The sequence below is a fragment of the Palaemon carinicauda genome, chromosome 3 (genome assembly GCF_036898095.1).
Source record: "Palaemon carinicauda isolate YSFRI2023 chromosome 3, ASM3689809v2, whole genome shotgun sequence".
Classification (NCBI taxonomy): domain Eukaryota; kingdom Metazoa; phylum Arthropoda; class Malacostraca; order Decapoda; family Palaemonidae; genus Palaemon; species Palaemon carinicauda.
Genome location: NC_090727.1, coordinates 170,756,401 through 170,828,489, shown reverse-complemented (window position 1 = coordinate 170,828,489; position 72,089 = coordinate 170,756,401). Strand labels below are relative to the sequence as shown.

The 72,089-nt window shown below is 43.8% G+C and overlaps 2 protein-coding genes across 3 annotated transcripts in view; both read right to left on the bottom strand.

The window, feature by feature from the left end:
• Nucleotides 1-14,481: 14,481 nt before the first annotated feature.
• Nucleotides 14,482-62,580, bottom strand: aln (allnighter). 2 transcript variants are annotated; one of them, XM_068371128.1, is made up of 3 exons: nucleotides 62,295-62,580; nucleotides 37,321-37,545; nucleotides 14,482-16,384 (listed from the first exon to the last, which is right to left on the bottom strand). In XM_068371128.1, exons 1-3 carry the CDS (start codon nucleotides 62,505-62,507, stop codon nucleotides 15,560-15,562), a joined length of 1,263 nt encoding a protein of 420 aa, XP_068227229.1. In that variant the 5' UTR covers nucleotides 62,508-62,580; the 3' UTR covers nucleotides 14,482-15,559. The 2 variants fall into 2 exon arrangements, with proteins under 2 accessions (XP_068227229.1, XP_068227230.1); XM_068371129.1 differs by lacking the exon at nucleotides 37,321-37,545.
• A 7,344-nt stretch (nucleotides 62,581-69,924) lies between these two features.
• The window catches only part of Rab4 (RAS oncogene family member Rab4), a 46,583-nt gene continuing 44,418 nt past the window's right edge, over nucleotides 69,925-72,089 (bottom strand). Inside the window, exon 7 of the mRNA XM_068371127.1 lies at nucleotides 69,925-70,110. The gene's annotated coding sequence lies outside the window, so the exon portion shown is untranslated. The remainder of the gene's footprint in view (nucleotides 70,111-72,089) is intronic.

Genomic DNA, 72,089 nt, shown 5'->3' with positions numbered 1-72,089 from the left:
GAATCAGCTGGGACTTTTCCATGTTGACCAAAAGTCCCAATTCCTTGGTCAGATCCAATGTCCAATGAAGATCCTGCAGACAGCGATGACTGGACGAGGCTCTGAGAAGCCAGTCGTCCAAGTAAAGGGAGGCTCGGATACCCGATAAATGGAGCATAAACCTCGTAAACACGAGAGGAGCAGGACTTAGGCCAAAGCACAGGGCCCGAAACTGGTACACCACATTGTCGAAAACAAACCTCAGAAAAGGTTGGGAATCTGAGTGAATGGGGATGTGGAAGTATGCGTCTCTTAGGTCGAGAGAGACCATCCAGTCTCCCTTTCTGACCGCTGCTAAGACTGATTTTGTGGTCTCCATGGTGAACTTTGTCTTCGTAACAAAGACGTTTAGTGCACTGACGTCTAGCACCGGTCTCCAACCTCCTGTCTTCTTCGGTACTAGGAAGAGGCGGTTGTAAAACCCCGGTGATTGAAGGTCCGAGACTTTCACCACCGCTCCCTTCTCTAGCAAAAGAGACACTTCTAGTTTCAGGGCTTGTCTCTTTGATTCCTCTCGGTATATGGGAGAGAGGTCGATGGGGCAAGTCGCTAGAGGAGGTTTGTGTACAAATGGAATTTTGTACCCCTCTCTGAGCAACCTCACAGATTGTTGGTCTGCGCCCCTCTTCTCCCAGGCTTGCCAGAAGATCTTGAGTCTGGCACCTACTGCTGTCTGAGGCTGCGGGCAGTCAGACTCTGCCACGTGAGGACTTGGCTCCTCTCTTCTTTCTTCTCTTTCCCTCGGCACGAGTACTTCCCCTGCTGGGAGCTCTGCCACGAAAGGGCGGAATAAACCTGGACGCCGGAGTGTCTATCCTTGGTCTTGCAGAAAAGGATGTCGAAGGAGTCCCTTTGCGAGCAGAGGACGCAACCAAGTCATGGGTGTCCTTCTGCACGAGTGACAAAGCTATGTCCTTAACCAAATGTTCAGGGAACAAAAACTTCGATAAGGGAGCAAAGAGTAGTTCAGATCTTTGACAGGGAGTAACTCCTGCCGACAGAAAAGAGCAAAGGGACTCTCGCTTCTTAAGGACTCCTGAAGTAAAAGAGGAGGAGAGCTCATTGGAACCATCGCGGATGGCTTTATCCATGCAGGACATAATAAGTACGGAGACATCTCTATCAGCCGATGAGATTTTCCTACTTAAGGCTCCCAGACACCAGTCAAGGAAGTTGAAAACTTGAAAGGCTCTATAAATGCCTTTCAGCAGATGGTCAAGGACCGAGGAGGACCAACTAATCTTTGAGCGTCTCATGGCTAGGCGGCGGGAGAGTCTACAAGGCTTGAGAAGTCGTCCTGGGCAGAGGCAGGGACTCCCAAGCCGAGAACTTCTCCCGTGGCATACCAGACGCTCGATCTAGACGAGAGTTTAGATGGAGGGAAGGCAAAGGCCGTCTCCCCCAAACTCCTCTTGGTTTCACACCAATCGCCTAAAAGCCGTAAAGCTCTCTTGGATGAGCGAGAGAGCACAAGTTTTGTAAAGGCTGGCATGTCAGCAGATACGCCTAGAACAAACTCAGACGGCGGCGAACGAGGAGCAACAGAGACGAAGTGATCGGGAAACAACTCCTTAAAAATTAACATGACTTTCTTAAAGTCCATTGATGGAGGAACTGTTCTGGGTTCATCTACATCTGAAGGATGATCCTCAGGCTGAGGGTCAGCAACGTCCTCATCTGAAGGTTCCTCATCTGACAACCGCTGAGAAACAAGCAAAGGGGTTGGCAATGCTTGACATGCAGCGTCCACCCGCACTGGTGCATTAGTAGCGGGCCAGGACGCAACGTCATGTAACTGCTTGACAGTCTGTGAACTGTCAACAACTACAGGTGCGTGAGGACGCACAGCGTTCACTCGAGACTGCTTTGACCGCCTAGTCTGAGCAGTCAAAACAACTCTAGACTGCGGTGGTTGACGCTCAGCGTCAAAACAAGTCAACTCTGATGGTTGGCGAACGTCCTGAACGTCAACAGGAGCATCAGCAAGTGGCCTAACGTCCAAATGCGGCTGAAAATCCACACGAGATCGCATCGAGTGTGGTTCTAAATAACTTGACTGTCGTGATTTGGCTACGCCAACGTCCACAGGACGCACAAAGGTACGTTTGGGTGGCTGAAGGCCAGGATCTCGATGAGATAAACAGCTAGGCTCAACGTAAACCTTATCGGCAGAATAGTCTTCCATAAGGGAGGCAAGCTTAGACTGCATGTCCTGCAGTATAACCCATTTAGGGTCCACGGGAATGGGTGCGGTAACCGACGGGGTTAACGTCTGAGACGGCACAACCTTGCCTTGCTTAGGCGGCGAGCAGTCATCCGATGACTGCAACGGGTCAGAACTGTCCCAATGACTACATCCAGGACGCTGGACCTGTCCTGAAGGGACCGACTTCCGCTTAAGAGGCCTAGAAACCTTGCTCCACGGTTTCTTGCGCGAAAAGCCTTCGGAAGACGAGGAGAAAATGGGCTCTCTCGTCTTATGGTAGGGGCGATCTTGGTGAAATACGCCTGATACCATAGAGGGAACGTCTGTTCGCTGATCAAGGCCTCTCGAACCCATAAGTCGTACGACATTACTTCTCCCCTGGGCTTGGGAGCTTGCAAGAGGTCCCGGACTAGGTGAACGACAGGCACGAACAGACAAACCCTTGGTCGCAACACTGTTCACAACACTTTGCGCACTAATCACTTTCCCACTATTTTCCGCTGTGGCACTCTGACACTTAAGCTCCTTCACGTCAGCCATGAGTTGATTACGATCAGTTGCTAACGCTTCAACTCTTTCCCCCAAGGCATGAATAGCACGTAACATGTCTTGCATAGATGGTTCCTGAGTGCTAGAAGGGGGGTTAGGAACAACCACTACAGGGGAAGGATTAGGTTCAGGGGCATGTGGAGAGGAAAAATCTACAGACCTAGATGAACTCCTCCTTACCCTATCTCTCTCTAGCCTACGTGCATACTTATCGTATTCGAGCCAATCGAATTCCGAAAGGCCCACGCATTCCTCACACCGATCTCCCAATTGACAGGTTTTACCCCGACAATTGGAACACACAGTATGTGGGTCGAGAGATGCCTTTGGAAGACGCCTATTACAGTCCCTAGCATTACACTTACGAAATCTAGGTACTTGTGAAGGGTCAGCCATTTTGAATTAGTCAAAGAAAGTCCAAAAAAAAAAAAACAATCCAAGTCATCAACAATTAATCTGATTCAATAAAGAGTTCAAGAGTTTATGTTGAGGAAAAACACCTGCACTGCGAAAGCTCAAACCAAAATGAAGTACTTCACCAAATATGTTGAGAAAACTCCAGGTTCTACACAGCGAGTATTGATACGTCTTGTCGTCAAGGTCGACAGAGAAGAATTGAAGGGTTTGTTTACATGCAAGAGTGGTATCTGGCCGATAGTTGGCGCTGGTGGGCACACCCGCAACCTTCATAGCGATCGCTCGCGAGTTTTTTTAGTGTGTTTTCTGTCGAGCCGCTGAGTAGCAGCTATTATATATTCACCGGCTAAGTTAAATATTTAAAAATACAAATTTCATTTAAAATTTGATTTCTTTTTGCTCAAATACAAACTCTCATCCTTTAATAGGAGATTCATTTTTAGAAGGAAGTCCTTTGAAACCAAATTCTGACAGGTTCAACTTTTCAAGAAATTGTCACAGCACCTGGCCCTGTAAAGAATCAAAGGTGATGACATCTACCAACCTCCTAAGGGTGGTGCAAGAAGATGCTATAGGTGTTATGTTAAGCCTGTACCAAGAATAAATAGTGCTTGGTCACAGGAGAACCTATATCCTTGAATGGGATATGTTGTCCAAATATACTGTATTCATAGCTATTGTAAGAAATGCATTTGAATACATTCTATCCATCCTCCTCCTCATCTGGAAGGATGGAGTAGATACTTTTTAACATACATCTGTAAAGAAAAGTTTTTCAGTTATGAAGCTTACCTGCATCCAATGTCTAGTCAAACTTATAAAAACTGGATCAAGGCTGGGTGATAGCCTTTTACCTCTGAGACACAGAGCTGTGTCTCCCGGAGAAGCAAGATGAAAAAATCACCGATAAACTGCAGAGAGTTTTTGACTAGGGAAGTTTTCCCTTATATAACACCAATCACAGAAGATAGTCTACTTCCCCTGCTAGACTGCTGCAAAATACCATAGCAGGTATCCAGACTGTGTAGTGACTTGTGTAAAGGCTTTTGCTCATAGGAGATACCAGTCTCCCCATGATGTGCAAGGGACTCCACCAAGTGATAATACCTCTAAGAGTGGGGCTGAGAGAAAAGAGGTAGTTCTCTCAGCACCTCGATAAAGAGCAGCCACAGATCTGGATACCATTTGGGGTGTGGCCAGCAGGGTCATCGTAACACCAGACATCAACATCCTGTTGATTAATCGGTGGATCAGGCAGAAGGGAGGAAAGGTGTGTCCAAATTGCCCAAAACGTTGTCAAAAAAAGTCCTTGAACCCCATCCAAGGATCTGGAATGTGAGAACAGAATACCAAAATTTTCCTGTTTAGCTATAGTGAACAGAGAGAGAGAGGTATCAGTGTTTTGCAATGATCTTGTCATGTTAAAAGAAATGAGGATGATTGTTGCTGAAGTAATATTGATAATTACTATTATTATTATTATACTTCTCTATATTATATTAGAAGTATTATAATAATAATAATAATAATAATAATAATAATAATTATCAATATTACTTCAGCAACAATAGAGAAGTATGAAAAATATAAAGAGAAAAATGTGGAAGTAAAGCGCAAGGTACGTGAGGCAAAGAGGGAAGCTGACCTGAGGTGGGGTCAGGGATTGGGTCATTCATATGAAGAGAATAAGAAGAAGTTTTGGAGAGAAGTGAAGAGAGTAAGGAAGGCTGGCTCAAGAATTGAAGAGATAGAGAAAGATGGAAATGGAAGGTTGTTAAAAGGAGAGGAGGCAAGGAAAAGATGGGCGGAATATTTTGAAAGTTTACTGAATGTTGAGGATAATAGGGAGGCAGATATAATTGCTGTTGCAGGTGTTGAGGTGCCAGTGATGAGAGATGAGAATGAGAGAGAGATTACAATAGATGAAGTGAGGAGAGCACTAGATGAAACGAGAGTAGGAAAAGCGTCTGGTATGGATGGTGTGAGAGCTGAGATGTTGAAGGAAGGGGGTGTGACTGTACTTGAATGGTTGGTGAGATTGTTTAATATGTGTTTTGTGTTGTTAATGGTACCAGTAGATTGGGTTTGTGCATGTATTATACCACTATATAAGGGTAAGGGAGATGTGCATGAGTGTTGTAATTCAAGAGGTATTAGTTTAAGTGTAGTTGGAAAAGTGTATGGTAGAGTAATGATTAATAGGATTAAGGATAAAACAGAGAATGCAATCTTAGAAGTACAGGGTGGTTTTAGAAGAGGTAGGGGTTGTATGAATCAGATTTTTACAGTAAGGCAGATATGCGAGAAATATTTAGCAAAAGGTAAGGAGGTGTATGTTGCGTTTATGGATCTGGAGAAAGCGTATGATAGAGTTGATAGGGAAGCAATGTGGAATGTGATGAGGTTATATGGAGTTGGTGGAAGGTTGTTGCAAGCAGTGAAAAGTTTCTACAAAGGTAGTAAAGCATGTGTTAGGATAGGAAATGAAGTGAGTGATTGGTTTCCGGTGAGAGTGGGGCTGAGACAGGGATGTGTGATGTTGCCTTGGTTGTTTAACTTGTATATTGATGGAGTGGTGAGAGAGGTGAATGCTCGAGTGCTTGGACGAGGATTAAAACTGGTGGATGAGAATGACCATGAATGGGAGGTAAATCAGTTGTTGTTTGCAGATATACTGTACTGGTTGCAGACACAGAAGAGAAGCTTGGCCGATTAGTAACAGAATTTGGAAGAGTGTGAGAGAAGGAAGTTGAGAGTTAATGTGGGTAAGAGTAAGGTTGAGATGTACGAGAAGGGAAGGTGGTGCAAGGTTGAATGTCATGTTGAATGGAGAGTTACTTGAGGAGGTGGATCAGTTTAAGTACTTGGGGTCTGTTGTTGCAGCAAATGGTGGAGTGGAAGCAGATGTACGTCAGAGAGTGAATGAAGGTTGCAAAGTGTTGGGGGGCAGTTAAGGGAGTAGTAAAAAATAGAGGGTTGGACATGAATGTAAAGAGAGTTCTATATGAGAAAGTGATTGTACCAACTGTGATGTATGGATCGGAATTGTGGGGAATGAAAGTGATGGAGAGACAAAAATTGAATGTGTTTGAGATGAAGTGTCTAAGGAGTATGGCTGGTGTATCTCGAGTAGATAGGGTTAGGAACGAAGTGGTGAGAGTGAGAACGGGTGTAAGAAATGAGTTAGCAGCTAGAGTGGATATGAATGTGTTGAGGTGATTTGGCCATGTTGAGAGAATGGAAATGGCTGTCTGCTAAAGAAGGTAATGAATGCAAGAGTTGATGGGAGAAGTACAAGAGGAAGGCCAAGGTTTGGGTGGATGGATGGAGTGAAGGAAGCTCTGGGTGATAGGAGGATAGATGTGAGAGGCAAGAGAGCGTGCTAGAAATAGGAATGAATGGCGAGCGATTGTGACGCAGTTCCGGCAGGCCCTGCTGCTTCCTCCGATGCCTTAGATGACCACGGAGGTAGCAGCAGTAGGGGATTCAGCATTATGAAGCTTTATCTGTGGTGGATAATGTGGGAGGGTAGGCTGTGGCACCCTAGCAGTACCAGCTGAACTCGGTTGAGTCCCTTGTTAGGCTGGGAGGAACGTAGAGAATAGAGGTCCCCTTTTTTGTTTTGTTTCATTTGTTGATGTCGGCTACCCCCCAAAATTGGGGGAAGTGCCTTGGTATATGTATGTATGTATGTATTATTATAATTATTATTATTACAATATTAATTATTACAGTATTATGTTTATTAAGTAGTTGCTTCTTTTTAACACCCTGTTTATTATACGTATACACAAAGACCACTCTCTTCTTCATGTCCTCCATGTCGAACAAACACCAACAAGCTGGTATACTGTTCGATGATGCAGAAAAAGCACACGGGAAGTAACCGCTCGTGTGAAGACATGCTCTTTGACATGCGGAAATCTGCCACACAGTTTCAAACCAATCGTGAGAAGTGGGCCTTAGTAAACTCTACCCACTGCAGAGGAGGCAAAGACCTGCACTCATCACAAGGGGATATACGAACAGTTATGCCCTTGAAAAACACACAGACAGTGGGGATCAATAGCAGGCTTTGATGAAAACCTGCCACACTTTTTACCCAATTTACCTGGATACAACTGCATGTCTGCAACTACTATTTATTCTGGAAATAAAAAGCAAATTATTAGTCAAAATTTGAAAGGCAGAAAGAGTATATATACTAATTATGGCCAAAATCAAAAGTGCTAGTCTTAATGATTTCATTAAATGTTTATAACCATTCTAGCTATGCTGAAGTTCATGCTCCTATTAAAGGACAATTGTTTGTAATTGTATAGGAATAAATTTTAATAAAAAAAAAAACCTGGAGAGTTCTCTTCTTTGCATGAAGTTGATAAAGTCTACAATGCAAGAAATATTGCCAAGAAAAAATTTATGTGTTACCAACATCTGAAAATGGCCAATTTCTGCATGATGCAAATTTACTGTAGGACTAGTGCTCTCACCCACTAATGATTATAAAAACCATTTTCATTCCAGGGTTTGGGGATTGCATAAAATCATTACAGGTACGTTTTTATACGAAGACTGATAAAACTAATATAAATTTTATCCACAGGGCAACATTCATTTGTAGTAGCAATCTTGAAATATCCAGCAATGGTTTGTAAAAAAAGAATGACATTACATCTAACAAAATACAAAAATTAGCTAAATATTTTACCCAGATCTCAGATTAGAGACTAGAATGGAAAAATGCCCTTTTACTAGCTTGATCAAAAATTGTGAGACGTGAAGCTGCGCATCAGAAGTAATTGCTATAGCTTTTGGACATCCTTATGCATACTCTGGGTTACTCTCCACAGATTCTATCACCATCACAAAAAAGGGATTTTGACGAAGGAAAAATCTATTTCTGGGCGAGAGACCTGTGCCGCCCAGTGAAATGCTCCTTAAGCACCATTTCAAAGGAATATAACTGCTAATATTACCAGAGAAAAAATGTAAAGGAATGCTAGGTTGAACTAGCTCGCTCACCTAATGGTGTCGGTATAGACTGGGGCGAAATACCAGAGGTCTCGTACCATTTAGACTTCTCCTCTTCGAAATCCCCCAATAGTGAGGTGCCGTTCAACCTCCCCTGCCTCGCAGACCAGTACTACTAACTCAACCCACGCTTGCCCATCACTCCTTACAGCACCCTTAAGTTTGGGGTCTGAACAGGGGGGGAGCAAATAGGGTGGGTTCACTGGGCGGCACAGGTCTCTCGCCCAGAAATAGATTTTTCCTTCGTCAAAATCCCTTTTCTGGGCTCAATCCCTGTGCCGCGCAGTGAAATAGTACCAGAGAAAACGAACCCAAACTTTATTAACTATACGGGAACGAATTAAAATCAACATAACAAACAGTGGTTTAATCAAAAGTTAACGTAGAAGACGGACGTCTTTAATAACATCAGCATGATAAGGTATAATATCCCAGGAAGGGAAGACAAAAGAACATTAACTTAAAACAAAACCAATTAAGGTCAAACACTGGAACAAATTACATACACTTGAACACTAAAGAAATACAGTTCGTATGGAAGAATAAATTGAACAATGATAATAAAATGGCAATGTTACGAACTAGGAACACCCATGGGTGTGATACAACAAACCGAACTCAGGTAGGAACTGTAAGTGAGGCAGGTAAGAGGAAGAAGGTGGAAGATATAGGATTCAGGGATTAGTTAGAAGGAATTTGTCCGGGGGATACCACGCTCCCTGCAGCTACGGTAGCGAGTTGAAGGGCCTCTAATTGTTTAAGATAGTGCCGCTTGAACACTGAGGGGGATTTCCATCCGGTATATTTAGAGATATCTGTAAAGTTCATATGATGGAAAAAATTTATTGAGGTCGCTACCGCCCGAATGTCGTGGACGTGAGGAAAAGACTCTGGATTGGCCTGTTTAATAAAATACAAGATCTGTTGCCTGATCCCTTTCAAAGTTATAGTCCCTCCCCGCTCCCTGATGAACAAGGGTCCCGAGGTCTTATAGGAAGTCCTTGATAGAAAGGACTTTAGAGTGGTAACCGGGCATAGGGAAGGATCCTGAAGGAGAGGGATGATTTTCCAGGAGGACCATCTATTCTGAGGGTCTTCATTTTTGGCCAAGAAGACCTTGTCTGGGGAGAGGAGGACCTCTCCTGACGGAAGGAACTCTATGTGGCCTGGATCCCTTGATAAGGCAGCTAATTCCGAAATCCTGGCGCCAGATGCCAAACTCACGAGAAAGAGAGTTTTCCTGAGTAGAGGGATATACTCACATGAATCGTTGACGGTTTCTGACGCTAGTTTAAGAACATCATTGAGAAACCAGGAAATCGGGCTAGGACGAGAAGATGGTCTCAGTCTGGCACAGGCTCTTGGGATCGAAGCTAGCAAAGAATCTGTTAGATCTATATTAAAGCCGATTAGAAAAATCTTCTTCAAGGCAGACTTGATGGTAGTAATAGTGTTAGCTGCTAAGCCCGACTCAAACAAGGTTCTGAAAAAGGTTACCGTTAGGTTTAGTGTCATAAAGTCAGTACTAGAATCTTTCAAAAACTTAGCTAGTTTTTTGACCGCTGAGTCATATTGACGAAGAGTGGAGTCTCTCTTGTCAGATTCTAAAAATAAAGTATTCTGGGGGTCTATGTTAGCCCCTTTGTGTGCCGCAAACTTCATGAAGTCCATAAAGTTAGGGTGGTCTGAATGTTTGAGGAAGCGAACACAGTGCACGTTTGTACTATCTGGGTCAAAGTCGGGTTGGGAATCTGGTGAGGGTGGAGATTCAGCTCCAGTAAAAGAGGAAACCAATTGCTCTTGGGCCAATTGGGGGCCACCAGGGCTACTTGACCTTTGAAGGTTCGAAGTTTGTCCAGCACTTTCATCAGTAGGTTCACCGGTGGGAAAAGGTAAATCCTTTCCCAGGCGTTCCAGTCGAGAGACATGGCATCCGTGGCGTAAGCCCGAGGGTCCAGGTTGGGGGCCACATAACAATTCAGCTTGTGGTTGGATTCCGTCGCGAAGAGGTCTACCTGGAGATCCGGCACTTGGAAGAGGATCCATTGAAAGGATTTGCGATCTAGTGACCATTCTGACTCCAACGGTACCGTCCTGGAGAGTGCGTCTGCCACAACGTTCCGAACTCCAGCCAGATGAACGGCGGATAGGTGCCATTGGTTTGAGGCCGCCAGGGAGAAGATTGCCACCATCACGTGATTGATGGGACCTGACTTGGAGCCCCCTCTGTTTAGACAACGGACTATGACTTCGTTGTCGAGGACTATCCTCAGATGTTGTTTCTTGGCCGGGGAAAGACGTTTCAAGGTTAGTAAGACAGCCATGGCCTCCAGGACGTTTATGTGAAATTGCTGGAACATTGTGGACCAAAGGCCCTGAACTTTCCTGTGTTGGGAGTAGCCTCCCCAACCTGATAGGGAGGCATCCGTGTGGATGACTATCCTTGGAGGGGGGTACTGCAACGGAACCGACTTTGATAGGCTCTTGGCGGTTGTCCATGGGAGAAGCCTCTTCCGAAGAATGGGAGGAAGGCGTGTCTTCTTGTCCCGACGTTTGGTGTTCGCTCTGGAGCGCCAAACTCGGTTGATGTCTTTCAGTTTCACTTTCAGAAGGAGGTCTGTCACTGAAGCGAATTGTAGGGACCCTAGAATCCTCTCCTGGTTCCTTCTGGAAGTTACCTTTTCCCCGAGAAAGCGTTTGGTATTTTTCACAATCTCTATCCTCTTGGACCTGGGGAGACATAGAGTGTGAGAACGTAGGTCCCACCCTAATCCCAGCCACTGAAATTTGGTCTTTGGTGTCAGACGAGACTTTCCGAAGTTTATCTGGAATCCCAGAAACTGAAGATATTGGATCACCTTGTTTGTTGCCTTGAGACAATCCTCGACGTTGTCTGACCAGATTAGCCAATCGTCCAGGTATGCGACGACTTGGATTCCGTGGGATCGGAGTTCCTGAATGACCGATTCCGCCAGTTTCGTGAAGATTCTGGGCGCGATGTTGAGCCCGAAAGGCATCACTTTGAACGTGTAAGCCTTGTCGTCCAGTCTGAATCCTAGGAATGGGCGGAAGTGTCTCGCTATTGGAACGTGATAGTAAGCATCGGTAAGATCGATGGAGGTGGTGACGGCCCCACGGGGAAGCAAGGTTCGCACCTGCGAGACGGTAAGCATGTGAAACCTGTCGCATTGAATGGACAAGTTTAGTCGAGACAGATCGAGGATGACCCTTCGGCTGTCGGAGTCTTTCTTCGGAACGCTGAATAAGCGACCTTGAAACTTCAGATATTTCGTTTCCTTGATCGCGTTCTTGCGAAGAAGATCTTGGGTAAACAAAAGTAGGTCCGGTGTCGAGGGTTGATGGAATCTGTTCGGTGGAGGAGGCCCTTCTATCCAACTCCACCCCAGGCCCTTGGAGATTATGCTGAAGGCCCAAGGACTGAATTTCCAGCGACTCCGGAACACATAAAGTCTCCCTCCTACCTGAAGACCGTCAGTAGTTGGAGGTTTTACCGCCTCGGCCACCACGTGACCCTTTTCCACGGGAGAAATATCTCCCTTTGCTTCTGTTCTGAAAAGAACCCCTCGAACCGGGGCCCCTGCCTCGTTGGTATCCTTGGGAGGAAAACCGGGACTCATAGACCGGGTTATAAACAGGAGAGGTAAACGAGTTCGAAGCCACTTGGTTTTCAGGGACGAGGACATACTTCACTTGGGGCTGAGACTTGGAGGTGGAGGGTTGGATGCCCTGAGAGCCCGGGGCCGACTGGACTACTTGAATAGGTTGGCGGAATTGGGTAGAGCTATAAGGGCGTAGCCTTTTTCTGCCCCGGGAGTGAATGCTCGATTGTTCGAACTTCCGTTTGGGAGTGAGACCCCAACGGACTTTGAGGCTCTGGTTCACTCTGGCAGCTTCGCTCAATACCGAGTTGACCATGTCCTCCGGGAAAAGGTCCGGACCCCAAGCAGAGGCTTTAATGAGCTTATTTGGCTCATGGTGGATAGTGGCTTCAGATAAGACATGCTTACGGCAACGTCTTTTGGCCACCAAGAAGTCGTAGCAGTCTGCTAACAAAGATTGCAGGGTGGCTTTAGTCATAACTTTAAAAGAGTGTTCCTCGTCATAAGTAAGAGAAAACATCTCCGCCATAGTCGAGATGTTGAGGCTCCGGCTAAACCTAGACCGGGACTCGAACTCGAGTCGGATTAAGGTTTCAGGTAGTCTTGGGAGGCGTTCACTGAATTGCGTCGATGCACAGTCCGCGGATAGCTTACCAGAAGTGAATGTCGATTGAATGTTAAGCCAACATTCATTATCTGATGGGAACAGCAGAGATGTAGGATCTGTCTCCCGGAGTTGTGGCAAAGGCTTATCTTCGGTCACTGCCTGAAGGGCTAATTCAACCATTTTGGTGACGCAAGGAGTGGGGGTCTGTTCGTCCACAAGAAACATGGTGTAAGTACTCTTGTGGGGGGTCAGCATGGTGTTTGTACAACCCCACTCATTTAAGGTTCGAACCCAAACAGACTGAGCCTGTTCCTTCGGAAAGATAACGGTCTCTTTAGGGACCTTATCTAGTCGGACAAGAGCCTCTTCCGTAAGCCGGGCGAAGCCGGGGAAAGGAAATTGAAGACCGGGAGGGAAGAACTCAAAATCTTCAATGGGCCTGGTCCCAAAACCCTCGATGGTCAACATTCCGTCCGTGAAAGGACAGTGGAGCGCCATTTTCCACGGGTTGTTCTTCGTGAAGGGTGGAAGTTTTGAGGCGTCCGGGATGAGGAACTGCTGTTGTTGAGGCAGTCCACTTTCCAGGGTATCTAGTCTTCTGGTGACGGCAGAAAGTATAGAACTAATCTGCTCTGTAACGACCCTCGACAACATATTCGTGAGGGCCTCCGGGTCGAGGTTGGTTGTGGTAATTAAGGGGGATGACTGCACTCCCGGGTCCTGAGACATAGGGGCAGTGCTAGTCGAGTCACTAGGAGCTCCGGGGAGGGGAGCCTTCTTGGGCTTCGATGATCCAGGTAGTGTAGGATTCTGACGAGTCCTCACTAAAGGTCTTTTCTGAGATTTGACCTTGGCAGGAACCGAGAGCGATCTCGGGGAGGATTCGTGGTTCCCTTCAAAACCAAGAAAGGAAGAATTATTAGAAGATGGAGAAAAAGAGGGGCTAAGAAGAGAGGTCTTAGCGCCAGACCCACCTGCCTCACTTACAACCTTACCTGTGTCTGGTTCGTCAAAAACCATGGGCTCTATGTCTAAGGTCAGAGCCGTAACATTGTCTTCAATGGGGTCCGGGTCGTCAGGGATGTCTGTATCCTGGACGAGATTGAGTTCTACGGTTTCCGCAATGTCAGCAATTATAGGAGCCGCCACTTGCCTAGGCACTGCTGCCGAAGATTTTGCGTTCGGGTAGATAAGTCTACAATAATCTTCTGAGAGGACGTAGGGCTTCCTGGCCTTTACGTTACGGGCGAAGCCGCCTACCCACAATTTCAAAGTGGCTCTTGCTGAAGTTTTAACCGCCTGGGAACTCTGAAAGAACGGGGTAAGGTTAGCAAACCCGAGGGACAAAATGATAAATGAACCCGAAGATTCATAACAGAAGTCAATGATTATCTATCATATTGATGTCGCCCAGTGAAGGGAAGTAAATATAAAAATGACTGAAAGAGGCTCACCGAATCTGAAGCGAGGGTGGAGATAAGGTCATAACAGATAAGGCAGTTGTCAGGGTGCCATACCACAATATCGTCCATCTGGATCCCACAGTCCGCGTGGGACCGACAGACAGCATGTCCGCAAGGCTGGTGAAGGACGGCCGCGCAGGCTGTCATCCGGCAACGGACCACCTTCGATGGGGTATCTTGGGAATCGGCCATCGAGAGAAAGTTGATGATAAATCCAATGAAACACACGAAAATAAAAAACTTGGACTTATATCAAACAGGTGCTTAAAAGGAGTGATGGGCAAGCGTGGGTTGAGTTAGTAGTACTGGTCTGCGAGGCAGGGGAGGTTGAACGGCACCTCACTATTGGGGGATTTCGAAGAGGAGAAGTCTAAATGGTACGAGACCTCTGGTATTTCGCCCCAGTCTATACCGACACCATTAGGTGAGCGAGCTAGTTCAACCTAGCATTCCTTTACATTTTTTCTCTGGTAATATTAGCAGTTATATTCCTTTGAAATGGTGCTTAAGGAGCATTTCACTGCGCGGCACAGGGATTGAGCCCAGAAAATATATATCCTACAGCAACTGTAGATACACATGATTCTACCGTAAGATCCATGACCTGTCATAACCTCTTGAATTCTTTTGGATAACTATACCTCTTTCTATTGATCACTCCTTTGACCAAGATACTAGATGCTTCTGTTTCATCAATATCCATACAAGTCTACTAAAGCCTTTTCCTATAAGGGTATCTAGTGCATGTGGCCTTACAAAGTGCACTGTACCAAGGCTCTTTAGCTTCTCTTCCCCCTTCATCTGCAGTGCTTCTTGCTTTTAATGCTATCCCTGTCCTTCAGTCTTTACTTTACTTCCTGATGGCAAAAACTTGTGACATTCATGGTCCTTGCGGGAAAAAAAGCACTGCTAATTCATATATCACACAGTCACACTTCAAATATCTTAATCCTACTTGACTAATTATCATACTTATTCATATCCATTGTTTTATCTCATTTGAAAGCCTGCTGTTCCTAAACAAGTAAAAAAAGATAGCTTCAAACCAACAAATGAACCAAGAATTTTGATAAAACATATTAGTCAAGTAATGAATTTGAATTCTGAAAACCAAATGCTACACTAATTCTGAAGAGGAAATATGGTGTTGTAAAATGTAATGGGAGTCTTTGATCAAGGACGAAAGGGTATAACAGCGGTTAAAGTCTTAAATTGTACATTGACATCATCACTAACTTGTTTTAGTAGGAATTCATCATTTTGTTAGTTTGATTAAACATGTTCAAGTAGAAATAAAAGAGTGTAATTTGTATGAACACATTTTTCAATACTTTAGCTATAATTCCACGTTATAGTAGTTGTATCTCTAAGCATCAGTGGTATGGTACTGGCTATGAGATACAGTATAACTAAAATGTACTGATCTTATGGCTGAAGCCAGCAATCCTTCGTATAGCAAAAACTCCTACAGTAATATCAAATACAATACAGTACAGTAGTCAAGTACTTCTAGCACGTACAACATTTGAGCAAAAAGACTTACTTATCATAATCCTGTGTTCCTCACGAGCTTCAAATCTAAATATCATCATTATTGTGTTCATTAATTATCAATACCTCTTACAAATTAATACATTAAAAGACTAGCTGCTTTTTTAATTACCTCAGCCATACCATCGACTGTCATCCCACGATTGGTTCTACATAATTCTAAAGCATCTAACAAGTCTTCGTTTGCCTCATGAGATACAAGCAAGCCGTACAATGATATTAAACCATCAGTGTTTCCCAAAAAAACTTTGTCACATATCACTTGTAAATTAGTATTTGTACGTTCCAATCCACATTTAGCTGTTTTCTGGTGGCACTTCCCTTTACAATCAAAATAAGAACAATCTTCATTATCTGTACATGCTGGTGTGTGCTCCAATGTCTTTACTAAAACGCTATCAGTTAGAATAGAATCAAGATCTAAAAACATGACTTTATTTACATCACCCCATCCAAAGTGATCATGTTTAACATCACACAAATGTAAAGGCTCTGTCCATACAGAGTCTAGTCGCCCTATATACTTGACAATATCTAAAGCTTTCCACAGCCTCTCCCTCCATGAGAGGTCGAAAGGTCGCATAGCATTTTTTGTTAGGGGCTTGAAGTATTCCATTGAATAATAAATTCCACAGGTCCCAAGTACTTTTGGGAAGATGCCGTAATCTTCAAATATTAGCGATGTCAAGAATTCATGATCTTGGGTCAGTAACCAAAAGTTTCTGTGGTTTACTATGGACTCTGTATCACCTACATAGATATTACTATGATCAGTTAACCTTGATAACATATCTTGACTTACTTCACCATCGATGAAATTTCCAACGTATATATTAACCATATGCATAAATTCATCTTTAGTTGGAATGTATGGATTTGCTGCCTTAGTGTTCCAATATTCCTGGTGAAGAAAGGTAATTAGGTCAAATTTATGAAACCGGAAATTAAGAGATTATTTTGAATGAAGAATTTTAAAACTAATGGTACTGAACCTCAAATTTATCTTACAAGATTAATTTTAAATATGGAATATCTAAAAATGGAAAAATAAATATGACAACTTTTTAAAGTAATTTGTATTTTTCCTAGTTATACAAACCAGAGTCCTTTAAAAGTAGTGTGACTACAGCGAAGCTGGAATGGCCATTTAAACTTAACGAGGTGGTGGTAGCAGCTAGTGGGTGGAGGGTAGGTACTGCCCACCTGCTAGATTGTATAATGGGGTGGTTGAGTCAGGCAGTGTAACTTAACCCTAGATAAGTATCGTTATTTTACCACCTTAATTAGGTATCGATGGGTCGATCTCGACCCGAGGTCCCAAAAAAGTTCATAAAAAATTAATTTGCAAAGCAATTCACAACTTTTTACTATAAAAAAACTTCAAAGAATATTCAATTCTTCTAAAAAAAGTAAATGAAAGTAAAGTCCAAAATCAATATTTATTACAAATAAATTAAAAGAATAAGTATATAAAAAAAAGACTTTACAAAAAAATTCACCTAAACTCTAAATATGGAAATAAGCTAAAACTATTCTAGGCACTTATTCTACGATAACTGAGCACCATTTGATGAGATCCAGGGGGGGGGGGAAGGAACCACAAGGGAACGTTTCCTGAAATGAGAAAAAAAGCGTACGGTTTTTTGGCTAAAAAACTATTTTCTTTTCAACATTCTTTTGGGGTTGGTAAATGACACAGTTAGTGGCTGAAATTTGTACATGATATTGTATTATTATCGTACAACAAAAATGTGTAAAAGAATCTGCACTTGGATATTATTTAGTTTTATAAAAATGAAAACAAAATATTTTTTGGATTTTGATTTTGATTTTTTTCATAAATAAAATCCTTATATCCATTGCTGAACATGGTAATTATGCATGAAAATATCAAAAATTTTATGAAAAAGAGGAATACATAGAGCTATGCCAGCTTAATCAGCCCGGCAAGCGGGGAGATTGTAGAATACCGGCCACAGATGTTGTGACGGCTAGGCCGTCACTAAAGGACAGAAAGAGAAGGGAAAGGGTCTTATATTTTGCATAGAAAGAAGGGGGCGAGTATGCCTCCTATTATTGGCTGCAAATCAAATTCCTATGCCAGCGCCGTCTTGAGCGGCAGAGAATTAACGATTCCTCAGCCTAAGACATGTCTTCTAGTCCACAAGGGAGAAAGGTGGCGGCAACTGTACTACCACTTTCGGTGGTGGACTAGGGAAGCCGGGCTTCCTATGCCGGCAACTGTGTAACCGGCAGGGGAATAACTAATTCCCCCTCGGTAGAGTTGCCAACAACAAGACTGAATACTCTGAGTTACTGTCGTATTTCAAAGCCGGGATACTCACAGGCAAAGAGGATGAACAGAAACACTATCTCAGTCAAGCCGGAGTACACTACTCTATGGCAAGACAAAAGATAGGGTTGCCGCCTAATGGCGACACTCAGAGGGAAAGAAGGGTTTATCCTTAAATCTCTAAAAGAGACGAGTATCGAATTATGCTAGTTATTCTAGATGTGCTATCTCCGATCGAATTAATAAAACGATACAAGAGTATAAACGGGGATAACGTTACTAAAGTATACTAAACCGCGTTAGGCTAACCTAACTAGAGTCGGGATCTCGGCTACGCTAAATCACCTAGGCCCTATAGTATACTATCGAAACGTTTTAACAGAAGAGGAAATATTACATGTGTAATCTTATCTTCACTAGTATAATTTGCCTAAATAGCTAGAATTCATTAAAGCTAAATACTGGGGACGTCGTACTACTAACTAAATAAAGCCTTTATGGCGTACGACAGCAGTCCAAAATGGCCGCCTCCGGTGATGGCTCTGCTCCACTAAACACATCTAAATTATGCTAATTTAACTGTGAGAAGGGAGACAAAAATTATACACAGGAAAGATTAAATACTCAACTTTCCAGAGGATGAAGATGCTGGAGATTGCATTGTAATAATCCTTGTAATAGTAACAAAACCGAGAGCAGTTGGGAGATACACCGTGCTTAATTCGCTACTACAAAAGGAATAGTACGCCGTAGTAGTACTAGGAGGGGATCCACCGGGTAACCTTGATAACGGCTCCCCTTCAAATTCACCACTCTTCCCCCCTCAAAGCGAAAACTCTATTCGGGGTGAAGATTGCCGTGTCGTATCAAGAAATACATCCCCTGATATTATGCGATATCCTTAAGAATTATTTTAAGGATACTCGCGCCAGGAGTTAGAATTCTGGAGACCTGTGGTCAATTCTCCGGGAGTGGTGAGAGAGGTGAATGCTCGAGTGCTGGACGAGGATTAAAACTGGTAGGCGAGAATGACCATGAATGGGAGGTAAATCAGTTGTTGTTTGCGGATGATACTGTACTGGTAGCAGACACAGAAGAGAAGCTTGACCGACTAGTGACAGAATTTGGAAAGGTGTGTGAGAGAAGGAAGTTGAGAGTTAATGTGGGTAAGAGTAAGGTTATGAGATGTACGAGAAGGGAAGGTGGTGCAAGGTTGAATGTCATGTTGAATGGAGAGTTACTTGAGGAGGTGGATCAGTTTAAGTACTTGGGGTCTATTGTTGCAGCAAATGGTGGAGCGGAAGCAGATGTACGTCAGAGAGTGAATGAAGGTTGCAAAGTGTTGGGGGCAGTTAAGGGAGTAGTAAAAAATAGAGGGTTGGGCATGAATGTAAAGAGAGTTCTATATGAGAAAGTGATTGTCCCAACTGTGATGTATGGATCAGAGTTGTGGGGAATGAAAGTGATGGAGAGACAGAAATTGAATGTGTTTGAGATGAAGTGTCTAAGGAGTATGGCTGGTGTATCTCGAGTAGATAGGGTTAGCAACGAAGTGGTGAGAGAGAGAACGGGTGTAAGAAATGAGTTAGCGGCTAGAGTGGATATGAATGTGTTGAGGTGGTTTGGCCATGTTGAGAGAATGGAAAATGGTTGTCTACTAAAGAAGGTGATGAATGCAAGAGTTGATGGGAGAAGTACAAGAGGTAGACCAAGGTTTGGGTGGATGGATGGTGTGAAGAAAGCTCTGGGTGATAGGAGGATAGATGTGAGAGAAGCAAGAGAGCGTGCTAGAAATAGGAATGAATGGCGAGCGATTGTGACGCAGTTCCAGTAGGCCCTGCTGCTTCCTCCGGTGCCTTAGATGACCGCGGAGGTAGCAGCAGTAGGGGAGTCAGCATTATGAAGCTTCATCTGTGGTGGAAATGTGGGAGGTTAGGCTGTGGCACCCTAGCAGTACCAGCTGAACTCGGTTGAGTCCCTGATTAGGCTGAAGGAACATAGAGAGTAGAGGTCCCCTTTTTGTTTTGTTTCATTGTTGGTGTCGGCTACCCCCCAAAATTGGGGGAAGTGCCTTGGTATATAGATAGATATAGATCACTGTAGCCAAATATCCCTTAGAAAGCTGCCTAAAGGAACCTTCCATCAGGACGACATGGCTGAGCCCAAAAATACCCCTTGAATTACAACACTCATGCACATCTCCCTTACCTCTATATAGTGGAGCAATACACGCACACACCCAGTACACTGGTACCATTGACAACATAAAAATATATATTAAACAATCTCACCAATCATTCAAGTACAGTCACACCACTTTCCTTTAACATCTCAGACTTCACACCATCCATACCAGGTGCTTTTCCTGCTCTTGTTTCATCTAGTGCTCTTTTCACTTCCTCTCTTTTAATCTCTCATTCTCATCTCCAATCACTGGCACCTTAATACTTGTAACAACAATCATATCTGCTTCACTATTATCCGCAACATTCAGTAACCTTTCAAAATATTCAGCCCACCTTTTCCTTGCCTCCTCCTCCTTCCAACAACCTTCCTCTTACATCTTTCACTGTCCTCTTCAATTCTCGAAACAACCTTCCTTACTCTCTTCACTTCTTCCAAAACTTCTTATTCTCTTCGTATGAATGACCCAATCCCTGACCCCACCTCTAGATTACCTCAGCTACCTTACATTTTACTTCCACATTTTTCTCTCTATATCTTTTATATTTCTATATACTATTATTCTGCAGCCATTCTTCAAATGCCCTCTTCTTCTCTTTAACTTTCATATTCACTCCTTCATTCCACCATTCACTAGCCTTCCTCATGCTGCCTCCAACAATCCTCTTGTCACACATATCACTTGCAATCCCAATAAAATTTTCTTTTTATTCCATAACTCCCATATTATCTAAAGTTTTTGAACATCTTTTGGCAAAATGTCTTAACAAGTTTGCTGAAGGTAATCATGTTTCCTCATTTGCAATTTGGTTGTCGTAAAGGCCTTGGAGCATGTGATGCCCTTCTTACAAACTCCAATGCTGTACAGAAATCCCTTGATTGTGGTCAGGAAATTTGTATGATTGGACTTGATTTTAGTGCTGCCTTTGATCGTATTAATCAAGAAGCCCTTGTTTTCAAACTCAAAACAGTTGGGAGAGGGTGGGTCATTTCTTAGCATTATTATTGAATCTTTAAGTAATAAATCTCAGAGTTGTTGATGGGCACCTTAGTGAGTATACGAATATGATATCTGGTGTTCCACAGGTCCAAGTCAACTTTTCCATCGGAAGAGTTAACTGTATGGATCTAGGGAACCGTCTGGAAGACTTTGAGTGCGCTCCACTCCTTCGTGTTCCTTCGGGATACAAAGACCCATTGGTAAGGTGACTGAAGTGTCAGAAAAATCCTTATCTTCTTCCTGTTTTGGGAATGTCAAGCTCCAGGTAGGTTAAGACTAAGTATAAAACTAAACCCAAACAAAGGTTGAACAAGAAGCTGCCCGGCTTGACAACTAATTCCACCTTCACTAGTCATACTCCTATTAAAGGTTAGAGGTTATTATTATTATTATTATTATTATTACTAGCTAAGTTACAACCCTAATTGGAAAAGCAGGATGCTATAAGCCCAAGGGCTCCATGTAAAAATAGCCCAGTGAGGAAAAGAAATAAGGAAATAAATAAACTATATGAGCATTAATAAACAATTAAAATAAAATATTTTTGAGATTTATGTCAGCCTGTTCAACATAAAAACATTGGCTGCAAGTTTGAACTTTAGAAGTTCTATCAATTCAACTACCCAATCAGGACGATCATTCCACAACTTGGTCACAGCTAGAATCAAACAAATAGAATACTGTGTAGGGTTGAGTCTCATGATGGATAAGGCATTACTGTTAGAATTAACTGCATACCTAGCATTACAAAAAAAAAAAATGGTACTGTCCAGGAAGATCTGAACGTAAAAGATGGTCAGAATTATGAAAAATCTTATGCAACATGAATAATGAACTAATTGAATGACAGTGCCAAAGATTAATATCTAAATCAGGAATACTACAAATTTTATATAATTCACATTTTTCCTAGCTATACAAACTCGAGTCATTTATATGGGGTTACTTCTAGTTTAATTTTCTACGGCCAGCTAGTCAAAAAGAAATCAATTTGATTATGTCATGCTGCGTTGCTAGGCAACTGCTGAGCATGACACACTACGCTTGTGCCAAGCGCTTAATCACAAGACTCTTCTGGTTAAAAACTTGTGGGGGTGGTTAAGGCGGGACCTTTGGTAAATAACTCGGATTTCTATAGCTAGGAAAACTAAAAATTATATAAAATTTGTAGTTTATGCCTATGCAAATGCAAACTTCTGAGTCATTTATATGAGGAGTCTTTCTTAGAAGGGAGGGAAGGTAGGAGGTCTGCTCTTCTCTCTCAAGATACAATTACTATATTAATAGTAAGATCAAAGTGAATTATTTGTGAACAGCGTAGATGACTTGTAAACAGGCAGGGCCTAAGTTCCATTAAAATGTTATTTTGATAATAAAATAAATTTTTGAATATACTTACCCGGTGATTATATAGCTGCAACTCTGTTGCCCGACAGACAACTCTACGGTAAAAACTCGCCAGCGATCGCTACACAGGTTGCGGGTGTGCCCAACAGCGCCATCTGTCGTCCAGATACCCAGTACTCAATGTAAACAAAGACTCAATTTTCTCCTCGTCCCACTGCGTCTCTATTGGGGAGGAAGGGAGGGTCCTTTAATTTATAATCACCGGGTAAGTATATTCAAAAATTTATTTTATTATCAAAATAACATTTTTCAATATTTAACTTAGCCGGTGATTATATAGCTGATTCACAACCAGGAGGGTGGGTAGAGACCAGCAATATATGTTTACACTTTTATGAGCTAAGAGTTTTTATTTCATTTTAGAAGTTATCAAAATAACAAAAACAAAATAAATAGGTACCTGGTAAGGAAGTCGACTTGAACAATTTCTCTGCCTTTTAAGTACGTCTTCCTTACGGAGCCTCGCGATCCTCTTAGGATGCTGATCGACCCCTAGGATCTGAAGTATCAAGGGTTGCAACCCATACAACAGGACCTCATCAAAACCCCTAAACTAGGCGCTCTCAAGTAATGACTTTGACCACCTGCCAAATCAACCAGGATGCGAAAGGCTTCTTAGCCTTCCAGACAACCCAAAAAACAACAATAAAAACGTTTCAAGAGAAAGATTAAAAGGGTATGGAATTAGGGAATTGTAGTGGTTGAGCCCTCACCCACTACTGCACTCGCTGCTACGAATGGTCCCAGTGTGTAGCAGTTCTTGTAAAGAGACTGGACATCTTTCAAGTAAAATGACGCGAACACTGACTTGCTTCTCCAATAGGTTGCGTCCATTATACTTTGCAGAGATATATTTTGCTTAAAGGCCACGGAAGTTGTTACAGCTCTAACTTCGTGCGTCTTCACCTTAAGCAAAGTTCGGTCTTCCTCACTCAGATGTGAATGAGCTTCTCGTATTAACAATCTGATAAAGTCTGACCAAGCATTCTTTGACAAAGGCAAGGATGGTTTCTTAACTGAACACCATAAAGCTTCAGATTGGCCTTGTAAAGGTTTAGTACGCTTTAAATAGAACTTAAGACTCTTTCTAGTTCATTGCCTACGATCTCCGATAAGCTGGGGATATCGAAAGATTTAGGTCAAGGCCGAGAAGGCAGCTCATTTTTGGCTAGAAAACCAAGTTGTAGCGAACAAGTGGCTTTTTCTGACGAAAATCCTATGTTCTTGCTGAAGGCATGAATCTCACTGACTCTTTTAGCCGAGGCTAAGCATACCAGGAAAAGAGTCTTAAGAGTGAGATCTTTCAGGGGGGCTGATTGTAACGGCTCCAACCTGTCTGATATGAAGAATCTTAGTACCACGTCTAAATTCCATCCAGGGGTAGCCAAACGACGCTCCTTGGTGGTCTCAAAAGACTTAAGGAGGTCTTGCAGATCTGTATGTTTGGAAAGATCTAAGCCTCTATGCCGGAAGACCGATGCCAACATGCTTCTGTAGCCCTTGATAGTGGGAGCTGAAAGGGATCGTCCTTTTCTCAGGTATAAGAGAAAAACAGCTATTTGAGCTACAGAGGTACTGGTCGAGGATACAGAAACTGACTTGCACCAGTCTCGGAAGACTTCCCACTTCGATTGGTAGACTCTAATGGAAGAAGCTCTCCTTGCTCTAGCAATCGCACTGGCTGCTTCCTTCGAAAAGCCTCTAGCTCTCGAGAGTCTTTCGATAGTCTGAAGGCAGTCAGACGAAGAGCGTGGAGGCTTTGGAGTACCTTCTTTACGTGTGGCTGACGTAGAAGGTCTACCCTTAGAGGAAGACTACTGGGAACGTCTACTAACCATCGAAGTATCTCGGTGAACCATTCTCTCGCGGGCCAGAGGGAAGCAACTAACGTCAACCTTGTCCCTTCGTGAGAGGCGAACTTCTGCAGTACCTTGTTGACAATCTTGAACAGTGGGAATGCGTAGAGATCCAGATGTGACCAATCTAGGAGGAAAGCATCTATATGTATTGCTGCTGGGTCCGGGACTGGAGAGCAATAGATTGGAAGTCTCTTGGTCAGCGAGGTTGCAAAGAGATCTATGGATGGTTTTACCCCAAGTGGCCCAAAGTCTCTTGCACACATCCTTGTGGAGGGTCCATTCGGTTGGAATTACTTGCCCTTTCCGACTGAGACAATCTGCTATGACGTTCAAGTCGCCTTGGATGAACCTCGTTACTAGGGAGATGTCTTGACCTTTTGACCAGATGAGCAGGTCCCTTGTGATCTCGTACAACGTCAGTGAGTGGGTACCTCCTTGTTTGGAGATGTACGCCAAGGCCGTAGTGATGTCCGAGTTAACTTCCACCACTTTGCCTCGAAGGAGAGACTTGAAGCTTTTCAAGGCCAGATGTACTGCGAACAGCTCCTTGCAGTTGATATGCATGCTCCTCTGACTCGAGTTCCACAGTCCTGAGCATTCCCGACCGTCTAGTGTCGCGCCCCAGCCCACGTCCGATGCGTCCGAGAAGAGAACGTGGTTGGGAGTCTGAACAGCCAGGGGAAGACCCTCTCTTAGGTTGATATTGTCCTTCCACCAAGTCAGACAAGACTTTATCTTTTCGGAAACCGGGATCGAGACCGCTTCTAGCGTCTTGTCCTTTTTCCAGTGAAAAGCTAGATGGTATTGAAGAAGACGGAGGTGTAGTCTTCCTAGTGACACAAATTGTTCCACGGATGACAGCGTCCCTACCAGACTCATCCACAGCCTGACTGAGCAGCGTTCCTTCTTCAGCATCTTCTGGATGGATAGCAGGGCTTGATCTATTCTGGGGGCTGATCGTCTTGTTGTTCAGCAACGTCCTCATCAGAGGGTTCCTCATCCGAAAACTGATGAGGAAACGGCAATGGAGTGGGCAACGTCTGGCTCGCTGAGTCCGGTCGCACTGGTGCATGCGTGACGGAGCCGGACGCAATATCATGGAACTGCTGCACAGTCTGTGAACTGTCAACAACCATGGGTGCGCGAGGAAGCACAGCGTCAACCCGAGACTGTCTAGACCGTCTGGGTTGTGCAGTCAACACCCTACCGGGTTGCTGAGGTTGACGCACTGCGTCAAAACAAGTCACCTCTGCTGGTTGTTGAACGTTCTGAACGTCAACAACCACCTCCGAGCGTCGCTTAACGTCAACGTGCGGCTGGCAACCCACACTGGGTCGCATCGGTGGAGGAACCACCTCAACTGGCAGACGCGAGTAGGTTACCTCAGCGTCAACAGGGCGCACAACCGACCGGTTGGAAGGTTGTTGGCCAGAAGGTTCGGTAGCAACCTTCTCCGCATTAAAGTCCTCTATCAAGGACGCAAGCTTGGACTGCATGTCTTGCAGCAAAGCCCATTTAGGGTCTACGGGAGCAGGTGTGGCAACAGACGGGGTTAGCGACTGAGGCGGGTACCGTTTACCATCCCTGAAAGCCTTGTTATGCGTGACATAATTGTACAGCAAAACTTCAAAGGCTCGAAAACAGCTGTGAAGTTGACCTGTAAACAACTTGGCCAGGCGCCAGGGAGAGTCTACGAGAATTGACAAGTCTATCTGGGCAGAGGCATGAACTCCCAAGCCGAGAACTTCTCTCGTGTCATATCAGACTCTCGCTCTATAAACCAGTTTAAAAGAAGGGAAAGCAAAGGCTGTATCCCCCAAACTCCTCCTGGTGAAAAACCAGTCGCCTAGCCAACGTAAAGCTCTCTAGGAGAGCGAGAGAGCACTAGCTTAAAAACAACGGCTTCGAAGTAGCTAGGCCTAGTGTAAGCTCTGACGTTTAGGCGAACGAGGAGCAGCAGTTACAAAAAGATCCGGACAAAGATCCTTAAAAAAATCATCATGATTTAATTAAAGTCCATAGGAGGCTAAGCAGCTTTAGGCTCCTCTCCATCTGACAGAGTCCTCAAGGGAATATCAGTAGGAGGGAGAACAGCAACTTCCTCATCTACAGGAACCTTGTCCGATAAAAGCTGAGTCTCAAGCAAGGGAGAGACCTACCGTGGTGGCAATGCTTTACAAGCAGAGTCCACACTCACTGGTGCATTAGTAGCGGACCAGAACGCAACGTCATGTAACTGCTTGACAGTCTGTGAACTGTCAACAACTGAACTGTCAACCACAACAGGTGCGTGAGGACGCACAGCGTCCACTCGAGACTGCTTTGACTGCCTAGACTGAGCAGTCAAAACAACTCTAGAATGCGGAGGTTGACGCACAGCGTCAAAACAAGTCAACTCTGATTGTTAGTGAACGTCTTGAACGTCAACAGGAGCATCAGCAAGTGGCCTAACGTCCAAATGCGGCTGAAAAACCACACGAGACCGCATCGAGTGTGGTTCTAAACAACCTGACTGACGTGACTAAGCTACGCCAACGTCAACAGTAAGCACAAAGGAACGTTAGGTTGGCTGAAAGCCAGGATATCGATGAGATAAACAGCTAGACTCAACGGACTAATCGGCAGAATAGTCTTCCATAAGGGAGGCAAGCATATACTGCATGTCTTGCCATACAACCCATTAAGGATCAACGGAAATGGTTGTGGTAAGAGACGAGGGTAACGTCTATGACCGCAACACTTTGCCTACAAAAAAAGACTCTCGGAGTCTGTGTTACGCTTTTGTTAGGCGGCGAGCAGTTATCCGATGACTGCATAGGGTCAGAGCTGTCCTAATGGTTGTAACCAGGACGCTGGACCTGTCCTGAAAGGACTGACTTTCGCTTAAGGGCTTCGAAACCTTGTGACAGGTTTCTTATGCGAAAAGCCTTCGGATGACGAGGAGAAAAGACGTCTCTCTCGTCTTATGGTAGGGGAGATCTTGGTAAGATACACCCGATACCATAGAGGGAAAACGTCTGTTCGTTGGTCAAGGCCTCTCGAACCCATAAGTCGTTTGACATTACTTCTCCCCTGGGCTTGGGAGCATGTAAGAGGTCCCGGACTAGGTGAACGACAGGCACGAACAGACGAACCCTCGGACGCAACACTGTAACACTTTGCGCATATCACTTTATCACTTCGATTTTCTGTTTTGCACTTATTTCACTGAAATCGAAACTTTTACTGATTTCTACCTGAAACACGCAATTCTACCCTTCATTAAAAGGTAGTAATTGCGAAATCAGTCGTATAATGCAAGCTCATTAATACCAGCAAAAAACAGAAAACATATTTTAAGATAAAAAATTCAGTTTTCAATCTCTCACCGCACATAGCCTGGGGACGAGAATAAAAAACTAAAACGTTTTATCCTTCCTCCCCGTACAGCGACTAGGGACGAGAGTAACTCGACGAAAATTGCTACTTCGTGTGTCGAAATAAAATTCGGGTGTAGAGTCAAAAATTTGCTCGAATTTTACTTTGGATGTTGGAAAATTCGGATGTAGATACGATCGGATGTAGAGGTTCCACTGTAACTCCCTTATTATTAAGGCATGCTACCAAAGGATATTTCATATTTACTAAAAGAAACAATTATTACCTGGTCTATCATTTTCCGATTAGCATATCAACTCCAATAGGTTTACTTGAAATGCTTCTCTCATATTCTATTTACTTGTACTGTGAGTTGAATCACATAACTTTAACCGGAGTTTCATTCACATTGCATATGCACAATATTTTATATTTTTTAGCTCTGTGGTGCTTGATTATAAAGCCTCAATAGACTTAACAAAGAAACAAAGATTTCATTCATTACAGAGAGAGAGAGAGAGAGAGAGAGAGAGAGAGAGAGAGAGAGAGAGAGAGAGAGAGAGAGAGAATATGATTTATGATTTGAAGTTTCCTGGCATCCTGACATCGAATAAAAGAGAACTAATACTCTCTCTCTCTCTCTCTCTCTCTCTCTCTCTCTCTCTCTCTCTCTCTCTCTCTCTCTCTCTCTCTCTCTCTCTCTATAAATATTCAATTTTGTTTCAGATGCATTATTGCATTTCAGGAAATTACGAATATTTAATAGTTAATTGTGCTTAAATAAAACATTTTTTTTTTTTTTAATTTTTTATGTATTTTTTCAATCTAAGTATTTTGGGGTGCCGTGATCAGATCAGCTGATCTGATCACGGCACCCAAAATATTTAGATTGATAAAATATACTCAAACTTTAAAAAAGAAATACATAAATATTTTATTAAAGCTCAATTAACTATTTAAATAATCATAATTTTCTAGAATACAATAATGCTTTCAAAATGAAATTGAATATTTCAGAGAGAGAGAGAGAGAGAGAGAGAGAGAGAGAGAGAGAGAGAGAGAGAGAAATCAGCTGTTGAAAAGTAATCAATTGCACAGTTTTTGTTTATTTATTTAAAAGAAAATTATTATCGAGATATTTAAGTTTTTAGTTGATAAATTAAGCTGTATTTCTATTTAAGAAAGTGTAGATAACATACTGCTCAAGAGACAACACATAAAAGGTTGTGTCATGCTTCTAGAGTAGCTGCGTAGGGTACGAGTCTTGAACGAAAACACCAAACATCACAAATTTTAAGTAATTTGTATTTTTCCTTACAGTACTTACCTCGAACTACTTTCTTAGGAGGATCTGGGATCTCCTCATTTACCAACCAAGAATTTTGCGTAGTTCCCCCTCTCTCCGTTACCTTGTCGGGGCGCTCCGGGGCAGAAGGATACTTGCCCTGGGGCGACCCGGGGTCAGTGCGTGAGGCTGCGCTTGTTAGATCGTCAGTAAGCATACATTAAGTCCTTCTCGAACTCCTGTAAGATACTCGGGGTAGGATGGTTGGGTCATAACCTGAAAGTAGTTCGAGGTAAGTACTGTTAGGAAAAATACAAATTACTTAAAATTTGTGATTTGTTCCAACACGGAGTACTTACTACTTTCTTAGGAGACTTATACCTTAGGAGGAGGGAGTGGCTTACAGTTCGGAATATTCGAAACTTCCTGGGGCACACGACCTAGATAGGAGGCTAGGTCTAGACTGCCCAAGGAGAGGTAGGAGAGCAGGGGAAAGCACGCAAAAGTCTATCTTATGTACAACTAACCGTTAATTATAATCCAGACAAGGTGTGCCTAAACGTCCCACTCTCACCTGGAAGGAGGATAGGGAAAAGGATGGGATACAGGAAAAAAGCGGGTAGCAAGGAAGGGGGATAGTAAGGAGGAACCTGTGTCGCTTACGATTACTTCCCCCGGGCTACCCGGGACCCAAACCACTAAACTTGCTGCATAGCTGAAATGACCGGCCCCATGGAGAAGGCATCCAGGGACTTTCTTGTACAATCCTTCAGGTAATGGGCTGTAAAGGTGGACTGTCTGGCCCAAGTGCCAGCCCGTAAGATCTGGCCAACTGCCAAGTGTCAAAGGCCAAGGATGTGCTAAGGCCCCTAATATCATGGGGTCTCGGGGTCCCAGGGACCATAGAGCCATCACTCTCGTAAGCCCTTTTTATAACCTGTCGGAGCCAGAAGGATATAGTATTCTTGGAAACCGCCTTCTTGACTGGACCTGTGGAAACGAACAAACTCTTGATGGCTGGTCTGAGTTTGGATGTCCTACTGAGGTATTTCCTGATAGTCCTTACGGGGCACAAAAGCAGGTCTTCCGGGTTGTCTGAGCACGGAATCGCTGGGATGGAGAATTCCTAGAACATAGGGTCCGCAATTGCAGGGTTCTGGGTCTTTGCCACGAATTTTAGCAAGAACTTAAACGACATGTCCTTCAAACCTTTTGAGTGTGAGACCTCGAAGGACAAGCCGTGGAGCTCACTCACCCGTTTGGTCGAGGCAAGAGCCAACAAGAAGACCGCTTTGAGGGTGAGGTCCTTGTCTAGAATGTCTTTAAGCGGTTCGAAGGGGGGCCTCGAGAGAGCCCTGAGGACCTTGGCCACATCCCACAGAGGGACCTTTGAGGAGCAGGGGTTACAAGATTGTTCAAAACTTCTGATCAGCATGGAGATGTGGCGGGAAGTCCCTAGGTTGATGCCCTTGAGTTGGAAAACCTGACCCAGTGCCGCACAGACTCCTTTGATGGCTGGGATGGAGACTCCCGGTCGTCCCTCAAGTGAACTAGGAAGTCTGTGATATTGTGGACCGAAGCGTCTAAGGCCGCAGATTCTGAGTGGCACACCATTTAACAAACATTGCCCATTTTGCCTGGTTCATAACACACGAGGATTTCCGGAGATATCCCGACATCCTGTCAGCAGTCTTGTCCGAGAAGCCTTCCCTCCTTAGCAGTCGCTTGATAACCTCCTCGCGTGTAGCCTCAGGCCCTGGGGGTTTTCGTGTAGCCTTCGTAAGTGAGGCTGACTTAGCAAGTCTTCTCTTGCCGGCAGGAGCCACGGCGGAAGGGTGGCCAGGTCCTGAAGATCCACAAACCACTCTCTCTCCGGCCACCAGGGCACTACCAAAGTCATCTTTGTGGACTTGGATTGTCTTAGCGTGTTGAGAACCTGCCTGATGATCCCGAAGGGGGGAAAGGCATAGACGTTGAGGCCGTCCCACGAGTGCTGGAAGGCGTCTTCGAACGCTGCAGTCGGGTCTGGCACTGGGGAGCAGAATACGGGGAGCTGTGCGTTGAGTCTTGTGGAGAACAGGTCTATCACCGGGGAGCCCTAACGCCAGAAAACTTCCTGTGCCACCTGGGGATGAAGAGACCATTCTGATCCTACCACCTGACCTGTCCCTGCTGAGTCTGTCTGCCAGGATGTTCCTCTTTCCCGGAATGAACCTGGCTGTTAACAGAATGTGGTTCATTTCGGGCCATTCCAGGATCCAAGCCGTGAGGTCGCACAGTTCCCTTGACCTTAAGCCTCCCTACTTTTTGATGTACGCCACCACCGTGGCGTTGTCGCACATGAGTGCCACCGAGTTCCCCCGGAAAAGACGGGCGAATTCTGCCAGGGCTTTCCGTACTGCCATGAGCTCTAGAAGATTAATGTGCCGGGTCTTTTCCTCCACTGACCATTTCCCCTCCGCTGTCTCCTCGAGGAGATGAGTTCCCCACCCCTCCTTCAATGCGTCCGTGAAGAGCAGCATCTCCGGAGGGGTGGAGCCGAACGGGATTCCCTTCAACGTGTGACTCCTGTCGGACCACCAGAGAAGCGTGTCCTTGGAGGAAGGGGACACCGGAACTATCTTCTGCGGGGACTCCTCCGTTGACCAGAGATCCTTCAGATTCTACTGGATTGGTCTTAGCTTGAGCCTGCCCTGTGGGACCAATTTTTCCAGCGAGACCAGGTGACCCACTAGCCTCTGCCAATCTTTGGCCCTCACCGGAGTGCCAGCTAGGAACGGTCGAATCACCTGGTCTAAATTGTCCAACCTCTCCTGGGAGGGGAAGGCTCTCATCAGCTGGGAGTCTAAGACCATCCCCAGGTACATCATCCTGGTGGTGGGGACTAACTGTGACTTCTCGAGGTTGATCGTGATCCCGAGGTTCTTGCAGAACTGCAACAGAAGTGAGCCTTGATACTTTAAGTCTGCCTCTGAGGCTGAAAGCAGCAACCAATCGTTGAGGTACCTGATCAGCCTGATGCCCTGTTTGTGTGCCCAGACCGATTCCAGGGCGAACACCCTCGTGAATACTCATGGAGCTGTCGACAGACCGAAGCAGAGGGTCTTGAACTGAAGGGTCTGAGAACCCCACCATACTCTGAGGAACTTCCTGCTGGAGGGGTGAACGGGAATCTGAAAGTAAGCATCCTTGAGATCCAGGGACATCATGAAATCCCCTTCTCTCAAGGCTGCCAGCACTGACTTCGGCGTGTCCATTTTGAAGGGGGTCTTCTTGATGAACTTGTTCAAGGCCGAGAGGTCGATGACTGGCCTCCAACCTCCCGTCGCCTTCTCCACCAGGAAGAGCCTGCTGTAGAAAACCGGGGATGGCTCGTGAACGGGCTGTAGGGCTCCCTTGTTCAACATGGCTTCCACTTCTGCTTGCAGGGCTGCTCTCTTCTCCAAGTCTTTGGGTGCCAGCCACTCCGCCCGATATTTGGGGATCAACGGGAGCGGATCTGACAGGAAGGGAATCCTGTATCCCTCCCTGAGGACTGTCACAGTCCACAGGTCCGCTCCGTTGTCCCGCCATGCTTGCCAATATCATTTGAGGTATCCCCCCACCTGAGGTGTGGGAAGATGTAGGGGGCCCCTCTCCCTATCTCCTTCTAGGGAGACGGTTAGAATGGCCTCTCCTTGAGCCTGAGTATTTAGGCCTAAGGAGGCCTGAGGTTGGGCACCACTCCTTCTGGAGGGCTGAGGGGATTGGTGCCAGGAAGAGGCGGAAGCTTCTTGCCTAGCCGGGGGCATAGGCGGCTAGGCCCCGTCTGTAGAAGCTCTTCTAATAGGGGGTCGTCTTGAAAGTTGTTGCCTGAGCTCGTCCGTACCCTTCCTCTTGCTGACCCTCTCTACCGTCTCAGCCACTGCTTGAAGGGGGAATACAGTCTCGCACCAGACAGGAGAGTTCCTCAGGAATTTTGCTTCCCTCTCAGGGAGCCTACGGGGTAACCTGTTCAATATCATGTCCCTTCTCCTTAGGACCCAGTTGACTGTCTGGGTAAGGGACTAAAAGGTAAGGAATTTCATAGCCTTGCCCCCCGAGCGGATTAGTTCTTACAAAAGCGCCTGATTTTCAGGGACTGACAGGTCGTGCGCCAGCTGGAAGCCTGCTAGGGTGCACGCCCACCAGTCCAGCCAAGAAGTGACATTCACAATGTCCTGTGAAGTGTCTTCCATCATGGCGGCCTCCGCTTGCGAGAAGACCATCGGCGCGTTTAGGCTACGTTCATCGGTGTTGCCCTGGTTCAGGGTAGCGACCGCTTCCTCCAAGGTGCGGGGCCCTCGAGTGTCGCCCGTCAGGCACAGAATTTCTTCTGGGTCCTAATACCCGGCAGGAGCCTGGAGGAACCCTGTGCCCTCAACGAGTTCTTCGAGCCTGACACGAAACGGTCCACATGTTCCATCCCAGGGCAACATCGGGAGCTAAAGGTAGGGTCAGAGATGGTGTCTGGTGGACAGGATTGTCAACCATCCTGCTCAGACCTGAGAGCCAAGCTTGTTCCGCTGCTGGCTGAGGCTCATCCAACCTATGGTGACGTCGGATAAGGGTTAACACTTTACGGTAGGACGAGACCTCATCCGGAGAGCACTCGCCTGAGCCCAATAGCTTGTCCACAATCTGTACCTCCGTGTCGGAGGCCTCATCGAACACGGAGGGATCAGTGGGAGTGGAGGCATCCCTCCCCTCCTGGCGGGGTGATGGAGCGGCTGCCTCCGTCGTGGGTAGAGCCGCCGGGGCGGAGGTAGTCGTCATGGGTTTACCTCCTCCCGGGGTAACCCGGATGGCGCTAGTCGATGGCCGAGGCAGCGGCGTATCTCGAAACTTGGCCGGAGCCGCTGTGACGAAAGGTCCTGGAGCTGAGCCGCTGGGTCTAACCAACGGAAGTTCCCGACACACGGGTGGAGCCGCTGACTTACTAGGTCGGGGCAACTGAAAGTGTGCCAACGGCCGCAGCTGACGAGCGAGCGGAGCCAAAGAGACACTGGGCAAGGGTACTAAAGCGGCTCCACCAGCCACCGAGGCAGGCACTGGAGCAGCAACCTTCTTGCTAGATTCACGACGGTAGCGAACTACCGTAATATACCTCCTCCTCGAGGAACTCCTCTTCTTGCATCTCCTCCTCGAGGACTTCGACCTCTTCTTGGCCGGACTGGCGTGGGAGCTCGGTCTCCTCCTTCTGGACCGCTTCCTCTTCCTCCTGGAGTCCCGTCCACTAGAGCTTTCCGAAGAGAAGGAACTGTAGGAGGAGTAGTCGTCCGAAGAATAAGAGATTGCCGAGTCGTCTGTCTCAATTACAAGCCTCCTAGGGGTCCTTAGTCTGGATATTGGGGTCGAGGGTTCCATGAAGTCCGGTGGAAGCGTAGCTGAGGGTGCCGGGGGTGAGCGGATAGCGGGTCGAGAGGCGAACCATCCTTCGAACTCCTCCTCTTGCCTCATGGGGGACCTGAAGGGCATCCTAGGCGCCATCCACACAATGGAGTTGGGGTCCGAAGAACACGTAGGCCACCTTTCTTTGTCCCAACCACCCTCGGAACCCGCTGAACCTGAAAAACACTGCCAAGACGTGGGGATAGGCACTGTTTCGGGCTTCCCCCACACCGGGTCTTCACCCGAGATGGGTCCGGCTTGCACCAGGCCTTCGTCTACAACACACACTTCCGCCAAAAGAGCAGACCCCCCCCCGTCTGCATAGGCCCCTTCACAACAGATTCTCCGACATCAGACTCATGGGGAACGGCAATGGGCCATTTCCCCGCAACGGACTTACCTCATCCCCTACTCTGGGTAGGGGAAGGTGAAGGAGAACCTCTCACCGACTCCGCTAAGGGCGACGTTTGCGGAAAGGTAAGGCCCGTCTTCTTAGGAGATCTCTTGGATGCCTTCTTATTCTTCTTGGAGAACAAGGTCCACTGCAGCTCCGGCCAAGACTCGCACTCCGGGCACGTGGAGGAAGGGGAACACTTATTCCCCCGACACGAGGAGCACAACGTGTGCGAGTCGACCTCGGGTCTAGAGAGCCAAGCTCCACAAGACTTACCAGCTTGGGGCCCAGGACAGCGACGCTGGGGTTCCATAGTGGGAAGCGAACATGCAAACGACACAAGAACGCAAGGGAAAGGTGAGGAACACAACGAGAACACGTGGTACACAAGGGAAAGGAACACAAGGGAACACGTGAGACACAAGGGATGGAAAACACAAAGGAACACGTGGTACACAAGGTGATCAGACGGGATAAGTGAGAGAGAGCGGCGAGATGTTATCTACGCCGCGACCAGACGCTTACTGACGATCTAACAACCGCAGCCTCACACGCTGACCCCGGGTCGCCCCAGGGCGAGTATCCTTCCGCCCCGGAGCGTCCCGAAAAGGTAACTGAGAGAGGGGGAACTACGCAAAATTCTTGGTCGGTAAATGAGGAGATGCCAGATCCTCCAAAGAAAGTAGTTCGAGGTAAGTACTCCATGTTGGAACAAACTTACAATAAGTACAGATAGGATGTAAAGTACTGTAATAATATTACTGTACATATATTACAGTAATATACACTACAGTATAAGTGAGTATTAGGTTACAGTACAGTATTACTAGATAGGAACGACTTATGTTATACAGAACAGTAAGGGGATGATGACGACTAGGTAAACTTTACCTTAGCACAATACTGTACTGTAACCTTACTGTGTCCAGTACGTAGTGTACATGTGTGCAAATGTACTGTACATAGGATTATAAACTGTTGTAGAAACCAAATTAAAACAATATTAGGCAGTATTTACTGTGTTAATCATCAACTTGGATACCCACTCGTGGCAAGGGACAGTGACTTTTTAGGCTAGGAGTCAGCCCACCCTAGTGTAGTATTTATTAGCGAAAATTCACTTATTGCGCCTGTGTCTGTAACCTAACTATCGCAAAGAACGAGGCTTGACTGTGCATTCAATATATCATCTAATATATCAACCAGTACACAATTCAATGCATTCTTACTAGCATAAGGGTGCATTCCAAGTAAAGGCTTCAAGTCTGATCAAGATCACTATTGCCTTAGTGCTCATTACATACCCTTATAATGCAGAAAATAACACATGCCTGGGATAAGAGCAGTTTCATGTCCAATAAGAGCTTAAAGGTATACTAATTGTGCAGCAACAACAGGACCTACAGAAAAGGTGTCTTAAGACTTGCGTGTGCAATCTCTAAGGTAATGCTTAGTAAAAGTTGTTTGTCTCTTCCAAACTCCAGCTTTCAGAACTTGTGCTACAGAGTGGTTCTTGCGGAACGATAGGGTTGCGGCAAGCTCACGTATATCATTGGTTCTAGGTGAGGCCCTTGGAGATGCTTCTCCTGATAATTCATAGGTTCTCATAATAGTTTCTCTCAACCAGGAGCTGAAGGAGACGTTATCGGAGAACGGGAAAACACAAAGGGAACACGTGGTGGGTCGGACGGGATGTGTGAGAGAGCGGCGAGATGTGATCTACGCCGCGACCAGATGCTTACTGACGATAACGACCCAGTAGCACACCCACGCGCTGACCCCGGGTTGCCTCAGGGCACTTATCCCTCCACCACGGAGAGACCCGACAAGGGAAAACGGAGATAGGGGGGACTGCGAAAAATTCTTGGTCGGATAGGGAGATCCCAGATACTCCTAAGAAAGTAGTTCGAGGTAAGTACTCCGTGTTGGAACGGATAGTATTTCTAGAAACTTTCTTTTTGGAGCGGCTAGTGCTCACAAACAAGTTGGAGATTTTAGGCCTAAAATATTGCATTCTCTTATGCAATGCTCTTAGAGGACATAGTAATATGTCATCTGGGTCATCAGTTACCTCTTTGAGAGATAAGATCATGAAAGAGTCAAATCTGATATCATTATCAACTGGGTTTTGGCCACAAATTCTGGAAAAAGGACAAAGATAGTTCTCTCCACCCTCTGAAATGTGACACAAGATGAGATAGACCATGCAATTTACTCACTCTCTTGGCTGAAGCCAAAGCAATGAGGAAGACTGTGCTTTTCTGCACATCATGCACACATAACAGAAGGACATTTTTTCTTACAGGCCAATACAATGTTCATAAACCAATTTGAAAGTTTATGCTGGTATAATGTTTTGCTCATATTCAAGCACTCATAAACTGAGATACTACTGTAGCCAAAATTTGAGAGAGCAAGAATATGTCTGTACTGCTTGAAGCCAAAATCAAAAGTGCAGAGCTGAATGAAGGATGGGTGGGGATTACCCTCCACCTGCCACTAACTACTACTACCTCGTTAAAAGTTAACCGACGTTTCCAGCTAAGCCTAATACTTCTATTGAAGGACAATTGCTTGTATTCGTATGGGATCAACTTGATATTTTCAGGCTCACATAACATGCAATCCACTAAAGTTTATGTCCCTTACTTCCTCGGTCTCCGCAAGAGCTTCTTCACGTTCTTCTGCATTTATTGCAGACTTAACAACTTTTTTAGTGCCTTGGTTTAGTATAAAAACTGTTGGCTTGTTGAGATGAAATGCCTTACATTCTAATTTTGTTGCTATATCTTCCTCACACAAATCATGGCATAGGTCTTCTACCTTAGAACTTCTGCTGTAAGATACTATTCCATCCTTCTTCACATCAGCACACTGAAAAAAAAGTTATTAAAGCAATTTAAGTTACAATTCTACAAAAAAACTCCTTAACAATAAATTTATCATGAATAGACACGACTCAATTGTGCATTAGAAAACTGTTGTGAATAACTTTTATAAATAACTTATCAAATGATAGAGAGATTAAATACATTAAGGTAATATCTTTTTGGGGGATAGTACCATCAATGCATCTTACAAAGTACACTATGTGAGGGCCTCTGCAGCATTTCTTCAGCCCCTAGCAGCACTTGGATTATTTTCTTTCACTTTATTTTCATTCTTGCTTCCTTTCTTCTATTTTGCTGCCAAATCATTTTTTACATGGCAAATTTGGAAGTAATTTGTATTTTTCTTAACTATAAAAACATGAGTTCCTTACTTAGGAGGTATGATTCAGCATAAGCTGGTTTTAGCCATAAATACTTCAAAGCCAAGTGTCAACAACTCTCAGCTAGTTAGCAGGGGCGGACCAACTACCTTTTTCACACATTCGCACTCACCCAGCGAATGACTTACTGAAGCGCCAAGTGCTGGGCGTTAAGTGGTCAGTCGCCTCCACCTCTACCTGTCTATAGCCATTTGCATCACTTGATTTGGAGTAATACCCCAATAATTAGCTCAGGTTTGTATCGTCAGGAAAAACACAAATTACTTCCAAATTTGTCATATCGTGTTACAACAAAACTCTATTCTTGGTTTTCAGACACTTTGTAATGTTATCTTCTAATTTCGCCATTCACATTTATTTACGCAATTTGCACATTCATAGATTCCCATTGAATTTTTTTTTTGTTTCCTCAAGTTTCAGACACAGCTTTCCTTGATTCAAAATAGAATAGTCACTATGAATACTGTTTGTTTTCTCGCCTTCCTTTAGAGTTTAAAATTGTCAGTATATTTTCTTGAAGATCTTTTCTTGATAGTGAATCAGGGTATACTAATATAAAAATGTCAAGTCTTATGCTACTTTGTTCACTATCGACGATGACTGTAATACAAGCAAAACAGCTAATAGGAATCGATTGTTCATAATAACAGTTATTTTTTGTTTGGTTGTTATTGTGGCTGTATGTTTTTATGCAATGATTATAACGGTACTAACGATACTTTTACCATTATCTTTTAATTTTCCAACTCATTACAGTAGACAATGGGATAAATATCATTACTGAGTTACTGTACATGTCGGATTCCCTAAGTACTGTGCAAGAGACGACGCCGGCACATCAAGAATTAAAGCATACTAAAAGATTGCTACGTAGAACTTCATACGCAAGTGGTTAGTGGTCATTGCATAAAATATGTACACTTAGTTAATCTTAAATTGTATACATATTGTACAGTACAGAATTACAGATATGTTGTTTATTGTAAATGTAGGCAACATGCGCGGTGAGGAGTCAAGTCGTCCGAATTACCTTTATAAGAGATGAGCCAGACTTTGAACATTATCTTACACCTCATTTCATTCTAAACCCCCTGAAACAGTAAACACACAGTACAGTTAGGCTTTACTATAGTGATAGTATTATATTAAAGTAATATACACAACAGTATCAGCGAGTGTTATACTGTATTACTAGATAGGAACAACTATACTGTGATAGAAACCAAGTAAAAATGACAAATTCGTAGATAATTTGTATTTTTCTGAACTATACAAACCTTAGCTATTTATTAGGGGTTATACTTTCGGCGGAGCTGAAATGACGAACCATAAAATTTAGCGGGGGTTAACTACCCACACCGCTAGTTAGCGGGGGAAGGGGGTGGTTGCTACCACTCCCGTTCACACACCTGTGATTTAGTCACTTTGCTTGGAGGTAGGACTTCAAGGGGGATAGGGTTGGCGGGCAAGTTTGATTAAATAGCTAAGGTTTGTATAGTTAGGAAAAATACAAATTATCTACGAATTTGTCATTTGTTCCGTAACTGGAATACAAACCACGCTATTTATTAGGGGTGACTCACCCATTAGGAAGGGTGGACGTCCCTGCCAATCTGGCTTTTGGCTTTGCCCGGGGGCTCCTTATCTGAGTATGTTAGTACTCAAAAATAAGGAGTCCCTGCCCTCGCTAAACCTTGCTACGCAAGGTCCGCGGCCTACGCAAGCTGTGTGTTGAGACATGCAGAAGTGTGACTGTCTAGGTAAAGTTATTCCGAGTCTATGTAGGAAAAACCTGATGTAACCAAGACTTCCCCAATACCACCTCGCCAGGGTATGGGGACGCAACAGTATTAGCTTAATACACAAGGGAGCATGGTTTACCTGCAGTGGTTTAAGGTCACCTTATGCAGAGAACCCAGGATGCTGCTTTCCCCACGAGAGGGTAGGATGATGAAAAGAATAAGAGCCAGTCAAATCTTTTCATTCACACAGACTAAAACCAGGTAACAGTGCCCTCAACCTTCTGCTAATTGTCCAATACGGAGCTTGAGGTATACAACCGGCTGTTGTGCAGCCACCACCGGACCGATAGAGATTGTATCAAGTTTTGTGGGTCACGTCTTGCAGGAGAAAGGCTGTGAAAGTCACCTGGAGCATTCACATTCTTTCTTGTAAAACCTGCGTCAGAGTAATCTGCTAAGAAGGACCAGGGGCATAGCTATGCCCCTGACACTGTGAGTCATGTCGAGATGATGTTTCGGTGATCCTCCTCTAGTCTCTCCCAGTGCTGATGACAAGAGAAGAGACCCGGGTGGGCTGTTGCCGTTTTCTTTAGGTAAAGATTCATACCTTACCCTGGGTACAGTAACGGATGATCTGGATCGTCCGTTACCAAGTGGAGACTTGTGTAGGATCCGTCACCTCTGGAGACTGTGTCTGGCGACATACTCAAGGACGAAACTGAACATTGTCTTTCGCCCTTCTCAATTATGGGTGATGTCGAAAGAGAGACCATGAAGTTCCTTGACTCGTATGGTTGCTGTCTGAGTGTATAGGAACATTGTCTTCTTAAATCAGGAGAAAATTTGTTGCCTGGTGAAGTGGAACATAAGTAGGTCTCTTTAGAGATCGGAGAATTTGAACCATGTTCCGAGAGGAAGGTCTCAATTAAGACTGGAGAAAGGCAAGTTGTAAGTCCGTATGAGTTAGGAAAAGTCTATCGATGAGAGGATGTCCCTTTCTTTCAGTTTGACAGTGAAGGATCAACGTTGAGTGATCATCTTTACCTGTCGAAACTGAATAGGGGTCTTTTTCTCTTGTATATACTCGAGGATTCCGCTATTGCTGGAATAGAGGTATCGAGTGGAGGGACACACTTTCACATGACACCAACCACATAAGACGTTATACTGCCTGGTAGACTGATGCTAAGGAATTCTTCAGATATCTAGACAACCTTTTCACAAAAGAGGTACTGGGTAGTCTCCAGGTGTACAATCATAGCAAAGCTATAGCTTGTGGTAGGTGTCGAAGTGGTCTGTGATGTGGAGAGGGTTCTCTTGGAGACTCTATCAGGAGCTGCAAAATGTTTGGAAACCGTTCTGCATAATGCCATAGCGGAGCTAGGAGAGTCCTTGAGAGGTTGACTGATGTTCTAGCCTTCTTGAGTGCCCTTCTCCAGATAAAACAGGGACTGTTGGCGCGCACGCGCTCGAAAGTAATGGTGCGCATGATAATGCTGGCAGGAGGGAGCTAGTGATCCTCAGACGTCCAGGACCGAAGTCCAAGGACTAACTGTAGCGTAAGGTAGCGCTAGTAAGTCGGCAGGTCAGCTGGCAGGACGACCAGAAACTGGGATAAGCCCTTTGGAAGGGCAAACATCCATGATGGAGACCATAAGAGGTCCAAGGAAGAGTCCAGAACCGAAGTCCAAGAACTAACAGCGGCGTAAGGTTGCGTTGGTCGATCGGTAGGTCAGCTGGCAGGACGATCAGGAACTGGGATGTGCCCTTTGGAAGGGCGAGCATCCACCGATGGGGACCGTAAAAGGTCCGCGGAAGAGTCCAGGACCGAAGTCCATGGACTAAGTTGCAGCGCAAGGTTGCGCTGGTAGGTCTGCTGGTAGGATGATCAGGAACTGATGAAGCCCATGAGGGCCGGTGGACCAGCAAGCTGGCCTTAGGAAGAGTCCAGGACCGAATTCCACGGACTAAGTTGCAGCGCAAGGTTGCGCTGGTAGGTCTGCTGGTAGGATGATCAGGAACTGATGAAGCCCATGAGGGCCGGTTGACCAGCAACCTGGCCTTAGGAAGAGTCCAGGACCGAATTCCACGGACTAAGTTGCAGCGCAAGGTTGCGCTGGTAGGTCTGCTGGTAGGATGATCAGGAACTGATGAGTAGAATGATCCTCCGAAGAGGTGTCTCTATGAGTGGCCTCTCTCGCGAACAAGAGAGGTGAACACTTCGTAGAAGAGACTTGCCCAAGACTGTGCTCTGCCCCTGAAGGAAGAGAGACTCAGCAAGGGGGGAGAGAAGTCTGGGCGAAGGCAGCAACAGCAGTCGGAGACAATGAATTTATTAAGATGTCGGAAGTTCTCCCTCGGAAGAGAGAAACAACCTCACACCTGGGGAAGAAACTTTCCCTCGGAAGGGAAGTTGTTCAACACCTGGAGGCGAATCTCCCGGTTAGCGTTCTAAGATGATCTGAAGTGCTGGCCATGTTGTCACGGGAGTACTTCTTAGAGAAGGGATGATGCCCATGACGACATCCTCTGAGGGATGGCAGTGACAGCAGATTCCCCAGGCATGAACAGAACAACTCTGTTTCGTCGGCACTCTTAGTCGAACGAAGAAAAAACTACATAGTTAACTGGGAAAAAATAAAATTAATTATTTAATAGAAAATTCCCTAGGGAGGAACTCCAAAGAGGAACCCCGAGGGAACAACATAGAAATAAGTATTGCTCCCTTCCTTCCCCAGTCGACATCCACGGGAGAAGGGGGGAGTGGACTAACTGTAATGAAAACAGAATTACAATTATTTAAATCAGCTAAGAATATTCACTAACAGTGAGAAGCACTAATCCTCCGAAGGGAAGTGTTCCCCACGGAGAAAAGCTGAAAAGTTAAAATTACAATTATAATTTCACTAAAAATAATTGAGACAAACAATCGGAAGCGCAACCTAATCCGCGAACGGGAAAGGAGCTCTTCCCAATAGTACACTGTAGTTGAAAGGTGAACGACCTAAAGAAGAGAAAGACCGTAGTCAATCTCTGAGAGGCCACATTCCCTTCGCTCAGTAATCCATGTTTCCCGTAGGAAAAAAGGGAAAAGGCGAAGACAATAGTTGAATGAAGAGAGTCCAGGCGATGACGATTTCCCTGCGGCGGCCAAATCAATGGTTATATGCCGACGGGAAGACCGATGGACTAGAGAGGGAGAGGTCATTCCCCACAAAGTGGAACTGTGCTGGCCTTATTCCGGTGCTAATGTACGCAAGTGTCGTTGTCGTATATGTATCACACGCACAGCACAAACACTGAAAAGGAAACTTATCACATTTCTATACACATATATATATACATAAACATTAAGAATGTTTTCATATATATACATGTATAAGAAAATGATATTTCAATTATAAAATAAATTTTTGAATATACTTACCCGGTGAATATATAGCTGCAACTCTGTTGCTCGACAGACAAACTCTACGGAAAAAACTCGCCAGCGATCGCTACACAGGTTGCGGGTGTGCCCAACAGCACCATCTGTCGACCAGATACCCAGCTCTTATGTAAACAAAGACTCAATTTTCTCCTCGTCCCACTGCGTCTCTATTGGGAAGGAAGGGAGGGTCATTTAATTTATATATTCACCGGGTAAGTATATTCAAAAATTTATTTTATAATTAAAATATCATTTTTAAATATTTAACTTAGCCGGTGAATATATAGCTGATTCACACCCAGGATGGTGGGTAGAGACCAGTAATATATGTTTACATTTTATGAGCTAAGAGTTTTTTATTTCATTTTAGAAGTTATCAAAATAACAAAAATAAAATAAATAGGTACCTGGTAAGGAAGTCGACTTGAACAATTACTCTGCCTTTTAAGTACGTCTTCCTTACGGAGCCTCGCGATCCTCTTAGGATGCTGATCGACCCCTAGGAGCTGAAGTATCAAGGGTTGCAACCCATACAACAGGACCTCATCAAACCCCTAATCTAGGCGCTCTCAAGAAATGACTTTGACCACCCGCCAAATCAACCAGGATGCGAAAGGCTTCTTAGCCTTCCGGACGACCCATAAAAAACAACATTTCAAGAGACAGATTAAAAGGATAAGGAATTAGGGAATTGTAGTGGTTGAGCCCTCACCCACTACTGCACTCGCTGCTACGAATGGTCCCAGTGTGTAGCAGTTCTCGTAAAGAGACTGGACATCTTTCAAGTAAAATGACGCAAACACTGACTTGCTTCTCCAATAGGTTGCGTCCATTATACTTTGCAGAGATATATTTTGCTTAAAGGCCACGGAAGTTGTTACAGCTCTAACTTCGTGCGTCTTCACCTTAAGCAAAGTTCGGTCTTCCTCACTCAGATGTGAATGAGCTTCTCGTATTAACAATCTGATAAAATCTGACCAAGCATTCTTTGACATAGGCAAGGATGGTTTCTTAACTGAACACCATAAAGCTTCAGATTGGCCTCGTAAAGGTTTAGTACGCTTTAAATAGAACTTAAGAGCTCTAACAGGGCATAAGACTCTTTCTAGTTCATTGCCTACGATCTCCGATAAGCTGGGAATATCGAAAGATTTAGGCCAAGGCCGAGAAGGCCGCTCATTTTTGGCTAGAAAACCAAGTTGCAGCGAACAAGTGGCTTTTTCCGACGAAAATCCGATGTTCTTGCTGAAGGCATGAATCTCACTGACTCTTTTTGCCGAGGCTAAGCATACCAGGAAAAGAGTCTGAAGAGTGAGATCTTTCAGGGAGGCTGATTGTAACGGCTCCAACCTGTTTGACATGAGGAATCTTAGTACCACGTCTAAATTCCATCCAGGGGTAGCCAAACGACGCTCCTTGGTGGTCTCAAAAGACTTAAGGAGGTCTTGCAGATCTTTATGTTTGGAAAGATCTAAGCCTCTATGCCGGAAGACCGATGCCAACATGCTTCTGTAGCCCTTGATAGTGGGAGCTGAAAGGGATCGTCCTTTTCTCAGGTATAAGAGAAAATCAGCTATTTGAGCTACGGAGGTACTGGTCGAGGATACAGAAACTGACTTGCACCAGTCTCGGAAGACTTCCCACTTCGATTGGTAGACTCTAATGGAAGACGCTCTCCTTGCTCTAGCAATCGCACTGGCTGCTTCCTTCGAAAAGCCTCTAGCTCTCGAGAATCTTTCGATAGTCTGAAGGCAGTCAGACGAAGAGCGTGGAGGCTTTGGAGTACCTTCTTTACGTGTGGCTGACGTAGAAGGTCTACCCTTAGAGGAAGACTTCTGGGAACGTCTACTAACCATCGAAGTATCTCGGTGAACCATTCTCTCGCGGGCCAGAGGGAAGCAACTAACGTCAACCTTGTCCCTTCGTGAGAGGCGAACTTCTGCAGTACCTTGTTGACAATCTTGAACGGTGGGAATGCGTAGAGATCCAGATGTGACCAATCTAGGAGGAAAGCATCTATATGTATTGCTGCTGGGTCCGGGACTGGAGAGCAATAGATTGGAAGCCTCTTGGTCAGCGAGGTTGCAAAGAGATCTATGGATGGTTTACCCCAAGTGGCCCAAAGTCTCTTGCACACATCCTTGTGGAGGGTCCATTCGGTTGGAATTACTTGCCCTTTCCGACTGAGACAATCTGCTATGACGTTCAAGTCGCCTTGGATAAACCTCGTTACTAGGGAGATGTCTTGACCTTTTGACCAGATGAGCAGGTCCCTTGCGATCTCGTACAACGTCAGTGAGTGGGTACCTCCCTGTTTGGAGATGTACGCCAAGGCTGTGGTGTTGTCCGAGTTAACTTCCACCACTTTGCCTCGAAGGATAGACTTGAAGCTTTTCAAGGCCAGATGTACTGCCAACAGCTCCTTGCAGTTGAAATGCATGCTCCTCTGACTCGAGTTCCACAGTCCTGAGCATTCCCGACCGTCTAGTGTCGCGCCCCAGCCCACGTCCGATGCGTCCGAGAAGAGAACGTGGTTGGGAGTCTGAACAGCCAGGGGAAGACCCTCTCTTAGGTTGATATTGTCCTTCCACCAAGTCAGACAAGACTTTATCTTTTCGGAAACCGGGATCGAGACCGCTTCTAGCGTCTTGTCCTTTTTCCAGTGAAAAGCTAGATGGTATTGAAGAGGACGGAGGTGTAGTCTTTCTAGTGACACAAATTGTTCCACGGATGACAGCGTCCCTACCAGACTCATCCACAGCCTGACTGAGCAGCGTTCCTTCTTCAGCATCTTCTGGATGGATAGCAGGGCTTGATCTATTCTGGGGGCTGATCGTCTTGTTGTTCAGCAACGTCCTCATCAGAGGGTTCCTCATCCGAAAACTGATGAGGAAACGGCAACGGAGTGGGCAACGTCTGGCTCGCTGAGTCCGGTCGCACTGGTGCATGCGTGACGGAGCCGGACGCAACATCATGGAACTGCTGCACAGTCTGTGAACTGTCAACAACCATGGATGCGCGAGGAAGCACAGCGTCCACCCGAGACTGTCTAGACCGTCTGGGTTGTGCAGTCAACATCATACCGGGTTGCTGAGGTTGACGCACTGCGTCAAAACAAGTCACCTCTGCTGGTTGTTGAACGTCCTGAATGTCAACAACCACCTCCGAGCGTCGCTTAACGTCAACGTGCGGCTGGCAACCCACACTGGGTCGCATTGGTGGAGGAACCACCTCAACTGGCAGACGCGAGAAGGTTACCTCAGCGTCAACAGGGCGCACAACCGACCGGTTGGAAGGTTGTTGGCCAGAAGGTTCGGCAGCAACCTTCTCCGCATTAAAGTCCTCTATCAAGGACGCAAGCTTGGACTGCATGTCTTGCAGCAAAGCCCATTTAGGGTCTACGGGAGCAGGTGCGGCAACAGACGGGGTTAGCGACTGAGGCGGTACCGCTTTCCATCCCTGAAAGCCTTGTTTATGCATGACAATTGTACAGCAAAACTTCAAAGGCTCGAAAACAGCTGTGAAGTTGACCTGTAAAAAAACTTGGAGCGTCTCCTGGCCAGGCGCCAGGGAGAGTCTACGAGATTTGAGAAGTCTATCTGGGCAGAGGCATGAACTCCCAAGCCGAGAACTTCTCTCGTGTCATATCAGACTCTCGCTCTAAAAGAAGGGAAAGCAAAGGCTGTATCCCCCAAACTCCTCCTGGTGATAAACCAGTCGCCTAGCCAACGTAAAGCTCTCTAGGAGAGCGAGAGAGCACTAGCTTAAAAACAACGGCTTCGAAGTAGCTAGGCCTAGTGTAAGCTCTGACGTTTAGGCGAACGAGGAGCAGCAGTTACAAAAAGATCCGGACAAAGATCCTTAAAAAAAAATCATCATGATTTAATTAAAGTCCATAGAGGGCTAAGCAGCTTAAGGCTCCTCTCCATCTGACAGAGTCCTCAAGGGAATATCAGTAGGAGGGGGAACAGCAACTTCCTCATCTACAGGAACCTTGTCCGATAAAAGCTGAGTCTCAAGCAAGGGAAAGACCTACCGTGGTGGCAATGCTTTACAAGCAGAGTCCACACTCACTGGTGCATTAGTAGCGGACCAGAACGCAACGTCATGTAACTGCTTGACAGTCTGTGAACTGTCAACAACTGAACTGTCAACCACAACAGGTGCGTGAGGACGCACAGCGTCCACTCGAGACTGCTTTGACTGCCTAGACTGAGCAGTCAAAACAACTCTAGACTGCGGAGGTTGACGCACAGCGTCAAAACAAGTCAACTCCGATTGTTAGCGAACGTCTTGAACGTCAACAGGAGCATCAGCAAGTGACCTAACGTCCAAAAGCGGCTGAAAATCCACACGAGACCGCATCGAGTGTGGTTCTAAACAACCTGACTGACGTGACTTAGCTACGCCAACGTCAACAGGAAGCACAAAGGAACGTTAGGTTGGCTGAAAGCCAGGATATCGATGAGATAAACGGCTAGACTCAACGGACTAATCGGCAGAATAGTCTTCCATAAGGGAGGCAAGCATATTCTGCATGTCTTGCCATACAACCCATTAAGGATCAACGGAAATGGTTGTGGTAAGAGACGAGGGTAACGTCTGTGACCGCAACACTTTGCCAACAAAAAAGACTCTCGGAGTCTGTGTTACGCTTTTGTTAGGCGGCGAGCAGTTATCCGATGACTGCATAGGGTCAGAGCTGTCCTAATGGCTGTAACCAGGACGCTGGACCTGTCCTGAAAGGACTGACTTTCGCTTAAGGGCTTCGAAACCTTGTGACAGGTTTCTTATGCGAAAAGCCTTCGGATGACGAGGAGAAAAAACGTCTCTCTCGTCTTATGGTAGGGGAGATCTTGGTAAGATACACCCGTACCATAGAGGGAAAACGTCTGTTCGTTGATCAAGGCCTCTCGAACCCATAAGTCGTTCGACATTACTTCTCCCCTGGGCTTGGGAGCTTGCAAGAGGTCCCGGACTAGGTGAACGACAGGCACGAACAGACGAACCCTCGGACGCAACACTGTAACACTTTGCGCAATATCACTTTATCACTTCGATTTTCTGTTTTGCACTTATTTCACTGAAATCGAAACTTTTACTGATTTCTACCTGAAACACGCAGTTCTACCCTTCATTAAAAGGTAGTAATTGCGAAATCAGTCGTATAATGCAAGCTCATTAATACCAGCAAAAAACAGAAAACATATTTTAAGATAAAAAATTCAGTGGCTGGGAAAGAGACTTAACACTAGTTCATATAAACTACGTTTTCAATCTCTCACCGCACATAGCCTGGGGACGAGAATAAACTAAAAACGTTTTATCCTTCCTCCCCGTACAGAGACTAGGGACGAGAGTAACTCGAGAACAACGATACCCGCTTGAACGGAACGTTTTCTCTCCTCTCTCTCCCTCCGTCTCTATCTCTCTCTCTCTTTCTCTCTTGATTTCGCACCTAAGAGAAGAGCCCAATTACATTTCGTCAAAAAAACATGTTATTTGACTAAAGGAAAAAACTGAAAGGTTTTTCAAATAAAAAGTTCCTTTAAAATAGAATTTAAAACATTTAAGCTTAGAAAGAATGAATAAAACGTCAGAATCGATTTACTCTTACTGCAAAGTGAAACCGTGATACACTCTCTCTCTATTGTAACGATAGAGCGCATGTTGAACGTCCTGAACGTCAACAGCTGCGTAGCATAAATAAACTAAACGTTAGTTCATCTTTGAAAACAGTACGAAGACTATCAAAGATATTCTTTCATAAAATATTATCTTTAAAAAGTTTTAAATCCTTAGCTCTTTAAAAGCTAATTACGATATAAAGGGCTCAACGTTGATTAACTTCGGTTTCCAAGTTAGGACCGCCTACTCTCAGGAAAGGTCGCATATAAACAAAACATTAAAATGTTATTTTCATTAGTAAAATAAATTTTTGAATATACTTACCCGATAATCATGTAGCTGTCAACTCCGTTGCCCGACAGAATTCTACGGAAGGGATACGCCAGCGATCACTATACTAGAAGGGGGTGTACTCACCAGCGCCACCTGTGGCCAGGTACTGCAGTACTTCTTGTTGACACCACCTCAATTTTTCCTCGGTCCACTGGTTCTCTATGGGGAGGAAGGGTGGGTCAATTAAATCATGATTATCGGGTAAGTATATTCAAAAATTTATTTTACTAATAAAAATAACATTTTTCAATATTAAACTTACCCAATAATCATGTAGCTGATTCACACCCAGGGAGGTGGGTGAAAACCAGTGTACATGACTATAAGATAGCTAAGTATCCCGTATTTCATATAATCAGTTATTCAAATAACAATGAAATAATAAGTACCTGGTAAGGAAGTCGACTTGAACCATTACTCTGCCTTTAATAAGTTCGTCTTCCTTACTGAGCGCAGCGTTCCTCTTAGGAGGCTGAACAACTCTAAGGTGCTGAAGTATACAGGGCTGCAACCCATACTAAAGGACCTCTACACAACCTCTAACCCAGGCGCTTCTCAAGAATGAATTGACCACCCGCCAAATCAAAAAAGGATGCGGAAGGCTTCTTAGCCTACCGTAACAACCCAAAAAACAACAATAAAAGCATTCAAGAGAAAGGTTAAAAAAGGTTATGGGATTAAGGGAATGTAGTGGCTGAGCCCTCACCTACTACTGCACTCGCTGCTATGAATGGTCCCAGGGTGTAGCAGTTCTCGTAAAGAGACTGGACATCTTTAAGATAAAATGATGCAAACACTGACTTGCTCCTCCAATAAGTTGCATCCATAATGCTCTGCAAAGAACGGTTCTGTTTAAAGGCCATCGAAGTGGCTACGGCTCTCACTTCGTGGGTCCTTACCTTCAGCAAAGCAAGGTCTTCATCCTTCATGTGAGAATGGGCTTCTCTAATCAGAAGCCTTATATAATACGAAACTGCGTTTTTGGACATAGGCATCGAAGGTTTCTTGATTGCACACCATAAGGCTTCTGACTGTCCTCGTATAGGTTTTGACCTATTAAGATAATATTTTAGAGCTCTGACAGGACAAAGAACTCTTTCTAGCTCGTTACCCACCATGTTGGAAAGGCTAGGAATTTCAAACGATCTAAGCCAAGGACGTGAAGGAAGTTCATTCTTAGCTAAAAATCCGAGCTGTAAAGAACATGTTGCAGACTCGGATGTGAACCCAATGTTCTTGCTGAAGGCGTGAACCTCACTAACTCTTTTAGCTGTCGCAAGGCAGACGAGGAAAAGAGTCTTGAGAGTAAGGTCTTTGAAGGAAGCTGACTGGAGAGGCTCGAACCTAGGAGACATAAGGAACCTTAAGACTACGTCTAGATTCCAGCCTGGAGTGGATAAACGACGTTCTTTAGAAGTCTCGAAAGATTTAAGGATGTCTTGAAGGTCCTTGTTGGAAGAAAGGTCCAAACCTCTGTGGCGGAGAACTGAAGCCAACATACTTCTGTACCCTTTAATCGTAGGAGCCGAAAGGGATCTCTCATTCCTTAGATGTAATAGGAAGTCAGCTACCTGGGTTACAGAGGTATTGGTGGAGGACACTGCATTGGCTCTGCACCAGCTTCGGAAGACTTCCCACTTGGATTGGTAGACTCTACGAGTGGATACCCTCCTTGCTCTGGCAATCGCTCTGGCTGCCTCCTTCGAAAAGCCTCTAGCTCTAGCGAATCTTTCGACAGTCTGAAGGCAGTCAGACGAAGAGCGTGGAGGTTTGGGTGTACCTTGTCTACGTGAGGTTGACGTAGAAGGTCCACTCTTAGAGGGAGAGTCCTGGGAACGTCGACCAGCCATTGTAGTACCTCTGTGAACCATTCTCTTGCAGGCCAAAGGGGAGCAACCAGCGTCAGCCGTGTCCCTTCGTGCGAGACGAACTTCTGAATGACTCTGTTGATGATCTTGAACGGCGGGAATGCATAAAGGTCGAGATGGGACCAATTCAGCAGAAAAGCATCCACGTGAACTGCTGCTGGGTCTGGAACTGGGGAACAGTACAAAGGAAGCCTCTTGGTCATGGAGGTGGCGAACAGATCTATCGTAGGCTGACCCCACAAGGTCCAAAGTCTGTTGCACACGCTCTTGTGAAGGGTCCATTCCGTGGGGATGACTTGATCTTTTCTGCTTAGGCGATCTGCTGAGACGTTCATGTTGCCCTGAATGAACCTCGTTACTAGAGTGAGATTTAGACTTCTTGACCAAATGAGGAGGTCCCTTGCTATCTCGTACAGCTTCCTCGAATGGGTCCCTCCCTGCTTGGAGATGTAAGCCAAGGCTGTGGTGTTGTCGGAGTTCACCTCCACCACCTTGCCTAGCAGGAGGGACTTGAAGTTCATTAAGGCCAGATGAACTGCCAGCAGCTCCTTGCAGTTGATGTGGAGCGTTTCCTGTTCCATGTTCCCGAGCATTCCTGTCCGTTCAAGGTCGCGCCCCAGCCCGAGTCTGATGCGTCCGAGAAGAGATGAAGATTGGGGGTCTGAATCGCTAACGATAGACCCTCCTTGAGAAGGATGTTGGTCTTCCACCACAAGAGAGTGGTTTTCATCTCTTTGGTGACAGGAATAGAGACTGCTTCTAGCGTCAAATCCTTGTCCCAATGAGCTGCTAGATGGAATTGGAGAGGGCGGAGGCGGAGTCTCCCTAACTCGACAAACAGGGCTAACGATGACAGGGTCCCTGTTAGACTCATCCACTGTCTCACCGAGCAACTGTTCCTCTTCAGCATGCTCAGGATGCATTCTAGGGCTTGGCTTATCCTTGGGGCCGATGGAAAAGCCCGAAAAGCCTGACTCCGAATCTCCATTCCCAGGTAAACGATGGATTGGGAGGGAATGAGCTGGGACTTTTCTAAGTTGACTAATAGACCCAGTTCCTTGATCAAGTCCAAAGTCCAGTTGAGACTCTCCAGACAGCGACGACTCGTGGAGGCTCTTAACAGCCAGTCGTCTAAATAAAGGGAGGCTCTGATGTCCGATAAGTGGAGGAATTTTGCAATATTCCTCATCAGATGCGTAAACACCATAGGAGCTGTGCTTAGGCCAAAACACAGGGCTTGGAATTGGTACACAACCTTTCCAAAAACGAATCTCAGGAAAGGTTGGGAGTCTGGATGAATAGGAACGTGAAAGTAAGCGTCTTTCAGATCCAACGAGACCATCCAGTCCTCCTGCCTGACCGCTGCTAGGACCGACTTCGTCGTCTCCATAGTGAACGTCTGCTTGGTGACATAAGCATTGAGCGCGCTGACGTCCAGCACCGGTCTCCAACCTCCTGTCTTCTTGGCCACCAGAAAGAGACGGTTGTAGAAGCCCGGGGATTGATGGTCCCGGACTATAACCACTGCCTTCTTCTGTAACAGGAGCGACACCTCCTGGTGTAACGCTAGCCTCTTGTCCTTTTCCTTGTAGTTGGGAGAGAGGTTGATGGGAGAAGTGGTCAGAGGGGGTTTGCGGCAGAATTGTATCCTGTAACCCTCCCTCAGCCACTTGACAGACTGGGCGTCTGCACCTCTTCTTTCCCAAGCTTGCCAGAAGGTCTTGAGTCTGGCTCCTACTGCTGTCTGGAGAGGAGGAGAGTCAGTGTTTGCCTTTTGAAGTCTTGGGACCTTTCCTAGACCTGCTCCTGGAAGAGTCTGGACGGGTACTTCCTCGGCTGGGGGCTCTGCCACGAAAGGGCGGAATAAACCTTGTAGCAGGAGTATCGGCCACTGGGGTGCGGTAAGTTCTGGGAACTGAGGGAGCAACCTTAGCCTTACGAGCTGAAGAGGCCACAAGGTCATGAGTGTCCTTCTGAATAAGGGCCGCAGACAAATCCTTGATAAGCTCTTCGGGGAACAAGAACTTAGAAAGCGGAGCAAAAAGGAGTTGAGACCTTTGACAAGGTGTGATGCCAGTAGAAAGAAAAGTGCAAAGTTGCTCCCTTTTCTTAAGTACTCCTGAAACAAACATTGATGCAAGCTCGCCGGACCCATCCCGAATTGCTTTATCCATGCAGGACATTATAAGCATGGCTGAGTCCTTGTCCGCAGGGGTGGTCTTCTTGCTCAGGGCCCCCAGGCACCAGTCGAGAAAATTGAAAATCTCAAAGGCACGAAATATACCCTTTAGGAAGTGGTCTAAGTCGGAAAAGGTCCAGCAGACCTTAGAGCGCCTCATCGCTGATCTACGAGGAGAGTCGACCAAACTTGAGAAGTCAGCCTGGGCAGAGGCAGGGACTCCCAAGCCTGGTTCCTCTCCTGTGGCATACCATACGCCCGCCTTAGAAGTCAGCTTAGTAGGTGGGAACATAAAGGAAGTCTTCCCTAGTTGCTGTTTGGACTGCAACCAATCCCCTAACATTCTTAAAGCTCTCTTAGAGGATCTAGCAAAGACGAGCTTAGTATAGGCCGACTTAACAGGTTGCATGCCCAGCGAAAACTCAGATGGAGGAGAGCGGGGGGTAGCAGAAACAAAATGGTCCGGGTATACCTCTCTGAAAAGAGCCAGGACCTTGCGAAAGTCAATGGAGTGAGGAGAAGACTTGGGTTCCTCCACGTCCGAAGAGGGATCATCTAAGTGCGCAGCTTCCTCCTCAGAAACCTCATCACCAGAGTGTTGCGAAGCGAGAGGTACAGTAACAGCGGTGTGCTGAACAGCAGAATCTTGACAAGCGGGTGCATAAACACTTGCGGTTTCATCCTCAAGTCTCTGTTGAAGAGGATGAGGGCTGGTAACGACAAAGTCAAGAGGTTGGGAAGAAGGAGGTTCTGCGGCGGTCTGAGGAGCAAGTGTGGAGAGAGGCGACTGAATTAAAACCTGAGGTTCAGGCTGCAAAGACTGGTCAAGTAGAGTAGAGGAAGGTAGATGCATGCGTTGAGGTGGCTGACTCCTAGCATGAGCTTCCTGTCTCAAGAGTTGCGCTTGCTGCAAGGGTTGTGGATGCGCAGTAGCAGGTTCCTGTCTCACGAGTTGAGGTTCTTGAGGTGTGAGCTGCGAGAGTTGAGGTAGCGGTTGCGCAGAACGCAGTTCCTGTCTCACGAGTTGAGGTTCTTGAGGTGCTAGCCTTAAGAGTTGAGGCTCTCGCCTTGAGGAAAGTTGAGGTGGCTGCAGCGAGAGCTGAGGTGGTTGCCTCATGGATGGAAGAGGTTGTCGTACCTCAAGAGGTTGTTGCCTCGATGGTCTAACCGCAAGAGGAAGAGGAGGAAGTAAGGCATAAGACTCCTGTTCCCATTGTTGAGGTTGTCTTAAGGAAGGTGGAGGTTGCTGCACAACGCTGGTAACTGGCAACTCCGACCGCGGTAAGGTAGCCTGAGGAACCTCAACATCGTACGCCTGGCAGACTGGACTGCGGTGAGGCGGAGCGCTCGCAGGAGGAGGTGTAACCTTCTTAGCCTGAAACTCACGCATTAAGACCGCAAGCTGCGACTGCATGGACTGCAGCAAAGTCATCTTGGGATCAACAGACGCTAAGGTCTGCTGAGGCAAAGCCTTAACAGAAGATGAGGTCTGTTGAGGTATCGCCTTACCTCTCTTAGGAGGTGTACAGTCACCTGATGACTGCGGAGAGTCAGAGCTAATCCAATGACTGCATCCGGGTTGTTGAACTCTTGAGGTCTGGACTTTACGTTTAAGAGGTCTTGAGACCTGAGTCCAGCGTTTTCTCCCCGAAATTTCTCCTGCAGACGAGGAAAATAAGGGCTCAATCGTCTGCGGGTGGGAGTGACGGTCTCTGTAAGACACGCCCGCAACCACCGAGGATACTTCTGTGCGCCGATCAAGGCCTGCCGAACCCTTTTGCCCTTCGACATTGCTTCTCCCCTGGGCTTGGGAGCTTGCAAGAGGTCCCGGACTGGGAGGACGACTGGCACGCACAGAAGTACCCTCACGCACAACACTGACACTGACACTAGCACTCGGCACCGCACTGACACTAGCACTTGGCACAGCACTGGCACTACCACCTCCCACTGCACTTTTGACCTTAAGTTCTTTGACGTCCGCCAAGAGAAACTTATGGTCACTCACTACCGATTCCACTTTGTCACCTAAAGCCTGAATGGCACGCAAAACATCGGACATATCAGGCTGAGCACAAAAAGTAGGTTCGGGGGTAGCCACTACAGGGGGGAGGAAAAGGTTGAGGATCATGAGGTGAGGAAAAAAGCGAAGAGCGAGCAGAACTCCTCCTAACTCTCTCTCTCTCTAACTTAGTTGAATATTTAAGGAATCAAACAAACTCAAGTTCCGAAAGTTCGGCGCATTCCTCACATCGATCTTCCAACTGACAGGGTCTTTCCCTACAGTCGGAACAAGCGGTGTGAGGATTAACCGAGGCCTTCGGAATACGCCTATTACAAGACCTACATCGTCTATGGGGAGGGGCTTGTGAAAGGTTGGACATCTTGAATCAAAGAGCTAGTCAAGGGGGATTCCAAATCAAGCAAAAGATCGTTAACCATTAATCAAAACCAAATAAAAGCTATCTAAGCTAATAGAAAAGTTTCCAGTATAGCGAAAGCTGAAATCTTAGAGAAATACTTCACCAAAAACCGTGAACAATACTCCAAAATTATAAGCGTATCCAAGAACGTCTTGCCGGAAGCACGACAGAGGAAAAATTGAGGTGGTGTCAACAAGAAGTACTGCAGTACCTGGCCACAGGTGGCGCTGGTGAGTACACCCCCTTCTAGTATAGTGATCGCTGGCGTATCCCTTCCGTAGAATTCTGTCGGGCAACGGAGTTGACAGCTACATGATTATCGGGTAAGTTTAATATTGAAAAATTTATTTTTATATGATTATAATAAATGGAAAGTTAATCGAAGAGGCCTAATAAAGGCGGAGAGATATAAAATATATAGAGGAAAATCTATAAATAATTTATAACGTGATAAGATAATTACTAAAAGCCTAAACACACTTCCGTCTAAGGGAAGGGTCGGCCATTTAAACGTGAAAGAAAGTCCATACTCTCTTTGTCACCATAATTAAATCTATCCAAAACGAGTTCAAGATTTAAGATGAAGATAAAACACCTGCATTGCGAAAGCTCAAAACCAGAATATAGTACTTCACCAATATGATGTGAAAAACTCCAGTTTAGCAACAGCGAGTAAAGTACGTCTTGTCGACACGTCGACAGAGAGAAAATTGAGTCTTTGTTTACATAAGAGCTGGGTATCTGGTCGACAGATGGCGCTGTTGGGCACACCCGCAACCTGTGTAGCGATCGCTGGCGAGTTTTTTCCGTAGAGTTTGTCTGTCGAGCAACAGAGTTGCAGCTATATATTCACCGGCTAAGTTAAATATTTAAAAAAGTAAGTTAAAAGACAAAAATTAATGGCAGTCCAGAATAGGCGAGGAGGAAGTGGGGAAACAACCGCTCTCCATCCGAGCCAAAAGTAAAGTGACTAAATCAAAGGTGTGTGAACGGGAATGGTAGCAAGCTACCCAACCCCCTACCCCCGCTAACTAGCGGTGTGGGTAGTTAACCATTGCTAAATTTTAATGGCTCGTCATTTCAGCTCCGCCGAAAGTATAACCCCTAATAAATAGCGTGGTTTTTATTCCAGTTACAGAACAAATGACAAATTTGAAAGTAATTTGTATTTTTCCTAATGTATACAAACGTGGAGCTATTTATAGGATTATCTTTTGGAGAAGCTGGAAGACTAGCCATTCCAACACACATACTAACCCTATTATTATTATTATTACTTGCTAAGCTACAACCCTAGTTAGAAAAGCAGGATGCTATAAGCTCAGGGGCCCCAACAAGGAAAATAGCCTAGTGAGGAAAGGAAACGAGGAAAAATAAAATATTTTAAGAACAGTAACAACATTAACAATAAATATTTCCTAAATACGCTATAAAAACTTTAACAACAAAAAAAGAGGAAGAGAAATTAGACAAAATAGTGTGCCTCAGTGTATCCTCAAGCAAGAGAACTCTAACCCAAGAGACAGTGGAAGACCATGGTACAGAAGATATGACACTACTCAAGACTAAAGAACAATGGTTTGATTTTGGAGTGTCTTTCTCCTAGAAGAGCTGCTTACCATAGCTAAAGAGTCTCTTCTACCCTTACCAAGAGGAAAGCAGCCACTGATCAATTACAGTGCAGTAGTTAACCCCTTGGGTGAAGAGGAATTGTTTAGTAATCTCAGTGTAGTCAGGTGTATGAGGACAGAGGAGAATCTATAAAGAACAGGCCATGCTATTCGGCGCATGTGTAAGCAAAGGAAAAGTGAAATGTAACCATAAAGAAGGATCCAATGTAGTACTGCCTGGCCAGTCAAAAAATCTAGTGGTAGTATCTCAACGGATGGCTGGTGTCCTGACCAACCTACTACTATAGGATGACTCGCCCATTAGGAGGGTGGAAGTCCGACTACTGGCTTGGTCATTGACCAGGGGGTTTTCTCGTACAGGTTTGGCCTGTAACTGAGAAAAACCATAATACCTTGCTAAATTCGGGCATTGCACGGGTAGAGGCCTGAGCAACCTGTGTGCCTTTGATAACTAGTACTGTTATTGTCTAGGTAAGATATTCCGAGCTAAAAATTGGAATGTTGGAATTGACCATGGATGTATCGCAATACTCACCTCATGGGAGTATCAGGACATACACAATATTAAATCTATATTAGGTTACACAAGGGAAATGGTTATTACAGTACAGTACCTGCAGATAGGCGAGGCCAGCATGCAGAAGACCCATGGTGCTGAGAACCACCAGTGAAGGGGGAAATTGAAGGAAAGAAAGAGCCAGTCATTCTTCTACATTCATCCCAGACTAATCCCAGGTAACCAATGCCCTCAACCATCTGCTACTTGTACATCAAGGAGCCTGAGGTACACTAAACCACCTGTTGTCCAGCCACCATAAGATCAATGGAAAATGTCTCCATGTTCCTATGGGTCAAGTCTTGTAGGTAGTGGGCTGTGAAGGCTGTCTGATCCTTCCAAATACCCACTTGCAGTACTTGCACCACAAAGTAGTTGAGCTTAAACGGCAAGGATGTACTTATACCCCCGACGTCATGAGCAGGAATAATCCATCCTTCTCTAGGACACTCGTCAGTAATACAAACGTGGGGAATTTTCCACCTGTCCTTGGTTGGAGAGGATTTTTTGCTGAATACCCCACAAGCACAATATAGCATACCAGTGTTTGTATGAGTGCTGAAATCAAAATGAGAAATCACCTGTTCGAACCCATATGTGACCTTATAGTATAAAATCTTGATGTCTGGGAAAACTCTATCATGGACCAGTCACCAAATTCGGGAAGATCTAGGTCAAGGAAGCAGTAGCAGCCCGTGAGATTTCTTGGGAAATGTTGTTGCCGAAAAGTCTCAAGAAAGGAATGGGACGAGGGTAGATCCTCATGTTCTAACCAGCAGTGATCATGCTTGGTTTTGTAAGACACCGATCACTGGTAGAAGGAGCGTCAGGTCCTATTTCTCGTACTGAAAACGCCTCCCAGGGGGTGGGAATTTGGTACAGCATTGCTTCTTCTACAAAACCATGCAGAGGAACCAAACAAATTTTGAAAGGTCAGATTGATCGGTCGTCCTGTGCTCGGTGACTTCTTTCTCGGCAAAGGCTCCAAAGATTCGGATGTTGTCTCTGGAAGTCTACAACAAGCAAAGGGAGAAGCAGTAGTTGCAGTGCGTATTTATATCTCTTCACCAAGTACCACTTCTCTTTCTTCTAAATGAAGGAGAGAGAGATCATTCAGGAATGGGGAGGGAGGGCAGTACCTTTCATCCTGACTGATAATGTATACACTCAGTTACTATGAGAGTTATGAGAACAGATATTTCTCACCACTATGGAACAACCCTTGGCTCTCACTCCTCCTGGCAAGAGACGGAGCACAGGTAAAAGTTATGAAAACCTCTCCACTGAGTACCCAGCTAACTCCCTAGTTTTGTGTTCCCTGATGTTTCTTCCCACTATGAGACAAAATTGGGGGAAGTGCCTTGGTATATGGATGGATGAGACAAGTTTTGCCATTCACTCAAGAAGGGAGGTTCCTGGTACAGTACAGCACTGTCTCTCCCATGTGGAGAGAAATGGTAGGAGTTACGAGAATGTAGCCTAACTCTAATTGATCAATTTCCAGAACTTTGATGATGATGTCTGCTACTTACAGTAGTTGCAGCGAAGGTTCAGCAAAAATGAGGGGAAAAGGGAGAACTTGAAGAAGTTCATCGTCTCCGGAGTTGTGAAAGCCAAAAACAACACTCTTGCAGGAAAGACACCACAACAGCACAATTAGGTAATACTTTCTTAGTGCCTTCCAGGATCAGCAGAAAATGAAAGAATAAAGAAAGGCAGTGCCACTCCCCTTAGACTTAGCAGCAGAGAAATGCATCTTCCAATGGAGCACAAGCATTATTCTAGGAAACCTAACTTTTTTGGGTTCACGTTGTCATAGTATGGCCACACATACGAGGGATGGAGTAGCAACAGATATGCCACCCGATGGGAACAAGTATGTTAGATAGCAGCAGGTAGCAAAAAAACTGTAACACAATTACAGCTATCAGGAAACACAGCATATCCCTTGAACACAACTACAAGACCATTTACTGTTACTAATCTGAAAGAAAGAGCAAAATATTAAATCAACCAGATGAGGTGTGCCAGCCATGATGTATATCTATGCTCTCTGGCAGCCAAAGTCAAAGAATAGGTTACTCTACCCGTCACCCACCAGCTACTACTACTACTATTACATCATGAAAAGTTTAAATGGTCTATTAAAGGTCAAAGATTTGTATTACTTATGGAAAAAACTAGTTCCTCCTTGATAAGTGGTTAATTGGCTTTTCGACAGTTTCAAAACAAAATTGTTTAAACACTAGTGAATATAATTTTGCCAAGCAGTGAAATTTTTTCAAATGACAAACAGGATGCATTATATCAATCACTAGGCTATCAAATTGTTAGACAGACTTCTGTAGCATTTTTGTAGGCTTGGGTACATACAATACAGCAATAAGATACAGTAAAATGCTTAAAAATATCCATTATCATATTTTTACTTTATCAATTATTGTACTAAATATACATGTGCAATATATAGCACTGAAAATCTAAAATGAGCACATGTTCAGGCTGGCTGATACTTTCAACTAGTCAGCACTTTTTTCCATAGACAGTTTCCTTTCATTTGTGTATGTTATGACTGGCAAGTCTGGTGAGTTTGGGGACAAACCTCCTACTAAGTAAGGATGCCATTGCTTGGTTAGGTTAAGTTAAGGTAAGTTGTGTTACCTTAAACAGAATATGAAATACGGAGAGATTGTCCTCCTCCAGAGGGTATTATCATAGAAAAACATGGAAAAGCTTTACTAATAAATTAATGCAGTTTTATATATAAAAGCTCCCTCTTCCTTTGAAAATGACCTTTATCTTCGTCGCAAATACATAGTTAATAAGATATCCCCTAATAAGTCTTAAGGTTATAGGGGCTACCCAGTGGGAACCGGGGGTTTTAGGTGAGGAAAATTTATTGGTGAATCGATAAATAATGGTAAAAACTAACCTTTTCATCTATATACATTATTCTCTGGGACGCATAATAAATCCAAAAAATATTACCCAAAATACTGGCATCCTACTCCACTGTTTGTTTACATTCATGTCTGTGACCTGGGAAGAGGGTTGCTGAGGGCTTGCCCACTGGCTAGGTCTGTGACCTGAGCAGATTTGTGATAGGGGGGGGGGGGGGGGTTCCAGGAGCTTGACCCCCAGCTAGGTTTGTGACCTGGGAAGTGGGGTCCAGCGGATTTGTCCTACGGTTAGGTTTGTGGCATGGAAACTACTAGGTTAGGTTAAAGCGGGTTTGTTAGGTTATGTGGCTTCCACGAATCTTGAGAGTTAATAACGTTTCTTTATATTTTTGTCCAACCAAAGTCCCAGATTCCCACCTCTGTCCGTCAGGAAAGGGGGGATAACGGGAGAGAGGTTTATTTGTGGTGAAAATAAAGGTCATATTCGTTGAAAACACAATATTTACTATGAGGAAAAGTTTTTTCTATTGAAAATGTAGTTCCATGAGTATTACCGTATTTTTTGGACAGGGAAACTGTTCCTGGTAAAAACAACTTTTCCTTATAAAAAAAAGACACCCATTCCATCCAAAATGTCACTTATTTTTATCGCAAATAAATATCTAATGCTAATATATTATATAATTATATATATATACTGTAGATATAATATATATATATATATATATCTATATCCGCTAATAATGGGGACCCCCAGTGGGAACTCGGGGTTTTTGGGTGGGGAAAACATACTGGGGAAATGGTATATAATGGTAAAACAAAGCTTTCCTCCTCTATACATTGTTCTTGAATGTATAATAAAAAACATGGAAAAATGCACAAATTATATATATCGTATACTAACGGTATATTTTTAATTTGTCAAAGTAAGCCTACGGCGGAACAAAAACCATTAGATTAAGGGTAAAACATTGCTAATGTAAGCGTGCGCAGCTCAACATTACCGCTTGCCACTACATACGGAGCTAGATGTTTTTATTTTTCTGCGAGTGAAGCGTGCCTACGGCGGAACAAACACCAATATAAAGTATACATAGGGCAAAATATCTTGAACAGAAAATATATTATTTCCTGTAATAAATAATGTGATTTCACCGAATTTAGCTAACAGCCAGTTCGACTAACTCTGTGTGATAAAGTTAGCTGAACTTTTTGTTCTGTTTGTTTGCAATTGAAATGAAGGTCAAATTCGGTTACATCATGCTATTTACTACTGGAAAACATATATTTTCTAGGAGCCTTTGAATATCAGCGGCAAGTTCCTCACGCATTAATTAAAAATGGACATCAACTAACGTAAACTTTCCCCCCTAACCTAACCTAACCTACAAGCCATGTCCTTACCTACTTACCTGATTGGGGAGGGGAGCTAACGCCGCCCTGCAAAACCCCCACCCTTACACTACAGTATTTTAAGTTAGACATAATTACACATACAGGTGAGCGCTATCATACATACACCCCATTTACTTCTGAATTATTCCCTGTCACTAAGTAAAACTTTACAGTTCCAAGTTCTATAATTTTACCCTCCAGACTTCTATATTAAACAAGTATTTAATTCCAAATTTACCAATGTAAATATACGAACATAAAACTTACTAATGTAACTATGTGTTTGTTTAGGACCTCTTCAGTGGAACATATGACACTTGAAGCCAGAAGAATATCCCTGATGCCAACCACAAGAAACACAGTGACTAGACTTCCAATTATGCTACTCCATAAGATACAAGTTCGTCTTTTCCTTCTGCTGCTGAACATATTTTCAATGGCCCTAGCAATGCAGCAAGGGAAAAGCAAAGACAATCGCATCACTTCATCTCTAAAAGACTGTTAGAATATTTAGCGAGTTAATTTGGGCTGTTAAGGCACTTTTTTTTCCCTTCTTTTTGACGCAAATTAGTAGTAATAATAATAGGGTTCGCCTATGAAACGGCTCACCAAGACGCCAACTTGTTTTAAGGGCAGGTACGCTTCAGGAATCTCTCTTATTATCTTGTACATTTATTTTCAAACAAAATTCACAGTTTCTTTATGCATTGAAGAAATTTTGTCAATTCCAGACTGCCATTCTTAATAAGAAAGATACTGCCTAACTCTCTCTCTCTCTCTCTCTCTCTCTCTCTCTCTCTCTCTCTCTGCCACATTAATTTGCAGTTCATCACATTAGCAAAAACTTAAGCGAAAGTTTTCTATTAGATTGAAAAGGGTTACATAAATCTCTTTTATAGTTAATATATGAAAGATCTATTTCAATGCTGTTACTATTCATAAAATATTTGATTTTAATTGTCCATTACTTCTCTTGTAGTTTACCTATTTCATTATTTCCTTTCCTCACTGGGTGAGTTTTTCCGTTGTAGCATTTGGGCTTATATAACATCTTGCATTTCTAACTAGGGTTCTAGCTTAGCTAATAATAATAATAATAATAATAATAATAATAATAATAATAATAATAATAATAATAATAATAATAATAATAATAATAACATTCCACGACCAGCACATTTCTCTAATATGACTAGAGTGAAGGAGGCACAAAATCAATGACGAACTCCTAAATAACTTTCTTTAGTAGGTAGTACCCAGGGTTAAAAGAATACCTTTTAACACTGGTTACCTGGTAGTACCTACGGGCCGACCAAGGGAATGGCACGTGCCAACGAGAACGGTTGGCTATAATCCACAACAGCTATAGTCCATTTCTTTTATCGAGACAGATTTGCACCGACTCGCAGCGGTGCCCTTTTAGCTCAGAAAAGTTTCCTGATCGCTGATTGGTTAGAATTATCTAGCCCAACCAATCGGCGATCAGGAAACTTTTCCGAGCTAAAAGGGTACCGCTGCGAGTCGGTGCAAATCTGCATCGCTAAAAGAAATTGACTATAGGTAGTAGGTTGGCCAGCTATCCGTTAAGATCCTACCGCTAGAGAGTCATTGGATCCTTTGACCGGCTAGACAGTACTACATTGAATCATTCTCTCTGGTTACGGTTCATTTTTCCTTTGCCTACACATGCGCCGAATAGTTTGGCTTATCCTTGACACATTCTCCTCTGTCCTACACTTGACAACACTGAAATTACCAAACAGTTCTTCTTCGCTCAAGGGGTTAACTAGTCTGCACTGTAGTTGGTCAGTGGCTATTTTCGTCTTGGTAAGGGTAGAAGAGACCCTCTAGCTCTGGTAAGCAGCTCTTCTAGGAGAAGGGCACTCTAAAATCAAACCAGTTCTCTAGTCTTGGGTAGTGCCATGGCTTGTGTACCACGGTCTTTCTCTGTCTTGGGTTAGAGATATCTTGCTTAAGGGTACACTTGAGGACTCTAATCTATCTTGATTCTCTTCCTCGTGTTATTTTGAAGTTTTCATCAACTTGTTATTTTCAAGGGTTTATACTGTAGCTTATGTACGAAAGATTTATTTTAATGTTATTATTGTTCTTAAACTTCACTTGTAGTTTTCCCTATTTCCTTTCCTCACTGGGCTATTTTCCCAGTTGGAGCCCTTAGGCTTATAGCTTCCTGCTTTTCCAATTAGTTTTGTAGCTTAGCAAGTGATAATAATAATAATAGCACAGGTATTCATAGGATCACAAATGAGCCACATGATAAGGGTGAAAATCATACTGTATGAAGGCCCTACATATAACAACTTTTCTCAATAAGGCTGATGTTAGTATAAAAATTCAAAATATAATAGCGGTAATGAAAATATAGTTGAAATTAATGTGTTACTTTCAACGGCTTTTTAAATCAAGATACTACAGGCGCTAGGGCACCGCCATAGGGAAAATAGCCCAGTGAGGAAAGGAAATAAATAAACTACCTTATGAGAAGTAATGGATAATAAATACAAAAATATCTTTAGATCAGTAGCAATGATATAACAGATGTTTCATAAAAAAAATTTGATGAGAGACTTGTGTCAGTCAGCCTCTTCAACATAAAAAAAAAGGAATACATTTTTTAACTGAAGTTTCCCCAGTTCAAGTGCCTAATTATTATTATTATTATTATTATTATTATTATTATTATTATTATTACTTTCTAAACTACAACCCTAGTTGGAAAAGCGGAATGCTATAAGCCCAGGGGCTCCAACTGGGAAAATAGCCCAGTGAGGAAAGGAAAAAAAGAAAAAAGAAAATATTTTAAGAAGAGTAACAACATTAAAATAAATATCTCCTATATAAACTAAAAAACTTTAACAAAACAAGAGGAAGAGAAAACAGATAGAATAGTGTGCCTGAGTATACCCTCAAGCAAGAGAACTCTAACTCAAGATAGTGGGAGACCATGGTACAGAAGATACGGCACTACCCAAGACTAGAGAACAATGGTTTGATTTTGGAGTGTCCTTCTCCTAGAAGAGCTGCTTACCACAGCTAAAGTCTCTCTTCTACCCTTACCAAGAGGAAAGTAGCCACTGAACAATTACAGTAAAGTAGTTAACTCCTTGACAAAGAAGAATTGTTTAGTAATCTCAGTGTTGTCAGGTGTATGAGGACAGAGGGGAATCTGTGAAGAATAGGCCAGACTATTCAGTGTACTGTGTACATGTAGGCAAAGAGAAAGAATTGTAACCAGAGAGAAGGATCCAATGTAGTACTGTCTGGTCAGTCAAAGGACCCCATAACTCTCTGGCAGTAGTGTTTCAACATTCCACAATCTGTTCAAAGCTGGAATAAAACTCTTAGAATACTGTGAAGTATTGACCCTTATGATGAAAAATGCCTGACTGTTAGAGTTAACTAAATACCTAGTACTACACACAGGATGGTACAGTCTGGGAAGATCTAAATGCAAAGGATGATCAGAATTAGGAAAAATCTTATAGAACATGCGTAAAAAAACAACTGAATGATGGTGCCAGAGATTAATACAGTATGTAGATCAGAAATGATAAATTAAAGACCATAAGTTTTTGTCAAACAACCTAAGATAAGATTCATCAGCTGTAGACCAGGCAGAACAATACTCGAAACCAGGCTGAATCAATAATTAAAAAAAAAAAAAAAAAAAAAAAAAAAAAAGACATCAAGCCATTATTTGTGCAATTAACGAATAAATAGAACGAACGTGTTTCTTAAAAGTTAATTTACAATCAATAATCACACCTAGGATTTTAAAGGAGCTATATAGAGTTAAAGAAACCTTTTCAATGCTGAGATCTGGATGTTGAGGAGCCCCTATCCTTGACCTACTTACAACCATTGCTGATTTACTTTTGGGCAGCATATTTAGTCTATTTCATCTTGAATTGCATAAAGATTGGCTTACAGAATTTTTTTTTATCATATCTTGTGGTCAATCTATCCTGAAATTTTTTTTTTCATTCTACCTTGTTTCAAACATTGTTCTCCTGTCTGGTCTTAAGTTGGCAATTCTCATCTTTATTTGTTGGATAGAAACTTGTCGTCTATTGAATTTCTTATTCTTGACTTAAATACTAATCTCTAGTAGTTTCTCTATCAGTTCCTTGTGCATGTTGCATAAGATATTTCCTTTTTCAGAGTTCAGACAATCCATTGCATACCGATCTTCCCAGACTGTACAATCCTGAACATAGCTACCTATGCACTTATTTCTACACAGTATTATAGAAGTTTTATTTCATCTGTCACTATTTTGGGCATGATTTTCCTAATCTGGCAGTTGAATAGATAGCATTTCAGAAGTTAAAACTTTTTTTTTTTTAAATGCTTTTTGTGTTCATCAGGTTGACATAAGTCTCGTTTTTATAGTTTGTTTATGACTAGCCAATTCTAACATTGTAACTAATCTTAAAATATTAGATATTTTCATTTATTACTCATGCATAGTTTATTCGCTATTTCCTTGTTTCCTTTCCTCACTGAGGTATTTTCCTTGTTGGAATCCCTGGGTTTGTGGCATTCTGCTTTTCAAACTAAGGTTGTAGTTTGGTTGAATGACAGCCTTTCACCACAGAGACTAAGAGATTATCTTGAAGGTTGATGAGGAAATCAGCAATCAATTGCAGAGAGACTCCAACCAGAGAAGAACCCTTTCTGTGACACCAATCGCAAATGGCGACCCATTTCCCCAGGCAGGTAGAAAGGTATAGAGGATCTTGGCAGGTATCTAGTCCTCTCCTGTGTAGTGCTAGCAAAAATCCTTTTACTTGGAGATATTGGATAGTTGCTAACCGTGAAGTGCAAGGAATGCCAATATGTGGTACTTCTGTGGGATGGGTCAATAGTAGAGCATTCTCTCAGTACCTCAAAGAGAAGTATCGTCAGATCTGGATACCATATGGTGTGTGGCCACTTGAGAACCACTAGGGCCATTTTGACACCTGATGTCATAAATAGTCTGTTGATTAATTGACGAATCAGGCCAATGGGCGGAAAGGCATATGCGTTCAGAACGTCCCGCGGGTGTTGGAAAGTGTCATCTAACACTGCAGACCGGTTTGCAACTGGCAAGTAGGATATTGGAAACTTTTTGTTCAATCAGATGGCAAACAGGTTGATCGACGAAGAGCCCCATAGAGCAAGAAGCCTTTCTGACATGCAGGGATGTAAGAACCCCTCTAGCCCTACTACCTGTCCCTGGCAATGAAGCGTGTCTGCTAGAACATTTATTTTTCTGGAATGAGCCTCATTGATAGCTCTACCATATTGTCAGATCCCCATGTGCATACCTGCTTTGCTAATTTGCAAAGGTTCTGTGTCCTCTTGCTTGTTGAAGGTGGCCACAACGGTAGTACTCTACTGTCGCTAATCAATGCTACTGATAGAGTTCTGGTGAAAATCGTCTCTTTCTTTCAAAAGAGGGGCAAGATTGCTCAAAGTACCGTGTGACTTCTTAAATTACCACTCTAGGACTTCTTCAAGCTTTCTTTCTTCTGAGACTTGCCTGAGCCAGAAAAGAAAGAGGAAGAGGAGGAGGAAGATAGCTTCCCATGACAGCAAATCCTTACTGTCATTCACCTAGGAGATGGAGTTTGTTCCAGACTGATTGACCACACCGTACTGGTGCAAACAGCGTTCATTATTGTACTGATCTCAGCGTGTTGACCGACCCCAAAGCTACTGGCAAGTGAAAAAAACTGTAACCCCTCAAACAAGAATAGCTGTAGCTGTTACAGCAAGCTCACGATCGCTAACCAATCTCACAGGTACTGCTTGCACGAGCACTGTTGACTACACTCCATTATGACACAAGGAATAGTGTGGACAATACTCCTACCAGTCTACTGTATGGAGCTGGATATCGATTTAAGATTGGACCTTTCACCGGCATTTAATGAAAAAAGCAGAGGCTCTATCAACCTCAAGGGTCCCCATCAGATGTGTGAGCTCCATATCGAGACGATGAGGTAGCATTAACGATAATCCATCGTTCTATCATATGGTGCTAGAGATTAGATTGGGTTGGACTATTCAGCTGCAGCTCTTGAAACAGCAGTGGATGTTACAGCAGAATCACGATCTCTAACCGACCCTCAAAAGGTATTGGCCAATAAGAACTGGAAAGGTGGCACATATGCCCTCCTTCCCATAGCTTACAGTACTGGTACTCTGACCAGGACCATTCATTTGCACCAGGTTCAACAGTGGTAACTGTAACACCAGCTACATTCCTCTTACTTGGAACTAAAGGTACCAGTTAGTAGGCAAGTACTACCATCATGCATCTAAAGCCATACAAATTATGTGGTCTGTGTTACAAAGGCAGAGGCTTCTTTTTCAAACTTTGGGAAACTTTTGCTCATTTGTTTGTTTGTGAGTCCTTTGATAACTATGAATAAAATGCTGCTCTCCTGAACGAGAAGTGATTGCTATAAGTCCAAAGGGACTTTAAGCAAGAGGCATTCCCACACAACTATATGATGAGGAAATAGGAGAGAGAAGAGGTTGGCCAATGAGGAAAAGAGAAAGCAAACTCCCTCTTCCTCCACCTTGTTAACTACTCTTCCTGGCTGTCACAGTCTAGGGATCAAATAAAAATTACTGCACTCCCATGAAGGTGGAAGCTACAGTACAAGAGTTTCTTGCCATCAACACAGGGATCACCATTTGAGGAACACTATTCATGTCTGCCAGACAAATCATCTTCTCTATTGAGTATGAAGGTACAAGTGACATTAAATCTTAATTGGGTAAACTTCCTCCCAAGGCAGAGAAATTACCTTTAGTGAGACAATTCACGCCCAGATTTTATCTTTCTGATTGAAGAATAGTAAGAACCACTCTGCTTACATTACCCTTTGCAAAGGTATAGAACACATGGGGCTTCAAAGGATTTTATCCTCGAAGAAAAAAATCCACTTTATCACAAGCTTATTTAATGATGAGTTTCTGCCCACAAGAGAGCAACCACAAAAAATAAAACCTTATCATAGATGAAAATAAGAAAAGATCCAACAGTCGAGAGAACAGGGCAACAGTAAAGGTTAAAAGATTACTCACGAATGGCAGAGGCTAGGGAGAGTGACATTGCCCTGGCAAGTAGGACAATGCCCTTGAGACTGACCATATTACATGTGATCAGGCCCTACACTTACCTTCTCCACCCAAGATAGGACCAGGGAGTGCAACGCAATGACTGCTGATGACTCAGCAGGTAGACCTATAGGATCCCCCAAGCACCCCCTCTTTAGCTCACAAGGATGGCGAAGTTGCAGACGCTAAAGAAACTGGTAAGTTTGAGCGGGACTCAAATCCCAATCTGGTGATCACCAGGCAGGAACATTTCCAAAAGTGGCTAGTCTGTGACAAACAAGTTGATGCGGATACTTTCTCACGCCACCCGTCATTACCAACTCGTTAATGACTCAATAGCCATTTGGTTCTGAATACACAACCATATTTGAAAGGATGAAAAGTGGGTACAGTATACCCATAGGAATAAAAGACAGTTTGACCAATCATTACTCCCACAAACGTAGTCAAAATGGATCAGGGTTGGAAGTAGCCTGACTTTTTCTTTGAATTTCTTCTTTTTCTGATAAAAAAGGGTGATCAGAATTAATAAATACAAATTAGTCACTGAAATGTACATTACTGTTACAATTGCCAACTAAATGGAGTGGGGAAGAGTGACAGCCTAGCTAACTTACTTTCAAGGACCTACTTAGAGCCAAGTTATAAATAAGATCTAAGTAGTTGCTTTCCAAAGACCTTCCACTAGGTGCTAAGAATCTGGGTTGGGCCTTACACAGATTACAATTGATACAAGACTCAAGGGCAATAAAACAAAATATAGATTTGATCCATTATATTTTTGGAATTAGTAACAAGCTTGTCTGTATTTCACTAAGAATCACTCTATAATAAACAGAATGCTTCTAAAGGAGTGGAATGCAAAGGCATCTCTACTTCAAGCCCCTGGAGTAATTAATCTTGTTTCTTGTTTGGGCTGGTTTGTTTGCCTTTCATCAGGTTACTTCTAAGCCCAACATAAATAAAAAAATAAGATGAAATGATGACAATTATCTGGAAATACTAAAATTAATAAATTATGAACACAAATATATATCTATTTACAGTGTGTGTTACCTATCCAAGAAGCACAAATTACAATTAAATTTACAGATACATATAACATACAAATTCAGTGTTAAAAACTATAATATTGAATGCAGCTTACAATATATAACTAAGGAAATATTATGTACTAATGCATAATAATATACATTCTATAGTACAAATAGGAAATTTTTTAACCATGACAGGTTTAATAGCTTTAATTTGATCATTACCAACCATATTCTCATATTCCATATGTAAGGATTGAAAAAAAGGCCATGCATAAAAGATAACATAAGTAAATTTCTGCTAAATAAAGGTTCTGATATCCTAGCATGGCTCCAAGATTATTTAAATATGGACAAAATTTCTTTATGTGAACTTCACATTACAGTAGTGAGTATTTAAAAAAATTAAGTAGAATAAAACGTTGATGCAATAAATACGAACTATCGATATCACAGCTGCGTTTAATAACTTCTAAATATAAATAAACTGTACTTTATAAATATATATATAAAGAAACAGAATGGGTTATAAGAGCACAGGCACTGTGTCCAATTCCCATTACATAAGAAAGAAAATGAAAGGTACTGGAAATAATTTAGCCAATAGTCCTTTGAAATAATAATGAAAATCATCATATCTTTATCCATGTAAACTAAAGAAACAGACAAATCTCTACAAAAATAAAAAACCTTTGTAATAATAGTGAATCATTATTAATTTTAAGTTTTTAGAATACATAAAAAACCAGAGGTTTCTATGAATTGCTAAATATATAATATACCATAAATAAAAAAAAATATTTGAGACAGGCAACTCTGTCTAAATAAATTTCCAGAAGTGACTAATTATTTAACATAAATGACAGGAACACACCAAAACAATTTCTACTTTTCTTATGCAATACAGTACTTGTATACGGTTTATTCATAATACAACAATTTTACTGTAGTGTATTCAAATTAATTCATGAAACATCTTGGCATGACCACATCAGATCGAAAACTTCCCAAATTAACACAGGATGTGGTTACATTGTATTGGTTACTTAAAAGACTTGAAGGCCCTATGTTATGATTGGTCAACAGGTTAATATTTTAGGTAAAACAGCAGCATTCGGACTTAGACAGACCTATTTCTCTGTATCAATTATGTATAAGACTAAATAAACAATATTGCACTTTAGGTTTATTATTCAACAACACAACCACACTCAAGCCATGCTGGCAATTTTGAACTCTGGTCTGCCGACTTATATATTATAAAAGCCCTTTTAACATACTTAAGATATGTGTTAAGTGACATTAGTCATAAAACTGCTTAAAAATAATTTTGTCATTGTTCTCTTTATTGACCAAATAGCAATTACGTACTGTACATAACTAAAGTGGCCTTTTTTCAAATACATTATCTAAAAACCTTGAATTCTTCAGACTAAGTGTTGTTACATAATTTCTTTAGAAAAAAATAAGTGAATATATAACATTAGCATAAAACATGTCATTAAATTTATCAATTAATTCTAGAGATATAAGTAAAGCAGTTTTAAATTACAGCACTCCTGTTTATGACAGATGCTCCATGTAGTGTACAAGTGCCCTAACGGAACTTGCTTAAAATCTTCATAAATCCTCTCATTTATTATAACTAAATCATTATTCTACAAAAGTGCTTTCATCAAAGGTTCTTGCTTCTGAGAATAGAGGCTGCCGATATTAGCAACGAAAACTGTACAAATGATGTGATTTGACAAAGTAATGATATGATTTTCTTTGTTGGTATAAGTAATTCATTTCAAATGCTTCCATAGTCAATACTACTCAAAGTAACCATTGACTTTTCTCAAGCAAGATTTGCTTCATAATATACTGTACAGCCATGGAGATCTACACC

Bases quoted from the DNA above. Each gene is read 5' to 3' on its own strand.
- aln (XM_068371128.1), bottom strand. From the start codon at position 62,507: ATGCGATTGTCTTTGCTTTTCCCTTGCTGCATTGCTAGGGCCATTGAA. The intron at 37,546-62,294 runs GTAAGTTTTATG...CTTTTTTTTCAG, and splicing joins ACAAACACATAGTTACATTA to TGTGCTGATGTGAAGAAGGA. The intron at 16,385-37,320 runs GTAAGGGACATA...TTTCTTCACCAG, and splicing joins CTCTTGCGGAGACCGAGGAA to GAATATTGGAACACTAAGGC.